Source organism: Anolis sagrei, chromosome 5, assembly GCF_037176765.1.
Source record: "Anolis sagrei isolate rAnoSag1 chromosome 5, rAnoSag1.mat, whole genome shotgun sequence".
Taxonomy (NCBI): Eukaryota; Metazoa; Chordata; class Lepidosauria; order Squamata; family Dactyloidae; genus Anolis; species Anolis sagrei.
In genome coordinates this window covers 185,865,462-185,926,409 of record NC_090025.1, presented here as the reverse complement: position 1 = coordinate 185,926,409, position 60,948 = coordinate 185,865,462, and the positions used below count along the sequence as shown (strand labels likewise).

The following is a 60,948-nucleotide window of genomic DNA, read 5'->3' as shown; positions in this document are numbered from 1 at the left end:
GGATTCCTGTACGCTAGGAATAGGAAAGACTTCTGAGGGGAGAGAAAGGGAGAGGGGTTGATTTGAATATTCTAATGAGGGGGCGGGGCTTCCTCTACTGTAGGACTAGGAAAGAGGCGATGAGGGGGAAAGAGTGAGAGGTTGATTTGAATATTCTAATCAAGGGGGCGGGGATTCCTGTAGGCGAGGACTAGGAAAGGCTGTGAGGGGAGAGCAAGGGAAAGAGGTTGATTTGAATATTCTAATTAAGGGGGCGGGGATTCCTGTAGGCGAGGTCTAGAAAAGGCTGTCAGGGGAGAGTAGTTGATTTGAATATTCTAATGAGTGGGCGGGGATTCATCTAGAAAAGAGGCGATGAGGGGAAATAAGGGGGCGGGGTTCCCTGTACGCGAGGAATAGGAAAGGCCGTGACAGAGGGGGGAAAGGTTGATTTGAATATTCTAATTAAGGGGGCGGTGATTCGTGTACGGTAGGAATAGGAAAGAGGCAGTGAGGGAGGGGGAAGGGAAAGAGGTTGATTTGAATATTCTAATTAAGGGGGCGGGGATTCATCCACGGTAGGAATAGAAAAGAGGCGATGAGGGGAAATAAGGGGGCGGGGTTTCCTGTACGCAAGGCATAGGAAAGGGCCCAGGTTGAGAACCACTGGGCTAGAGGGTGATTTGAATATTGTAATGAAGTGGGTGGAGCTTCATTCCCTCTGTGTGTGCGTGCGCGTGCGCGAGAGAGAGACCGAGAGCGGAGAGGGAGCAGAAGCCGAGCGGAGAGATCGCCCCGCCCCTTTCACCTCCTCCTCCTCCTCCTCGTCCCCCGCCCTTGGTCTCGCGCCCTTTCAGTTGCCGGCTGCGCCGCTCGCGTGACGACGACAACGACGACGTCGCCGCCGCTGTTACTGCTGCTGCTCCGTCTCGCGCCGCCGCGGCCCCGTCTTTGCCTCCTTTCTCCCTTCTTCTCGGCCTCTGCCGCCATGGCCAACTACATCCACGTGCCGCCGGGCTCCCCGGAGGTGCCGAAGCTGGACCTCGCCGTGAAGGAGTCGGAGCCTTCCGGAGGAGGAGAAGGAGGCGGCGGTGGGGGTTACCGCTACGGAGCCCTCCAGCTGCTGAGGCGCCTGAGGCCTGACTGGAAGCCTGAGGAGGTGACGCTGAAGGTAGGAGAAGAAAATGGAGGAGGGGATGAAAGGGAGGCTGAGTGAGGATGTGAGAGGCCGGGGAGGAGGGAGGGTGTGAGGCAGAGCGAGGAGGAGGAGGGAGAGAGAGGGAGAGAGACGAGGCGCAGCCATTGTGGCGAAAGGGAAAGGAGGAGCTCTTGCCGCAGCTCTCTCTTTTCTCTCTCCCTCGAGGAGGGAGGATGGATGGATGGATGGATGAATGGGAGGAAGGGAGGGAAAAAGGAGGGGGAATGGATGCTCTCTCTGTCTTGTATTAAGCTTCCCCCACACTATTAAGAGGAGGAAAGTGGCAAGGAATACAAGGAGATAGGAATAAACGTCAACAAAGGCAGGCAAGGTGGTGGGTGCCTGCCTTGCTCTATGGGGCGTGTGCCTCCAGCAGAAAGAAGAAGAAAGAGGGTGCCTTTCCCTTTTTACAACACAAAATATATCTCCACACGGTACAGAAATGGAAAGAAAGGAGGTTGACATCAGGGGAAAAGAAATCATCACCAATACATACATATAAATACAGAGTGAAGGAAGGTGGACTTCCATGAGTATATGTGTCTTCTCTGGGTATAACACAGTCAAAAGGTATCAACGGAAAACACATCTATCTATATCCATATAAATAAAAATGTAATGTTCGTTTGTGGGATTATCATAACTCAGAAACCACTGGATGAATTGGCATCAAATTAACATAACCCAAAAACCACTGGGCGAATTGACACCAAATTTGGACACAAAACAGGTCTCAGGCCAATGAGTGACCATAACTCATAAAAACACTGAAAAAGCATCTGTCTATATTGTTACTCGCATATAACACAGTCAAAAGGTATCAACAGAAAACACATCTATCTATATCTGTATAAAGAAAAATATAATGTTCGTTAGTGGGATTAACATAACTCAGAAACCACTGGATGAATTGGCATCAAATTAACGTAACTCAAAAACCACTGGGCGAATTGACACCAAATTTGGACACAAAACAGGTCTCAGGCCAATGAGTGACCATAACTCATAAAAACACTGAAAAAGCATCTGTCTATATTGTTACTCGCATATAACACAGTCAAAAGGTATCAACAGAAAACACATCTATCTATATCTGTATAAAGAAAAATATAATGTTCGTTAGTGGGATTAACATAACTCAGAAACCACTGGATGAATTGGCATCAAATTAACGTAACTCAAAAACCACTGGGCGAATTGACACCAAATTTGGACACAAAACACCTCTCAGGCCAACAAATGACCATCACTCATAAAAACACCGAAAAACACAGTAAAATAGACTTTAAAAGCCAAAAAATAATGACAATGCATGCGCAAAACCATATATATACAGACATATATATACAGTTTTTAATAATGTCTTAATAATGTATATTGTTAATTGTCGCTTTCTGCTTAACTGTTTTATTTGCTAGGTATTGTACTGTTGTATTGTTGTATTGTTTTGGGCTTCGGCCTACTGTAAGCCGCATCGAATCCTTTGGGAGATGCTAGCGGGGTACAAATAAAGTTATAATAATAATAATAATAATAAAAATAAAAATAATAATAATAATAGACAAATATATACATACATATATATACTCGCATATAACACAGTCAAAAGGTATCAACGAAAAACACATCTATCTGTATCTATATAAATAAAAATGTAATGTTTGTTTGTGGGATTAACATAACTCAGAAACCACTGGATGAATTGACATCAAATTAACATAATCCAAAAAACACTGGGCGAATTGACACCAAATTTGGACACAAAACACCTCTCAGGCCAACAAGTGACCATTACTCATAAAAACACCGAAAAACACAGTAAAAGAGACTTTAAAAGCAAAAAAATAATGACAATGCATGCGCAAAACCATATATATACAGACATAGACAAATATATACATACATATATATACTCGCATATAACAGTCAAAAGGTATCAACGGAAAACATCTATCTGTATCTATATAAATAAAAATGTAATGTTTGTTTGTGGGATTAACATAACTCAGAAACCACTGGATGAATTGACATCAAATTAACATAATCCAAAAAACACTGGGCGAATTGACACCAAATTTGGACACAAAACACCTCTCAGGCCAACAAGTGACCATCACTCATGAAAACACTGAAAAACACACTGGAAGAGACTAAAAACCAAAAAAATAATTACAATGCATGCGCAAAACCACATATATACAGACATAGACAAATATATACATACATACATATATATACATATACTCGCATATAACACAGTCAAAAGGTATCAACGGAAAACATCTATCTATATAAATAAAAATGTAATGTTCGTTTGTGGGATTAACATAACTCAGAAACCACTGGATGAATTGGCATCAAATTAACACAACCCAAAAACCACTGGGCAAATCGAAATTTGGACACAAAACACCTCTCAGGCCAACAAGTGACCATCACTCATAAAAACACGGAAAAACGTAGTGGAAGGGACTTTAAAAGCCAAAAAATAATTACAATGCATGTGCATAATCACATATATACAGATATACACAAATATATACAGATATACACACATATGTACAGATATACACACATATATACAAATATACACAAAACACATACACGCTGACTGGGCTACAGCAACGCGTGGCAAGGGACAGCTAGTAAATAAATAAAAATGTAATGTTTGTGGGATTAACCTAACTCAAAAACCACTGGATGAATTGACACCAAATTTGGACACAATACACCTATCAGCCCAATGAGTGACCATCACTCATAAAAACATACACACTGACGTGTGGCAGGGGACGGCTAGTAAATAAAAATGTAATGTTCGTTTGTGGGATCAACATAACTCAAAAACCACTGGATGAATTGACATCAAATTAACATAACCCAAAAACCATTGGGCGAATTGACACCAAATTTGGACACAAAACGCCTCTCAGGCCAACAAGTGACCATCACTCATAAAAACACGGAAAAACACAGTGGAAGGGACTTCAAAAGCCAAAAAATAATGACAATGCATGCGCAAAACCACATATATACAGATATACATAAATATATACACACACAAAACACATACACACTGACTGGGCCACAGCAACATGTGGCAGGGGACAGCTAGTAAATAAAAATGTAATGTTCGTTTGTGGGATTAACCTAACTCAGAAACCACTGGATGAATTGACATCAAATTAACATAACCCAAAACAACTGGGTATATTGACACCAAATTTGGACACAAAACACCTCTCAGGCCAATGAGTGACCATCACCCATAAAACACTGAAAAACACAGTGGAAGAGACTTTAAAAGCCAAAAAAAAAAAAATTACAATGCATGTGCAAAACCACATATATACAGACATACATATACACACACACACACATATATATACACACACACACACACAACACATACACACTGACTGGGCCACAGCAACGCGTGGCAGGGGACGGCTAGTAAATAAATAAAAATGTAATGTTCATTTGTGGGATTAACCCAACTCAAAAACCACTGGATGAATTGACACCAAATTTGGACACAATACACCTATCAGGCCAATGAGTGGTCATCACTCATAAAAACACTGAAAAACACAGCAGAAGGGACTTAAAAAGCCAAAAAAGCAAAAAGATGCTACAGCGCATGTGCAAAAACAACTCCCCCTGGCAAACAAGACACACAATAGCATATACAAATTCTCTTTCAGACTACAGCTCCCAGCATCCCCTAGACCAGGCCCTTTAGGAGAGGAGGATGACCCAAATGCACTGCACCCAAGCTACAAGCTTTCTTCTCCTTGGATTTCTTTGAGAGCATCCCAATCGCTGCATATTTCCAAATTCGTATTCCTGGACTGCAACTTCCAGCAATCCTCCAGATAGATAGATTAGATAGGTAGGTAGATAGATCGATCAGGAGGACTGCTGGGAGTTGCAGTCCAATAATAGGTAGAGAAGGAAGAAAGAAGAGAAGGGAAAGAAAATTTGGGGGAAGGAAGGGAAGAAGAAGAGAAGGAAGGAGAGAAAGAGGGAGGGAAGGTTGGCCAGAGCAATGCGTGGCGGGTACAGCTAGTACAGTCACAAAACTCATGCAACAAAATACAATATGTACCTCGAAACACAGCTTACAAGGAAAAATATATCTAAATGAACACTAACAAAGAGTGAATAAAGGTGGACTTCCACAAATATCTGTGTCTGTAAGAGAGAGAATGCTGTATTATATGTATAAATACACACACACACACATTTTTTTTCACAGGTTATAACACAGTAAAAATGTATGAGCATAAAAAACACAGTCATAAAATACATACAACAAAATACAATATGTATCCCTGAAACACAACCTACAAGGAAAAATAGATCGAAATCAGCAACAACAAAGAGCAAATAAGGGTGGACTTCCAAAAATATGTGTATGCCTGTGAGAGAGAATGCTGTATTTTTAATATATATATGTTACTCACAGGTGGGATATAACACAGTCAAAACATATCAACAGAAAACACACAATCATAAAACGTATACAACAAAATTCATCTTTATATAATAAACACACCATTATAAAATATGTACCCCCGAGACACAAGGAAAAAAAGATTGATATTGACACCAACAAAGAACAAATAAAGGTAGACTTCCATGGATATGTATGTGTGAGAGACAATGCTATATTATTATTATTATTATTATTATTATTATTTATTTGTTACTTGCAGGCGGGATATAACAATCAAAAGTTATCAACATAAAACACATACAATATAATAAAAACACCTTTGTAAAATATGTACCCTGAAACAGAAGGTACAAGGAAAAATAGATAGAAATCAACACCAACAAAGAGCGAATAAAAGTGGACATCCACAAAGATGTGTGTGTCTGAGAGAGTGCTGTATACTAAAATGTCAGAAGATAATTCCTCTGGAACATGGTCATATAGCTCAGAAAACTCCCAGCAGCCCTGTATAATAATAATTTTAAAATGTGTTACTTGCAGGCAGGTTATAACACAATCAAAACATATCAACATAAAACACAAGACAACAAAATACATCTATAATAAGCATGGGCAAACTTAGGCCCTCTAGGTGTTTTGTACTTCCACAATTCCTAACAGCCTACCAACTATTAAAAATTGTGGCAGTTGAAGTATAAAACACTTGGAGGGTCCAAGTTCGCAAAATGTCCACATGCTATAGAAATCAAAAGAAGGTAATTTAATGGACAAATAGATAAAAATAAACACCAAGACCAAATAAAGATAAACTTCCGCAAATATGTGTGCATGAGAGAGAATGCTGTATAATATTATTTTTATTTGTTACAGGAGGGGTACAACAGTCAAAACAAATCAACATAAAAACATACTACAAAATACATCTATAATAACACACCATTGTGAAATTTGTACTCCAAAACACAGTGTTCAAGCAAAAATAGATCAAAATCAACATCATCAAATAGCTAATAAAGGTGGACTCCATGAATATGTGTGTGTGTGTGTGAGAGAGAATACTATAGAATTATAATATATTTTTTAATTTGTTACTTGCAGGCGGGATATAACACAGAACATATCAATATAAAACACAACAAAATACATCTATAACAGACATGGGCAAACTTGGGTTCCTCCAATTGTGGGAGTTGAAGTCCAAAGCACCTGGAGGGCCCATGTTTGCCCGTGTCTGGTTTATAATAGCACCCCATGGTAAAATATGTACCCCAAAATATAAGGTACAAGAATCAACATACAAATCTAAAATTCATGAGTTTTTAAAGATGTCTTGTATTGTGCCCTGCTTTTTTCCTGACATGGGGACCCAAGGTGGCTAAGAATAATATAAAACAATGCAAATTAAAAACAGAGTAAACAAATGTAAATATGAATATGATATTTTTTAAAAATATGAAATCTTTTGTGTCATGAAGCATAAAACTAAAATACAATTAAAATTACAGTTTAAAACTAGATCCCCCCCCCCCCCAAAATCCCACTCACAGTATTCCCACCAGGCTGCCCCATCATTGCAAAAGGCAAGCAGGGATGGGGCTATTCTGATCTCTAGGGAGAGGGTTCCAGTCTGGGAGCTGCCACTGAGAACCCTATAGCACTTTATAGCTCAAAACAAGCACTTTGAGTTGTGCCCAGAAAATGTATTGTGTGTATATATAGCATTCCAACTCCACTATATATATATGCGTGTGTGTGTGTTTATACACATACACGTGGTGTATGTATAATATTTATATATAGCATTTCAACACCTAAATGTGTGTTTATCAACACACACACATATAACACACCCATACACACACATAACCACAACAGGCTTGACATACATGTATAAATAGCGTATATATATCAGGCTCACTCCTTAACATGTTGCATCCTACACTTTTTCTTATAGTTGATTCATCTCTTCCAGCAGGCCTATCCAGTCAATTTTAAACTTATGAATTGAAATTCACATTTTATTGCTATGAATTATATGAATGTGCCTTGATCTTTTAATAAGTGTGTTTTCATAGCCTTGTGTATTCATCTATGTATTTTAACCGTGTTATACCCCATCTTGAGGAGAGGTGAGCAAGAAGTAAGATTTATTTTTAGTGTTATTAATAATTCTTAAAACCCTTGAGAGAGAATAAATAAGCTGAGAACAATTGCCCATCTCTTTCTCTCCCCCGCCTTTCTTCACTCAGGGAAGGAATGCAGTGTGTTGCCTGCTTCCATCTCAGCTAAAGTTCTTGTGGGGAGGCAGGGAGGGGGGCTTCCTTTATTCTAGTATTCTAGGAAGAACTTGGCTTGCTTTCCCTGTCTTCACAGCACTCTAATTTGACTGTAATTGCTAAGGGTTGCTTGCAGCTCATATCTCTCCCAGGTGTGTGTGTACATACACACATTGTGATGTGTAGTAGTAATTTGTCATTTGTAGCAAATGATGAGTACTGGGGGTGAAGGAACCACCTCGCATTGTCGTTCTTTGTGGAAGAAGGTGCAGTGTACATCAAACAATAACCATCTCATCTCATCTGATATTCAAAAATGGAATGAGGGCGTAGGAGTGCAAAAGCTAGACAGGGAAACATCCATCTTTAGTTGGAGAAAGATGAGTATTCTGCTCCCTGCAGTTTGAAGAAAAAAGCTTATTTAAAGCACACACACACACACACACACACACACACACACTTGTTTTGTAGTTCAAAGGGGTGTAAATGTTTGTTTGGGAAATCCAAACAGGCCACCACCCTGTCACCTTACTATATTATCTTTGGGGAGGGAATCTACGTGTGATAGTAAAAAGGTTGGATTGGCCTGCCAATTTCTTTCTTTAGAGTGAGCGAGCAGATCCTTTTTTCACCAGAAGCCTTTTTTTCTTGCAATATAAATCATGTCCAGCTGGTCAGATTTAACCATCACCTTTGTACTCGTTTGCCCCTTCTTGGAGAAATGTGGATTTTAGGGAAAGAAGAGAGTTTGGGAGTGTGGGCATGGGTTTTGTGGTGTAGTTTCTCTTCCTCACTTTTTTTCCAGACAACCTTGAACTTCCCAACTTCTCCTTATTTCAGAATCTGTTTACTGAAGTCTTGGATTCAAATATTACTGTACATTTGATTGACAAATATGTAACTTCATGCAAATGTTCTTGAGAGATTTGTAACAAAACAGGATGTGCAGTAAACTAATATTTTATGTCATACAAAACATACCTTGAAAATTCCCCAAGAAACTTTTTGAAATGCCATTACAATTAGGTGGCTTTATCTCTCCCCCCCCCCCCCAACTTGCCCCGTAATAGGTTGTAAACACAGTTCTGATAGTAGGAGGATCTGATGTTTTTGTTATTAATATTAGAATACTTTCTCTCTCCAGCTCAGCAGGTTTGTAACTATTTCATATTTGACTGGAGTATCTCCTTCATTCACTTAGCTATCAATGCTACACATCTTAATTTTTAGGGTTGCTGGGCTAATTGAGCTTTTTAAAATGAGGCTTGTTTAAAAATAATAGGAGATTTAGAAATGATCTTTCAAAATTTAATCTTTCTGAAGGCAGTGCATAAGAAATATTACCACCAATAGTTAACATAATCATTCGGATTATCAAAATTTAAAATGAACAGTAATACATTTAGCTAGCCATTATTCTATAAAGCATTTAGTGAGATGAACAACATAAAACCCTGGTCTCTTGTTCTTGTATGAAGTACACGTTGTCAGGTCCACCTGAAAGGGAATACTGTAGAGGGCTGGTATTAAGTAAATACGTGTCTAGAACTGCTGAACTATAGAACTACAGTTGTGGTGGCAGAGTTTAGGTTTATAAATAGCCAGCAGTTAACTTCTAAGGGAGTCATGATTTATGTTACTGGTTCTCCATTAATTGGAGCAGAAATTACAGAACATATTTCAGGTTAATGTTTAACATGAAATAGGTGTTGTTAACTCAGAACTAATCTGTTACTACTACTGTAGAATTTTAAAGGTGATTTTATATTTCATGGAATAATTGAATAATCTTATTAGAAATAATGTTCAATTTGTTTGGGCTTGGAATCATCTTACTGTTTGTGATCTAGCGACAACTTTCTAGAATAGATTTGTTAATCTTCTATCCGATAATATGTTTAGAAAATTTTGTGGAGCCTAGTCACTGTATTTCTTCAACACTAATAATATTGTAATAACTTTTATTCTTATATCCTGCACCATCTCTCTGAAGGGACTCGAGATGGCTTACAGGTGGCACAAAGTGCTTAAAAACAACATAAAAGTGAACACAGTATGAAATAAAATAAAATACATGCACATATAAAACATCAATTCAGAATAAACTAAGGCGCACTTCGCCGCCTATATAAATATCTCTAAAATGTTCTTGATATAGCGGTTGCATCTTTTTTTTTTTTTTTGTGATGGTGGTACTGAAATTAGGGTGCATCTTACAATCAATGGCATCTTTGAAGTGAAGACATTTGGTTATAATTTATTTTTTATTTCACTGCATATTTTCCCAGTTTCCATGTTTCTTTCTTAACCCAAAGTTGCTATGTCATGCAAATCAGACAGCACTAAATCTTTGATATATTGTGTGTTTCCATGCCCTATTTTGGAGCTAAATAATGATCACAGTTGCACTGTTCAGATATTGCAGTGAATTGTTAGGGAAAACCATGAAATGGGATAGGGAATCAACGTTGGAAGAGAAGAGATTCCCTGTTGGTGGCCTCAAAAGTATGAAGCTTGAAAGATTGTATGAATTTCAGCTATAGTGAAACAAAACTTTAATATGTTCTTCACATTACAGGAAGCACATATTGCAGCTTCTACTCTTGAAGTACCTCAGTAGCCTCTTGAAGTACTTCAGAATTAGAAATAAAAATATTTTTCTGGCATGGAATTACAGAGTAGAACATTTAATTTCTATTTGCTCTTTCTTCCAAGCAAATGGTACTCAAAATGGTGGTCTGCAAACTCAGTTTTTAGGATCAGAGTCTTAGAACACAGCCTACAAGGTGGAGTGATATAGTATTTTAAAATAATGGCTGAAAGACGACATCATCAGTTGTAACTGTAATGTTGGAGTTCCATTGTTATAGTTCCGTCTGAAGATGCCACCTTCTGAAATAGTACCATTTCAACCAAGCAGTTAATCCACTGAAGGATATCTGGGGTGGTGTAGATCAGCAGGAGAGATTCAAGAGCAGGGCTTCTTAAACTTTTTCACTCACGATTCCTTTCTGTCTGATAAATGTTTACATGATCCCAGTTATATAGATAGGTACAAAAATCAAAACATGTACTGATAACAAACCAGCATTTTCAAGACTTACTAAACAGGTTGATTTTTCTTTTTATGAAGTGCAGGTGAAGCATCTTCTGCAGAGTCTATTGTAAACACTGCAAAATATTCTTGTAAATGTCTAAAACAATCACTAGGTGACATTCAGAAAACTTTTGCAATTGCCTTTTTTTTGGGACTCGAACACTGAGCTAAAGTTTGAGGTCAGGACCCACATTTCAAGAAGTTGTGCTCTAGAGGTCCTGCCACAGCTATTTGTATGAAGGCTTCACAAGACTGCGAGAACACTGCAGATAATCATTTCCCAATGCACTGATCTGCAATGCCTCAGAAACCCTTTGACTGGGGTGCTGCCAGATTGAAAATGTTTGGGTGTCTTATTCAGTTGTTAGTGTAAATGTGAATCCTCTCTAGTTTTGCTACTCTAGCAAAAGAGTAGACTTCACTCTTGGGAACCACTATACATGTCCCTTGGTTGCTGCCATCTTTCCTTTGCCTTGAGATACCCTTTATTGACAAGCAACCGTTTCTCTCTCAGGAAATTGAGTAAGGATTATGTAGGCAGTGCCCAAGTTACAAACATCCAACTTACAAATGACTCACAGTTAACAACAGGGATGAGACAGTAGGAAGTGAGAGAAATCTATCCCTAGGTTGGGAAATTCACTCCTGAAAGAGTTATCATGGGGTAAAGGTGTCTCCACCTTTTTTTGCCAATCCCGATTTCCACGAGCCATTTTTTTCCAAATCTAATTATCCCAGGAACAGAAAGCAAGCTGGCACAGACAGCAAAACAAACACTACAGGGGTGTCAATGCTTCCTGATGCTATCCAAAGCTAATATATATCTATATTTGACTGAAGTTACCATGAAAAAAGGTACCTGTTCTGACTTACAAACAAATTAAACTTAAGAACAGATCTACAGAACATATCTTGTTCATAACTTGAGGATTGCCTGTAAAATGAACTAGCCTAGCCTTTTCTCCTGACTGGTGCACCAATCTTTGGAAAAGGGAGGGAGTCTAAGCCACACCAGTGTCCCTTGCTGACGTTTGTTCTCGTGACCACCCTCAACTTGTGATATCCCTCCTCCCTGCTTATATTATAATTTATAATTCATATTTCGCCATTTCCCCATTATAGGACCCAATGTAGCATAAAAATTTACAATATTTTAGACACTTCAGATCCCTACAGTGCCGACCTGGGAGAGATGTCTTTGGTTCATGCTTTGTTAACATGGCCCTGAGTCAACATGCAGCCCTTTGTTGCTCATCCACTTTTCAAGGTTTTTGAACATATTAAAGTGTAAAATAAGGTAATGGCATTTTCACAATTAATACAGAAATATTAATATATTATTATTTCCTATTTGCTTTATACATTAAAGGTAAAAGTTTTCCCCTGACATTTAGTCCAGTCGTGTCCAACTCTAGGGGTTGTGCTCATCTCCATTCCTAAGCCGAAGAGCTGGTGTTGTTCGTAGACACCTCTAAGGTCATGTGGCCAGCATGACTGAATGGAGCACTGTTACCTTCCCGCCAGAGCGGTACCTATTTATCTCCTCACATTTGCATGTTTTCGAACTGCTAGGTTGGCAGAAGCTGGGGCTGACAGCAGAAACTCAAACCGCTCTCCAGATTCAAACCTGTGTGACCTTTCAGTTAACAAGTTTAGCAGCTCAGCGGTTTAACCCACTGCGTCACCGGGGGCTCCATACATAAATACATGATTTCAATTTTCACTTTTAGCTTAATATCACAGATTTTGAAATAGGCAGTGATGTAATATTTCCCAAGCGGGGTGGGCGGGGGAGGACTAAAAAAGAATTTGGAATATTTCAAGTATTCTATATAGAATGTGATCTGCTTTGGCATGTTTTATTTGCATATTCAGCACAGACAGAATAGTACCAGTACATTTAGGGTGGCTGGCCTTAGCACTTGCCACTTGCTTAGGTAGCTATGGGGTGGAAGGGATGGGACGGAGGGAGTAGAGTGGAGCGAAGGAGGGTGAGCAGTCTCTAGTGCGGACAGAACTAGTGCTGCTACTGTTTCTTTCTACTGCCTTTATCTCCTCCTGTTATTGCCATCCCACCTGAGCTCTGTGCAGCGCCCAAACTCAACCTAAGATGGGTATAGGGCAGCAGCGAGCATGGGAGTAACTAATCTGTTCATAATCAATTCTTTAAAGATTAAACCCACAGTTGTGGAAGTACAACTTCAGTGGTCAATATTCTCTAGATCAGGGATCCTCAAACTAAGGCCCGGGGGCCGGATACGGCCCTCCAAGGTCATTTACCCGGCCCTCGCTCAGGGTCAACCTAAGTCTGAAATGACTTGAAAGCACACAACAACAACAACAATCCTATCTCATCATCCAAAAGCAGGCCCGCACTTCCCGTTGAAATGCTACTAAGTGAATATTTGTTAAAATTGTTCTTCAATTTAATTATTGTATTGTTTTAAAGAGTTGTTTGCACTACAAATAAGATATGTGCAGTGTTCATAGGAATTCATTCATGTTTTTTTCAAATTATGATCCGGCCCTCCCAACAGTTTGAGGACTGTGACCTGGCCCTCTGTTTAAAAACTTTGAGGACCCCTGCTCTAGATGATATAAAGGAGCAATCCACTCCCTCTTAACTTATGCTCTCTTACCAGTTTCAGATACAGAACACACTTGCTTTTCAGTTATAAACCTCAAAACTTGAATATTTCTTGTATGAAACAATTGTTTTAAAAATGGAAGATTTTACCACTTCAGTGAGAAACAATGGGCAGTCAGTGGAATGTTTAAGACTTCAGGATGATATGAGAGCTAGAAGAAATAGCTGTTGTACTTGAGTCAGTTCCTTGACCTCACTGCCCAACCCAAATTCTCAGGGCTGTTGTAATGACTCTGGAGGAATGCTAAAATAAAGATGTAATAATTCATCACTTGCATGGATACATTTTAATTATCAGACTGTTTATCATGTTATAAGTAATTCATGTTTTGCTGTGACTATATGACATAGACCAAAATTGAGCCATACCACCAAGGGGGGGAAAAGTTGTTCTTCCAAGTAAAGAAGACCTACTCAATCAGTGAAACTTAATTCTTGAATGACCCTCAGTTCTCAATGATGTATTTGAGTAGCAATTAAATATTGGCCTCTGTACTTTTGAGAGGGAAAACCAAGAGCTAGTTGTGTGCCCCCCTCCTTCTGATTTGGAAACACAATAGAAATTCTTTCTCTACCATGTGGACCAGTATAAGATATGCTGTATTGTAATCGTGTTATGAGTGGAATTAGACCTGAAATACCATGTACAGTTCTGGGCATCACAGTTCAAGAAGGATATTGACAAGCTGGAACATGCCCTTAAAATGGTAATCAAAATGGTAAAAAGCTTGGAATCCATGCTCTATGAGGGGAGACTTGGGGTATGGATAAGTTTAGCTTGGAGAAAAGAAGACAAGGGTGAGACAGAGACATGGTAGCCAAATTTAAATATTTGAGATGATTTCACATTAAGAAGGGGGCAGGCTTGTTTTCTGCTCCTCTAGAGACTAGGACACAGAGCAGTGGATTCAAATTGCAATAGAAGATATCTCATTTAAACATTAGGAAGAACTTCCTAATAATAAGAACTATTTGGTATTGGAATATGCTGCCCTGGAGCTCAGTCGAGTCTCCCCTTGAAGTTTTTAAGGATAGAGTGGATGGTCATCTGTTGGGAGTGCTTTGGATGTTTTTTTTCTTGCATAGTAAGGGACAGGACTGTATGGTCTTGTCTCTTTCAACTCTATAATGCTGTGACACTAGATATGAGGTAGTCTGATTTGCTTTTTTAAAAATGTAGATAGGGATGGGGCAAGGTGAAGGATGTGCAATCTTGACGGCTCAGTGCATCTGTCTGGTACAGTTAGTAAGGCGCTTTTGCTCCTCTTCCTTCCCTGTTCTTCCAACTCCTAAAAGAGTATACAGTAATGTTATCCTGACCACTGCTTCATTGTGACTTAATGAAATAGCAATAGGTTTGGTGTATAGTCACAACCACAGCAGCCTCTGCTGCCTAAAACTGGTAACTGCATAACAGTAAACATTAAAACAGGCCTGCACACTGAGTAGTAAGGGCTGAAATTAAATAGGCTAATCCTCTTGTGGCCGCAAATAGGTTATTATCAGCACTTGGAGGAAAGTGCTGAGAGTGCCTTGGACTGCGAGAAGATCCAACCAGTCCATCCTCCAGGAAATAAAGCCCGACTGCTCACTGGAGGGAAAGATACTAGAGACAAAGTTGAAGTACTTTGGCCACATCATGAGGAGACAGGAAAGCCTAGAGAAGACAATAATGCTGGGGAAAGTGGAAGGCAAAAGGAAGAGGGGCCGACCAAGGGCAAGATGGATGGATGGCATCCTTGAAGTGACTGGACTGACCTTGAGGGAGCTGGGGGTGGTAACGGCCGACAGGGAGCTCTGGCGTAGGCTGGTCCATGAGGTCACGAAGAGTCGGAGACGACTGAACGAATGAACAACAACAACAACAACACCTTGCTTTCCAGTTAAAGTATAATAAATAATTAATTAGGATTGTTGTTGTTGTGTGCCTTCAAGACATTTCATATTTATCACAGAGCGTTCTTGTTAAGATTCATTCAAAAGGGATATGCCTTTGTCTTCCTCTGAGACTGAGAGAGTGTTACTTACCTAAAGCTACTCAGTGGTTTTAACTTTGGACCTATTGTCCAAAGTTAAATCCACTACAACATGCTTTCTGAATTCTTTCTTTCTTTTTCTTTCTTTCTTCCCTCCTTCCTCCTCCCTTCCCTCTTTTTTTCCTACATCTCTTTTATTATTTCTTCCTTTCTCCCTCCTTCCCTTCTTTCCTTCCTGTAATCCTCCCTCCTTCCCTTTTTTGTCCTTCCCCTAATTTTCTCTTCCCCCATCCCTCTCTTTCCTTTTTTCCTGACCAGGAAGGCAGTGTAGGGCCCTCCATATCCTCATAGGGTAGCCCAGCCTCCTTGGACATTCACCAGGCCTCTACCATTTCCATGGGAATGATGTGAGCCTGGCAAATGGCTTGAGCTGCCTTTCACGGATCCTATCCTCTGCTACCTGCCTTCCTGGTCAGGCAGGCAGGAAAAGGCCGGATCCATGAGGGGCAGTCCAGCCTTCTTGTGCATTCACCTGGATTTCCTTTGATACCTAGCTAGTCTGATCTGGTGAAACAGATTATCTCAATTGAGGAATGGCTATAGGTGATAGATCAGCCTTTTTATGGAGGCGATACCTGGGGCTGTGGAAGATGTTAATAATAAATTATAATTATATCTTTCCCCCTCCTCAGTTCCATTTGTGAAAATCTCTCCTCTTTCAAAGGTACTTGTGTTTATAGAAGGACTTGACTAAATAAATGGATAACTTTGGAGTCAATCCATTGCTGCAGCTATTGTAAGCTACTTTCAGGACTATGATCCAAAAGGTAGTGTGTTGTATAACTGAATCTTTATTTCTATTCCTTTGCAGGTATTTACGGATGGCATCACCAATAAACTTATTGGCTGTTACAAGGGTGAAGAAATGGATGATGTTGTCCTTGTTAGGATTTATGGAAATAAAACAGAGCTGTTAGTTGATCGAGATGAAGAATTGAAAAGCTTCCGTGTTTTACAGGCCCATGGCTGTGCACCAAAGCTTTACTGTACTTTCAATAATGGCCTGTGCTATGAATTTATGCAAGGTGAAGCTCTGGATCCAGAACATGTTTGCAACCCAGAGATATTTCGGTAAGTTCTTTGGCACCACTCATTTCGTTTTTGGTACTTCATGTCGCTCCATTTCTCTAAACTAGTGCCATTTACTTATTTATTTATTTAGGTTGTCATCCAAAAATCTCCTAGGGCCATTTAAAAATATTTTCTCCTTTGTTCCTTATGTTGTGACCAGAATTGCTCCCATCTACAGTGTTCCTTCTTCAAGTGTGAACATGATATCTATTAATGTGCACATGCATTACAATAACCTCTTCAAATAGTTGGATTCCTGCCTGAAATCATTCTAACTTGCTATGTTCTATACTTCCCAGGTTTTTATGGCTTTGTCTTGAATGCAGTTTTTTTTGTTATCATAGACTAATTCTTCAATCATTTCTGTTAAGACTGGTGATACTTAATGCTTTTTTCCTGTGGTGTTCTGGCCTTTGCAATTTCCAGATTGCATTTGTGCTAAATTGTTTGAATTGACTGTTATGATGAGATCAGATAAAAATCATGTCAGATTTAATGTCTTATTTCCCACAGTTGTTAACCATTGCCTATGGAAAGATAGCCACCAGGATATGAAAGTTTAAAACCCTCTTCAGGTGTTAATTAACAGAGCCTGGTGTCGAGAAGCAAGCTGCCCTTCATTTGGAAGTAGCATACAGTCATCTTGTAGCAGCAAATTCTGTAGTCATTTTCTGGAGGGGAAATGCTACATTTTGCCTGGCCTTAGTCTCCCCCATAGTTCTTCACCTCAAGTTGTAGTATTATATAAGAGCGAGAAAATCTCAGTCCAGCATCTCCACATCATGCATCATTTTTATACCTCTTATGTTCTTCCGGGTTTGTCTTTCTTGTCTCCATCATTACATTTCCTCTTAGTAAAGAAACTGTCAAGATCATAGAATCATAGAGTTTGAAGAAACCACAAAGATGTTTTGTATATCATAAATGTTTTTGTAGCATAACAATAATAATATTTATTTATACCCCATCACCATCTCCCCCAACGGGGACTTGGGGTGGCTTACATAAGGCCAAGCCCAAACAACAAATTACAGTAAGTGCTGATAGTTCATAATAAGATGGGAGACTTGAAAAGTATGATGTTGATTGAAGGTGATTGTTGCATTGAAGGCTAAGACATTCCATACCAGTAACAACAGTTTGTCATCTCCACACATAGTCAGCTAATAAGCCATCACGTTATAAATAAAAAATTAAAGTGTTCTGTAAAGAGACTGATGAAAACATTTCTGTAACTATTGTTAAATTTTATTTTTATAGTAGTATTAATTCTAATCTTTTCCAGGCTAATAGCCAGACAGCTTGCAAAAATTCATGCTATACATGCCCACAATGGATGGATACCCAAGTCTAACATGTGGCTGAAGATGGGAAAATATTTCTCTCTTATACCAACAGAATTTGTAGATAAGGATTTGCACAAAAGGTAAGTAATAATTACACCAGGGATGGAGAATGCAAGCTGGATATGGTTGATGAGAGTTCCTACAAACCAATAGTTACCAATGAACAATGATACCCTATTTTTAAATATCTGTCATAGAATTGACATTCTTTATATGCTTGCAAACTGGTCTGTTGTGGTTTACTCCTGAATAGATGTGCAAATAGTTGGACTGTGCCAGTGTACATAGTAGGAAACTCCCATGCTATAAGGTATACATTTGGCCCCAGCCATTCTGGCTCTATGTAATCTGCCCCTATGTTCCACATGTTTCTGGCATATAGCACATGGCATAATTTTCAAATTAAGTTTGACTTCTAGGACAAAAGAAAAAAAAGCCAATCTCACCACTAATCTAAACTATTTCCATGATTGTTACTCTAAAGCTCATGAATGAACCTGGAGAAAGCTGCCCAGATTTAAGGATAAAAAAGTTCCTTCATGTTTATATGTGGGATTCTATGCCTATAGAGAGCTATTTTCATAGTACTCCACAACTGAACATTTTTGTGAGAGTAATTTTCCACTGCATATGTCTAAGGGCACAGTTCCTGCTAATTGAACTTTTTTTCTCTTTTGAATTTTAAAAGGTTTCTAAAAGATATCCCAAATCGTCAAATCCTTCAGGAAGAAATGGCTTGGATGAAAGAGAGACTGTCAAATCTGGGCTCTCCAGTGGTACTTTGTCACAATGATCTGTTGTGCAAAAATATAATCTACAATGGAAAACAAGGTAGGTACTGAACACTACTGTAAGTAACCTTTAAGGCTTGTTTTGTATTGGCTTAAACACGGGAGTAGCTTGGGGAGGGTGGATAATTATAACTGATCTTTGTTTTAAATTTCTTACAGTTGTTTGTAATTCGTCATTTGATGCTTGATGCTAATTTCAATGCCATAGTAACTTTTGTTTTAAATACTGTTTTAATAATTGTATTCTATTTAATACATGAGGGCTTGCAGAAAAGAATATTTTCCTGCATATAGCAGTCTAATATTGTATTATGTTGACAACAGAAAATTTTAGGGTGAGGTATAGTCTTAAGGGTCTTTGATCGAAACTTAACTGTTTGCATCAGCCTTGGGAGCAAATGTTTCCAGGTTACTGTGTATTATCTCTGTATTCTGATTTATCAGATATGTTGATGCCACCGAGGAATTCTTCATGGTGAAGTATCTGGAAAGATACTTTCCAAGACTCTGTTTATATCCTGCTGATGAGGTACATAGGTATCTTTATAGTTGAAGATTTTTTTTGTAAATATATTGGAGGTTGGAAGTCTTCTATAAACTGGCTAATTAGACTTGTTTTTACTATCAGTATTGGAATTTCTAAAAGGAATATTTTGTTCTAAGAAATGAAACATCTGTAGCTTATAATACATTCAGTGTTAATCTTGGTGATGAGATAATTGGTTATTAAATGATACTTTAACTAGAACAAGTAAAAAGCCAGCCTTGGGAATGCATATTTCCTGCCCTTTCCAGAGTCACTCCTCTTTCTCTTCTTGGCATTCATTGTGGGTTTTGCATTGCAGGTGCTCCACTTCAGACAAGTGACATTATAAACCTAAGACTGAATGAAACCTTGAAATTTTCAAACAGTGCTTACACAAGAACATTATTACCATTAAGCATATAATGCAGACCATAATTAATACTGGCAAAGGATAAAGAAATATGTAGAAGTCAAGGAGGAGCAGCAGGATTTGCACACCTAAGGATTGGTCCTGACTTGCAGACTGGCTTGCAGGAACCATTGTTACCTCTGCATAAGGTCTATCTCTTAATAGAATCAACCTGGATTGCTCATTTAGAAAGGAAAATAGGAGCAAAGGAAAAACAGTTTAAATAATGTTACGTTGAAATCATGGTTAGCTTTGGTAGAAGTTAAAAATAGATAAAATGTGACCCATATAAACTGCTGTAAGAAAACCATACATTCAGCTAGAGCTTTTTCAACATCTTCTCTGTAATAGTTCTCTACTGCTAATGAAGCAGACTACTCAATAAAGACACAAATTTCAATTTCCTAGTTTATTATTTTAATTTTCCTAGCGCAAAGGTTGATTTGACATGGTAAATATCTAATCAGATTATGGAAAAAATAGGTATCTTTTCATGTCTGTCATACTATTAAATAAATTCTTTACAATTAAAGATTCCCATTGTTTTTCATCCTTTCTATTTCAATCGATCAAATTTCTCCCAATCTTTCTTTTATTTTTAAATTAACATTGCATCATTTCCCATAGACCTGTCTTTGGGATTCCAGCACTGATTGGGTGTTAATATATTGTATCTCCTCTTCTAGCATGCTCACCACCCTTTGGAAAACTGCCTAGATTGTACTCCTTAGAATTGACTTTTCAAGTCCAGACATATGTTTGGAAAGAGAACAAAACTTGGTTGATACAATGAGAATAGTTGCATCAGATTGGAGAACACTGACTGTTCTGCAAAGACCTATTCATGACAGAACACCTCTTTCGTTAAGCATCAAGACAAAAAAAAATCACACTTGAAGAGCGTCAAGCCCAACTTTCACATTTTTGAAACGAATCTGCTGTCATTTTCTTTTGTAAACAGAATGGAGAATAAATCAATGAAAGCAATACATCAATTAGGAGCATTTCTACAAAACCAGTGTGTGAGTGTTTAGCGTTTGGGAACAGGGAGGGGTAAAGGGAGATCTCTCAGTATGGGTAATTGTTTGCATAAGTGTATGTAGTAGCTAAACTGTATCAAGTAACAATGAAGTTTAAAAAAATATCGTCGCACAACACATGCACAGTAAGGGCAGATCTCAGGTGTCCATCTTTTCTATGTGGTAGTTGTAGTTATCAAATGATAGGTGTTACTATCATTTGCTAACTCTCACTTGAGGACATCTTGCGAATTAGCCCTAAGATTTCTTAAGATTGCTTAAGATTTCTGCAGTGCTAAAATGTTGAGCATTGCTTTAATCTTGGACTTTATAAACCATGAGTAAAATACAAAAACTGTGTATTGTCTTGTATTGGGCAACAATGTTTATGGAATTGATACATAGTTTTAAAAGGAACAATTTTAGCAGTGGAAACTCAGCTTTAAATTTAACTTTAGCTGGACATGCAGTAAAACACAAATTTCTAACATGGTGCTAGTGTCACTGACGTGCGAAAAAGCTACTTGAGGCAGAATACAGATGTGATTTACTCCGTACTCTTTTCTTTTACAATATTTTCTCCTGCAAGATTTTTTACTGTCAAAAAAATAATGTACCACATCATTGGTCAACCCTTTTAATTTTATCTCTGTTAAAAGTTAGCAATGTGGAATCCAATGTATCACTTTAACTGAAAAGAGAATGATTCCCACTGACATTTTAAATTTTGTATATGGACTTTGTTTAACATTTTTATGATGCCATCCAACTTGATTTTATAGGTGAAATGTCAGGCCCAAATATATTAAAATAAATTAAATTGTTCCCCTTTTTCTTAGTTATTAATAAATAGCAGAGTGAGCAGTATTAATTTTTAGAGTACATTAGTATTAAGTTAGTTCTACGGAGAGTTTATTTATATTTGTTAGTTTTTCAATCTCAGCAATATACTGAGCTCAAGGTCCGCCTCCCCTTTTTATTCTCACAACAACATTTTAGAATACAGTAGGCTGAGAGTGGTTGGCTGAAAGTCATGCAGTAAAAAATGTGATTGAGCAAAGATTTTGAACTTTATTTCCCCATGTTCCACCCATTGAATTACTGTACACTGACACTCTTCTTTTTTTTACATAACTGCTTTGTTTCATTGTGTTTACCCTATCAAAGAATTGGCTGTACGTGTGTTGAGTTTCATTTTTTTTTCTTTGCTGAATGTACAGTAAAGTCTCACTTATTCAGCATAAATGGGCTGGCAGAACGTTGAATAAGCAAAAATGTTGAATAATAAGGAGGGATTAAGGAAAAGCCTATTAAAGGTCAAATTACGTAATGATTTCACAAATTAAGTACCAAAAAATTGTTTTACAACAAATCGACAGAAAAAGCAGTTCAATACACTGTAACGTTATGTAGTAATTACTGAATTTACGAATTTAGCACCACAACATCACGATGTATTGAAACAGCTGTGGATACGGGCAGGAGGCAAACCGTGTTGGATAATATAGAAAGTTGAATGAGCGAAGGTTGGATAAACGAGACTCTACTGTTTTCTCATCAATTTCTCTCTTCTAGTGCAATCCTATTTATGTTGACTTGAACATAAATTTCACCGTGTTCAATGGGGAGAAAAAGTTTGTGAACACCTTTGCCGCATTTCCAAAAAAAATTATTAGGCTTCAATCAGACACTATAATTCTACATACAGAGCAAGAGATGAAACAAATGACACACAAACGTGATGCTGTTCTAACATTTCTTTTTCATTCACAACATATGCTTGTATGTTACTGTAGGGATATTTTTATTTCCTAGACAATATTTTCATTTAGGTTATTTTGGTAGTATGACCATGTCTGGTTATAACATTGTCTTGAAGCTTCTCCAGTGATAGTGGTGAAGCAGAACCCCGAACACTTAGAAATTGTTTTGTAACTCTTCTAGATTGATGTGTAGCAGCTATTGTGGCTTTTCTGAGTTGCTCCAAGATAGATTTTGGTTGTAATTTGACATATTTTCACACAGCTATATGTTAAACCAATAAATAAATATAAAATCTGATCTGATTTCTTCCCCTGAAATTTCATGCTGTTTAAGGGACTGTAGAAAACATAGTTTTGCTTCGCACAACATAATCTAAAAATGCTATCGATCACTTTTGCAGAAATGGCTTGCAGAATTGTAACTGCCCTAAATACTTAGTGTCTGTCTTCCATATCTTCATGAAGCAGCACTAGAAAATAATGTTATATACTACTGTTGTATTCTCTGGATTGTCTTCATTATCTGAGTGGCTTTTTGTGTAATGTCTTCATCTTTGTCTTCTCCTGATTTCCTTTCCTCATCCATATGTCTGATTTGAAAAATGTTCACAACTGAATAGCCATAACTGTGAAAGAACACTTCCCTAACTATTGCTATATTTTTGAAAACATTTTTATTCAATGCAGTGCTGAGCTCAAGGAACTCAGGGTAGCTCCCTATCATTTGTACACCCAAAATTTATTTTCTAACCAGAAATATTTCGGATAGGATTTTCAAAAATGATATTTGCAAATATACCTCTGCTCACAGTTTAAATAACTTATTTTTTTTAGTCTAAAATGTCACTGATTGTAAGATGCCCACTAAATTCAGTAGCACCAACAAGGAAAAAAGCTTTGTATAAAAAGCAGCCGTGATTCTAAGTCACATCCCATGTATAGAGATGTTTAGAAATGAGTCCCTTTGGGGAAAGAGGGTGGAATATACATTATTATTAATATTAGGGGGGGGGAAATATGTCTTAGAACTGAGGAAATAGCTTTGATGGAAGCACAAGGTTAACTACTTTCAAAGAGGTGGAAAGCCACTCCCCCAAGGACCTGGGAAACTTTCCTTTTAGATAAAGAACGAGTCGTCTTCATGAATTAATCGTGCATGCAGTTATGCTTTGTACCAGGAATAAAAACAGAAGGACATTACTCTTAGAAATGGATGGAATTGTGCTTGACCACAGAGACGTTTCATAGAATTCAAAAATGAAAGGCAGTAGTACATCTTGAACATTTGTATTTCTTGCAAAACTTAAATTTAAGGCTGAGTTCCACTGTCATGTGAGTCTGGAAAAGGAAGTGCAGTGAAATGCAGAACTTTCTATTTAAAGTTTTGTGTCTTGTCGAATATGAGATTGCCAAATTTTCTTCATCTGCTACAGATTAGGTATGCCATTGTTGCTGCCAAGTGGCGGCGTGCACCGTGCTACTTACAGGCACTGACTGGAGGTTTATCGCATCACTTGTTCGCATGCACCTCCCCCTAGGAGAGCACGGAGCCTGGTAACAGCCTCATCTGTATCTTAGCTTCATTTTCTTATTTTGTAATACTGTTAACTGTAACTGGAAATTAGCATTTTTTTTTTAAAAAAAGCAAAGGTTAGTTGGTGGTGTTATCGACACTGCACACACACGTTGTAATGTATAACTTGATTGTAAAACGAATGTTAATCTTAAGTAACTGTCTTAACATTTCATGCATGCAGGCCTGTCACCTGCGGTTTTTATCGTTTTGTTTTTCAAATGCAAACGTGGGGAAATACATAAATGGACTGCTTTTAAAAGTTAGCTCCATTGAATAGCAAAAGAAGAGTTGGGCTATGTTTTTGTATTATAAGATTGCCTGAATGGTTGTGGGAAACAGTGGTCATTTAGAAGGTATAAGAATTCATTTCATGATTTGCCTGTAGGGTGTAAATTACTCTCTGGCTTTGGCATGTAAGGAAGGTGATATGGGAATCTGTAAAAACTTAAAATGTTTTGAATATATTCTGAAAATCTTGCTTATAACACATCTATGCTACACATATACACTGCTTTTTATCAGTTCAGTGTGACAATATACTTCTTTGTCCTATCCTGGAAAGCCATACTGTAAAAGAATAGGACCTACTACAAGTCCTCCCCCCCCCCCCCCCCCCCGAGCAGTTTTTCCCCTGTTGTTCCCTTAGAAGAGGGAATGGCTGCTTAAGCTCTCTGATGTAGATGAGGATTTCTAGCAAAATATTCTAGCAGTGGGAACACCTAACGCTTAAGATCACACTGCATCATGTTTCAGCAAAATGCTGTTCACTATTATAAGGCAATGTATCCCCCCCCCCCCAAAGCCTAGATTAGTAAAATGTGAGCTAGAAAGATGTGCATATTGATTTGAAGCCTAATGCTGCTTGGTTTCTTCAGATTTCTAGTTAAAATCTGAGAAACATGAGATCTCAAGAGTGAGGGCTATTTGAACCTTTATATAACTTGTTTCTGAACAGTGTATATTAATAGTTAATTCTACAGCTTTTATTCTAGTATTAGACAACTTATTTGGAACTATATATATATATATATATATTGCATTATAGTTGAAGTGGTAAGTTAAGAGTCCACTTAAATAAGGAAATATTAGTTCAAAAATGATGCAGCATGCACCTTTCTTTGTGCAAAACTACTGGTTTTAAACTTTCTAAAAGTTGCCTTTGAATATACTAGCTAATAATGATACAAATATACAAATCAAGTAGTTATCTCTATTTAAAAATTAGGTAACAGACGCCCTCCTGTGGTATGAAAGCAAAATTGATGTTAGTTTATGTTCCATGGACTCATAATCAAAATACATTTTCAGTACGCCCATTTCTTTTAAATGAAATAGAAACACAGTCTTGTTCCTGAATGTCTTAGAAATGCATGCAACTGAGCACAGCAGACCGGAACACATTGACAAATGTTAAAAGGCACAGTAAAGATTCAGTGTATAGTGCTATACTTACTCTTACAAATTTTCCTTTTTGTGTCTCGTGTAGGTGATGTTCAGTTCATTGACTACGAATACTGTGGATATAATTACCTGGCTTATGACATTGGGAACCACTTCAATGAATTTGCAGGTAGTTTAGTAGATTGAGTATAGCAGGTTAATGAGAATTAAATTAATTGCTGTCACAGGGCTCCATATTGGAGTATTTTAAACTCTATGCTTCTTTGTTGTTCTTCTCTTTATCCTTTGTGCATGCACAGTAAGTGGTGGGAAGAAGCCAAGCTGTGGTTTTAACACAGGTGTTGAATTCTCTAGAACAGGCAATTAATGGCAATTAATTTATGCCTAGCTCATTTAGGATTTGTGTGAATCTTTTTTGCTCCCTAGTGAAAGCAGAACCCCAGAAGCCTCTTTTTGGCAAAAGGGAAGAATGGCAAAATGGCCTGTGGAGTGCTACTGGCCATTTTGCTTTGTCTTCTCTGTGCGTACCATCCTGTATGTGCCATTTTTTTTTCAAAATGAAAAGTGACCAGAGTGGGAAGTATAATCATTTCCTGCTTGGAAAAAAGACTTGTTGTTGTGTTGTTGTTCAAATTCTGCCTTTCACCTGATGATGGAATTTAAGGTCACTAAAGAATGTTAAAAGCAATACAAAAATCAGATTAAAACGTAAGATTAAAAACAGTTTAACTGTTTTAACATTAATAATCTTACAGTGCATTAAAATACTACTTACAAACCCCTACAAACCTTCAAAAGTACCACACAGCATTAACAGCCTGGTGCTCGTTGTTTTGTTAAAAGCCTGGCAGAACAGAATTATGTTTACCTGCTGCCAGAGGGAGGGCTGTCTTGACCTCTCTAGGGTGAGAGTTCCAAAGTCTGGAAGTAGCCACCAAGAAGGCCCTTTCCCTCGTTCTCACCAGGTGGGTTTGACAAGATGGCGGGACAGAGAGAAGGGCTTCTCCAGACAATTATAGAGTCCCAAGGGACTCATAAAGGGGGATACAATTTTTCAAAGAGCCTGAACCTAAGCCATGTATGTCAGGAACACCACTTTGAATTGTGACTGGAAATAAACTGACAGTAGATGAAGCTATTGCTCCCTATATCCAGTTCCAGTTAGCAAACGTCCTGTAACTCTTTGGGTCAGTTGAAGTTTCTGAATTGTTTTCAAAGGCAGTCCCATGATAGATTGCATTTCAATAATCCTAACATGATGTAATTAAGGCATGTACTATGATGCCTAGATGTCGACTTCTCTAGGAACAAGTGCAGTTGGTGTCATCTCTGTATGAAAGCACTCTGGGGGCTGAAACTTGGGCCACCAGGGTCAGAGTTAAATCCAAGTATACACGCACCATTGAAAATTTGCATTTTCAGGGAAATGTAACATCATCTAAAATAAGCCAAATCCCTGTCCCCATATTTGTCTTTGAACTGTGATGTCTAGATTAAACTTCAATTTATTTGTCCTCATCTAGTCCATTAAAGATGCAAGACACCAGCTAAGCACAGGAACAGCTTCCTTGGAACTAGATGGAAAGAAGCAATAGAGCTGGGTATCATCTTCATACTGATGACATCTGACCCAAAACTTTAGACAATTTATCCTAGTGGTTTCTTATAGATGTTACATAGCAGACTGAACATGACAGACTCTGTTTACCAGTGGCCAATGGGCTGAGCTATATGTGCAAAGTAATAATATATGTTATGGTATTTGCTCTTATGAAATGACAGGCCTGCGCAATTCACTTTAGGATACATCTGGTTTTAATTTACCAAAAGTAGCACATCATGGTTTCTTTTTCTTTTCTATTAGATCCGCACATTTTAATTTCCTTGACATTCTCATAACAGCACATTTGTACCACAAGTTTAGTGTGTACAAATGTGTTCAGTGAGTTAGGGAGCGAAGAACATATAACATGGCATGCACAAATTTGTACCGTCTTTGAAAATTTCAAACTCTTTTTAAAATGAGATCCTCTCTTTTAGGGGTGAGTGAGGTAGACTATAGCCTCTATCCTGACAGAAAACTTCAAGAGAAGTGGCTGAGGGCTTACCTGGAAGCCTATAAGGAATACAAAGGATTTGGAACAGATGTCAGTGAGAAAGAGGTTGAAGTGCTTTATGTCCAAGTCAACCAGTTTGCCCTGGTAAGTTGAAGACTTCTTTGGTTTACACACATGAGATGTTGCCTTTTCATACAAAAAGATTTAGGTTTTACCAAGGAAATGTATTTCTTTGTCGGGAATCTTTATCTTGGCAGCTAGTACACACCAAAGAAAACTGGAAAAATCTTTATCTAATTCGAGCCAATTCTAGCTTTTTGAGAAGTAAATTGATCTTAAACATTCATTATCTGACTGTTACTAGAGAGCAGATCCAAAAAATCTGCAGTATATTATTTGTGAAAAGTTGTGGAAGTCTGTAAAAGCATAACAGAATTCTTACATGAGGTGACGTTTGGGTTCGTCTAATCTGTTGTTGAAACATGTAGATTGTTAAACGCCTGTCCTGAAGACAACTAGAATATTGCATTTTCGTAGGTGTGCGTCACTCACCGATTTCAAGGTAGTTTTTGACCCCTCATTCTTCTTAAAAGCTTTTCTGCTGCTTTTATAATGAGATTCCACCTCCAACTCCAGTAATTGGGTTTGACTTAAATAAATCATTGTCGGGGAAATTTTCTCCCTTGTACAAGAGAAGTTGTTGTGCCACAGTTATTTACAGCATTTATATTCCACCCTTCTCACACCGAAGAGGACTCAGGGCAAATCACAGAACACATACATAGCAAACATTCAATGCTGTTAAACAGACAGGATAGACAACAGAAGTATTATGTCAGCTTTGGTGTCCTGGGGGTTGGGCTCAATTCTGGCCACAGGGGGGTGCTGTCGCTCCATCCTCTATGATGAAGAGCCTTGATCACAGACTTCCTCCTTCCTTTTGATCACCAGCATTTTTCTGGTATTTCTTTTGTGGTGCTGTAAAATACCTCCCCATTTAAGTGGTACCTAATTTCTCTACTCACAGCTCACAGCTGTTTTCAAACTGCTAAGGTGGACAGTAAGATGAGCTCAAGGTCGGGTGTTCACCCCGACCCGGGCTTCGAACTGCGAACCTTTTAATTGGTAAGATCTATTGCTGCCGGTGATTGACCAGCTATGCTAAAGCCTGACCCATTATTGTATTTCATGACTACATACTTTAAAGCTGTGGGTGTAAGTGGCCTCTTCAGCTTTTTGACAGGGTCAGTATTTCAAGAATGGGCCCTGCTCCAGAGATCAACACTTTGAGTAGGATTGAAATGGCTTATGTTTGCACAAAGAATAAGTATTCCTACTTGGCAGAATGGTAAAGTAGAAGTGCATATTCTGCATAGGTGAAGCAGATCATGTTGGTACAGTCGTGTTTTGATAGCTTTCAAGATTATTGTGAAGTCTTCCTGCTAGAACTTTTTAGGGAAGCAATTTGTTTCTTTACTTTACCTGGAAAAATACAAAACAATTCACTACTTTTAGCATGATTATCCTTTCCCCAGGCCAGGTATCAAAACGACCATATTTGTGTATCACCTCCCAGCCTACAAGGGCTTCCAAGGCAATAAACAAAAGAAAAACCAATTAAACAATGCAGAGATTAAAACATTCTTAAAACACATAAAATAAATGCTTTAAACCTCCTAAAAGCAATCTTTAAAAACTCTAGAATCCAGTTTTAAAGCAGTTAAAACTGTAATTTCAAACATTGAATGCTATGTAGAACAGCACTGTTTTGGCTGTCCGCTTGGAGCTCTAAAAATGGGGCCAATTTAACCTTCATGTGGGGATTTCCACAGTTGTGTTGCTACAGAGCAAGGCCTGTTATGTTTCGCTACCAATATAACTTCATGTGGTCTCCCTGGACAGGGCCTCCTCTGAAAATCTAAAATTGCTGGCATGTTTGTGTGGAGGAAGGCAGTTTTACAGATAGCTTGGCCGGCCCTAGGTCATTTTTGTAGGTCAGCACCACATCTTGGAAGCAAATTATTATTATTATTATTATTATTATTATTATTATTATATTTATATCCTGCTTTTTCTCTCCATACGGAGACTCAAAGCGGCTCACAACTAAAACTATTTCAGTACAACTTCAAATATACAAATATTAACACAGTATTAAAACAACATTAATATTAAAACAATCAAGGTTAAAACCATAGAAACATATAAAATCACATCACAAAAGCACAACAGCCGTTGATGGTCGCAAACACCTTCATTTTTAAAAGCTTGCCTGAATAGAAAGGTTTTAGCCTGCCGCCGGAAGGAGAGCAGGGAAGTGGTCATTCTGGCTTCCCTGCGCAAGGAGTTCCAAAGTTGTAGAGCAGCCACTGAGGAGCCAATGTATTCTTGCAAAACTATAGCAGCATAAAATTATGGAATTAGAGGAGGCTGTAAGGACCATCGAGTCCAACGCCTGCCAAAGCACTTCTGACAAATGGTCATTTGGTTCTATCTAAAAACCTCTGGAGAAGGGAGTCTCCACCACATTCCAAAGCAGCATATTCTACTATCAAACTATCAAACAGCTCTTCCTAATGTTTAGGTCAAATGTCCTTTCTTGTAGCCTGAACCCATTTCCCCATGCCCTAATCTCCACCAGTCTCTAAAATGCATACCTGATGCCAGTTTGGCTGCTGCATTAACTGCAGATTCTGAACCCGTTTCATAGAGCTCAGCAGAGTAGTTTAATTGGGTAGCAACTAAGTCATGAACCACTGTGACCAAGTATGCTTTTCCTAAGAAAATCACAGTAGCTGAAGCTGGGCATTGCAGCAAGGTGGCTTTCCAAGAGCATGGCCTTCATGCAAGACCATCCCCAAGCTATACATTTGATCTTTCAGATGGAGTATAACACCATCCACAAAAGGCTATGATCCCAACTAACAGACTTTACTGTTGTGTTTTACTTTATAGGCTTCTCATTTCTTCTGGGGATTGTGGGCCCTAATTCAAGCCAAATACTCTACCATTGACTTTGATTTTCTAGGGTAAGTAACTGCCAGCACAACCTTGCACACCTTACACAGAATAAAGTCCCAAATGATTTCTCTCGTTCTTAGTCCCAGGAAATGTGTATAAAACCACAGCCTTTGTTCTGATGTCAGATTATACTTCTGTGAATAGTTTTTGAAGCACAGATGTAATGTTTAGGTTTGAGATATGAAATATTATCCATACCTGCTTGTTATTGAAAGATATATTGCCTCTGCAAATAGTTTCCAAATCTCAAAAGTGCTTAAAATAATAGAAATAAATATTGGTGTTCATCCACCTGCTGTTCAATTGTTTGAAGCAAAATTTCCTTCTACCTTAATATTTACTCAGTTCACTCTACATGCCAGTCTAAACTTTTGTAAGAACATACAATATATGCTGATAACAAGCATTGGTTGAAACATTACAGAATACTCTGGCATCACTGTGTAATAACAATTCTGTTCACATTGTTTATTAGAGCAGTTGACTCTTGACTGGATGAAATAGCTTAGGAAATAATAGCATGATTCCATCAACTCTTAACTGACATTTTGGCATGAAAACCTTTTCCTACTACAGTAGAGTCATGCTTATCCAACCTTCGCTTATCCAACGTTCTGTATTATCCAATGCAGTCTGCCTCCTGCCCGGATCCACAGCTGTTTCAATACATTGCAGTCTTTTGGTGCTAAATTCGTAAATACAGAAATTACTACATAATGTTACCGTATATTGAACTGCTTTTTCTGTCCATTTGTTGTAAAACATGTTTTGGTACTTAATTTGTAAAATTATAATGTAATTTGACGTTTAATAGGCTTTTCTTTAATCCCTCGTTATTATCCAACATTTTCGCTTATCCAGCGTTCTGTTGGCCATTTATATTGGATAAATGAGACTCTACTGTACTTGAATGCTGCAATAGAATTTGCCGGTTTTTCAAATGTGCAAGGCACTAAAATACCACTAGATGGCAGGATAAAACTAAGGTTCACTATACAAAAAAATTATGTGGGAAACATTCTGTTGAATTGTACCTCAGAAGCAGTAATTAATTGTTTTGATATTTTTAAATTTTCCCCATAGGTATGCAATTGTTCGCTTCAATCAGTACTTCAAAATGAAGAACGAAGTCATGATGCTAAAACTTCCTGAGTAACAACGGAGAACTTCCTTATCCACACCTGGATAAGATTCCTTACAGTTTTTTTCCCCCTGCGTATAGACCATGGAAAAAAGCTAAACATTTGTTAGTTTTGTAATGTTCCTATGGTGTTTTTTTGCTTTTTATTGCCTCTAAACATCACTCTTTTAATGTGAAACCTGAAACAAAGATCTTACTGATGTTGTAGAAGGAATAGAAACATTAGATTTATAAAAGAGAAAGAGAGCCAATTTAATCCTTTCTCTTGTAATTTTTAACATGATACATGAATTATTTATTAGGAATTTTAACATTCCATTGCTGCTTTTCCTCAGTTCTCTCAAGAGAGTGAGTGCAGACTGTAATACTTTAAAGCTTTTACATCATAAGTAACATTGGGATAGTACAAAATTGTCTAACTGCAAGCTGTACAGTGTACAAGATGTATCTGGACAGGAGCAGTTTGCACTGAAGTAGAAGTCACTGATACTGTCAATAGAGCTGGGATGAAATGAGACAAATCGGTGTTCAAGCTGTTACTGCTCTAAACTCTGCCTAATTGCCAAGGGCGGTGGTTGGATTTCCTCCTTGTGTAACATACAGATGCAAAAATTTCATAAATCTGCTCTCACACTAAGGAGAACTTACAACCAATTACTCCCCTGTGCAGAGTTCAGTATTGTAGGAGAAAGTTTCTAACTTCAATCGTAAGCTTTAAAAGACCACTTTCCCAGAGTGTCACACAACTTCAACACATTGACATATAGTGCAAGGGTAGATATGCTTGGTAGAAGCCAACAAGGACAAGCTGCTGAGCAATTCTGTAGTGTCTGGGTGCAAAACTAACCATTGCATTTCATACTCTAGTCATTTTTTTTGTCTTCTAATTTTTCTTTGACTTACGTTTTGGTCTTCGGTCTTTAGATCTCTTAACTTGCTAGAGTTTCTGTTTCTTTGTGATGATGGCGAACTCACAACTAACCCAAGTCGTTCTTGGAAAGGATGGCATTTGAAGAGTGAAACATTGATCAGGAACACTTTTCCTCCCTAAAAGCTATCCTACCAAGAGCGATTTGATTTTCAAAAATGTGAAATGAAACACAAATGTTTACTTAGCTACTGAGTGTGTATGCGTGCATGAGTGTGCACACACAAGTGCACATGTGCGTATGTTTAAGAATGGGGAAAGGCTTTAAGTAACTGCACCAAGTTGAGTAGTCACACAGAAAACTCTTAGTCTGAAATTTCACTTTGGTCACTTAAGTGCCCATATGTACAAAGTTTGTGATCATAAACGGTATGTGTAAACCCAAAAATACCTTAAGTAGAAATATTATGGGGAGCCTGTTGCACAGACTCAACAAGGATATTTATTCAGAATTATTTTATAGAACTCTGTAAAATAAACATCTCAAAAATATATAAGACTGACTTGTTTAGTGATACATGCACCAATCATAAGACTGGCTTTTTTAGTGATACATGCAGCAATTAACATGGATGGAAATTTCACCCCAGGAATCATTACATAACCTTCTGTTTATTTACAAAATCAAAACCATGATTTTATATATATATTGAGGTTGTATTATTTCAAAATCCACAATGTTCAAACTCCTTGCATAGGAGAAGTTCCATTAGGCCTTGAAACTAGTCAGTAGAAAGTAGGCTGCAGTCTGAAATCTAGTTAGTCTTACAAATTTAATACTAATGGACTGTGGATCTGTACCTTTAAGAAGCATTGTTAGCACTTACCACTATTCTTTCGCAAATTGGTCAGTTTCTTGTACTGTTCAGTATTGAGCCCAAGTACTTAATGGTAATATGTAACTCATCAGGTAAAGGATGTTTCTAGAGCTATAAAAATCAAAACAAATATTTTCTCCAAATAACTGAGTTTATAGATATTGTATTATTTCCTGCATTTTCAGCACAGTCTTCAATGACATATTTTTTCACCTGGTGGTTAGATGAATTTAGGAAATCAAAGTATTCAAGACCTTGATTTTTCAAACCTTAAAATTGCAGAAAATCAAGTCATTCTTTAGTAAGTTACAGTTTGCAAAAAGAAAATATATGTTTCAAATAAAATATTGCATATTGAAATACTGGAACTAATTCTTACAAATTGGCAAGTTTTAAGAAATCCTTCTTAATAGCTGTTTGTCTTATGAATCAAATAAGCTCATTTTTGGTATTTCTAGGCAGGAGGTGATATTTCAAGCGGCCCTTTCCCGGTTTATCCAATTGAATATGTAAGAAAACAGTTCAAATGTTTGTTTTGCTGAAGGGGGAAAGAGACAGGCACTTGTTTTTGTCCTTAGGTTCTAGACTTTTAAAAAACTTTTGGAGAGCCTGTATTGTTCTCAGACTGAGCTTAAAGACCAGTAAGACTTGAGATTATGACTTTTCCATTAAAGGAAGTCTAATTTAATCTTCTGACTAGATGTCAACCTCATATTGCTGTATTTTCAGCGTATTCCAAAGCAGAAACAGTTGAAGTTACTTGAAGACATCTAGAACACAATTATGAACATACGAGTTTGAAAACTAGTGGATTTTGCTTAATTTAGAGAATGGAAGGTTACATCTTGTTTCCTTATCAAATGGCTTCATCCCTTCCATCAACTGAGACTATCTTGTCCCCAATTTACAATGAGTTCTTGAGAAGGTCTTCTCTTGGAAGATAACACTGTTCCCATGTCATTCATATGTTTCATCAGGTACTTGAACTTTTTTTTCTGGAGCTCTAGAAACAACCTTATGTAATTCCGGCTGTGACTTGCCAAGAAACTGTTCTGTTGCCTTTACTATTAAACTAAAGATTTTGAATGCCATCACCAGTGACACTGCAGCAGGATACTGGAAGTAGAAACAGGGTCATTAGCAATGGCATTCGGTCCTGCGCAACATCAGCCTACAGACCATGGTGGCCTAGTAGCTTTTGTAAAGCAGAAGCATTTGAAGTTTTCACCCGGCAATCAGACCAGTTTAACCATCATACCTGATTGGTCCAGACATTACATCTTTCTAGGAATTGGAATTGGCATTGGCTTATAAATTGGGAGAGGGGTTATTTTGAACTCTGGCCTGGGGTTCTCAATGTGAATTTTGTAGAACGCTTAGCTTATCTGATTTATGGTAACCGGGTCTGACTGTGTATATAAAATAGTGTAAATAACCATTTGTAAATTAGTGTGAAATGTATGGTACCTTGCATTTATGAATTTATGTATTTCATTGTACTCTCCTTTTGTAGAAATGTTGATGTAAAGAAAAATCCAGTTCTTGACATGTGCTGACCTTTCATTGTTAAATTGACCACACTCAAGGGTAAACTGTTGGGGAGCCATTGGATATAGTACCTGGAACTAAACACTAACTTTCATAATGCAGCCTTTCCATTGTGCCTGTAGTGTCTGCTTGACTTAAACCAGAGGAAATATTCAGTCTGCAAGTTAAGTTCATGAAAATGGCCACTATTCCAGTAAGCAGCAGATTGGACACTTCAAAGAAAACCCCCTTTTCTTGTTTGAAGATAAATGATAACGTTTTACTATGAGGCCAGTTACAGGTGTGCATAGATAGTTGGATTTTGCTGAAAAAATGTGCATGTTACTCTCATAACAAAATTAACTCTTTGGGAGTAAAGATTGTGAAAGCTTTTTAGGCAAAAAAAGTTGCTATGTTTATGTGGCATGCAGAAAAGAGGCTAAAAAGTAAATGGAAAAATCTGATTTTCAAGAACTTCAGGTATTCTCCCCCCCCCCCCCCCATTTATCCCTGTTAACTGTTTAAGGATGTATTACATATCTGTTGTTGTCCCTGTTGTTGCAAATTGGCTTTCTGGAGGGGAAAATATTGGCCAGTTTGTGGGGGCTGCTGGAGTTGCATGCATTCAGGGTTATCTTTCTACCATGGCAAAAAATATAGACTCAGATTTCTAAATCAGTCCTCTTGTTTAGAAAAGGCCTCTCATTTAGAAGCTGGTTGTTGTTAACCCTGTAGCATTTTCAAAGAAACCAATATTACATTTCAGTGAACCCAGCTCTTAATGCTCATTTAGTCATATGGGATTATTTCCACTTCGCTTCAGCCCCAGATTTGGCCTTCTACTCCTGCCCTTCCACATAGCTTTGTCCATAGTTCATCCAAAATAGTTCAGTGTCCATTTAGTTTGGCTCCCTACTTTTTGATACCACATCCAATAGACTTCTCATTGTCAAAATTATGAACAAATAATATCCTAGCTCATATGGAGCAAGGGTATTAAGAAATTCTAGACCTTGAATTAAGAAGATTCTGAAAATGTGGTAAGGTAAATAGTACATATTAATGAAAATAATACATACTAACATAGTGATTAATTAAAATGTTCTTTAGCTAAATTCAAACTGGTTTTCACCAAATAATTCTGTTAGTGTGTTACCATCCTAATTTCCCCAAAATTGCAACTTTTCAATTAGTTCTGATTGTTCAATCTCAACAAATCTTTACTTTTTCTTATAGCACTAGAGTTTGCTGAGCTCTTTTACTTTTAAAAGGTGAATAAAGATTTGCCTAGAATTAGAAGTGTAAAAAAGCAAAATTCTGGGCACTTGTAGCAAAATCTTGACATTTTGACCACTTCTTGGACTCTGGAACCTAGATTATGAGGCCTGGATGACAGGTTCCTTCATTCAAACATTGCTCTCCATCTGGATAAGGCCAGTACTAATTCACAGACTGGATATGAAGGTGACTAGCAAATATGCTTGTTGTACAATATTGAAACTAGAATTACTGCAGAAATTGTAAAGTCTTGAATCCTGTTAGTCCCAACTAGAGTTGACTCATTAAATACACGGAATTTGTCTTTTACTCGCCTTTTAACACCATAGGGCTATTCTAATTGGGACTAATAAAGCTCGGCTTAATAGTGTTAGAGACCAACCTTAGGCTGCAAGGTGATATACTCTTGAGGACAAGACAAAATGCTGTCAAGAGCAACATCTGTGGGAAAAATAGGGTCTGTAATGGACATCATTTGTAAGGTACATTAAAGGTACTACCTGGACTTCATTAATCTCTGGCGAGTATAACCAAACTTCTCAGCGCATTCTGGAATGCCCTTTGTATACAGTTGTCCTTTTGCAAAGGTAGACCATAATTGTGTCAGGCTGCTTTATATTTGTTGCAAATAGTCTCAGCACTGAATATCTTCTGGTACCTCAGGTAATTAAACTTCGCATTTAGCAGTTTACTGGTTTCATCTTGAGGCCTGCTGTTAATATCTCTCTGAGAACGGTGCACAAGGAGAACGTCCTGGACCTTTTTGTCATCTCATTACACTTTGAAACCTATGTCTGTTGAGTCCAATCTTGTCCTGTGAAAGGTTTGCCTGTCTGAAGAAAGGGAAAGGTAACCTCATCTGTGTGTTATGAATGGAATTAAACTGTGCATTCTGTTCATTGGCTTGTATTGGAGTGAAATGTTTTTTCTTTTCTTTTTAAGCTAAGCATTGTTGAAGCTATGTAACAAGGCCTTTTACCATTGATTTCAATGAAGGAATGTATCTTGAAAAGAGATTTATATTATGTAAATATTTCAAAATTGGTTGTAACAATAAAGCTGGTTTCTAACTGTACTAGTGGTTTTTATTCCAGTGGTTTTATTGACAGCTGTTCATACAACCCATAGTAAATCTTTTTTTTTTTCTGGTGCAAGATGTTCCTCAGAAAAAGCAAATTTTCATCAAATACAATCTTTCAAGGATAGTACAGCCGGTCCTCAAGTTACAAACAAAATAGGCTCTGTAGTTTTGTTCTTAAGTTGAATTTGTATGTAAGTATGTAAGATGGAACAGGTACATTTTTCAAATGTAACTCCAGCCAATATCTATTTATTGATTTACAGCTTTTATATTCCGCCCTTCTAACCCCGCAGATGACTCAGGGCGGATTACAGTGTACACATATATGGCAAACATTCAATGCCAATTTTGACATACAACATATACAGACATAGACAGAGCTGCCCCCCCCCCCCCCCCAGCTCTGAAACGTCCTCCCCATGGAGATTAGGCAAGCCCTAACACTGTCCTTCCGTAGGGACCTGTAGACCTGGCTGTTTAAACAAGCTTTTAAGAACACCTAGTCCCTAGCTGCCCTACGTAATTGTTACACAGCCTCACACTATATCCCATGCCCTCTTCTCACAGTTACAGCATTGCACTTCTTCCATTCCCAGTTCAGTTGCTTGCCACATAGGTAACAAGAGCTGTTTTTAATTGTTAGTTGTTGTTTCATGCTTATATGTTTAATTGTATTTTTACATTGTTTTCATGTTGTGTTTTTAGGCACCTTGTGCTGTGTGTAGGCCACCCCGAGTCCCTTGGGGGAGATGGTGGCGGGATACAAGAATAAAGTTATTATAATATTATTTGTAAATCGGATGTTTGTAACTTGGGGATTGCCTGTATTTAGTTGCTGTTTAAAACCCTCCTGAGTAAGAGACCACCACACTCTGAGGCAGCATCCTCCACTGCTGAACAGTTCTATCATGACGTTCTTCCTAATGTGCAGTTAGAATCCTTTGCTCCATGTTCTAATTTTATGAGCAGCAGAAGACAAGCTTGCCTCCTTAATAGGACATCCTTTCCAATATTTAAACATGGCCATCTTAACCTCTCCAGGTTAAACAAACCCTGCTCCTCACAACCTCAGGATGCATGCCATAGATGTAGATGAAACATCAGGAGAGAATGCTTCTGGAACATGGCCATACAGCCCAAAAAACTTACAACAACCCAGTGATTCTGTCCATGAAAGCCTTCAACAATAAACCCTGCACCCTTAGCTGCTCCTCATACTGTATGTCTTGGTGTTTACCATTTTGCCCTTCTCTGAACACATTTGAACTTGTCAATGTCTTTCTTGGATTCCAGTCCCCAGAACTGGACATAGTATTCCAGGTGAGGTCTGACCAAAGCAGAATAGCATACTATAACTTACTTTGATCTAGACATTATACTTCTAGGGATATACCCTAGAATCACATTGGCTTAGCTACTATATCACTTGATCCATGTTCAGCTTGTGGCCTAATAATAATGAACCCTCAAGTCACTTCTTTCCATGTCTTTTTTTTTAAGGTGGGAGTAATGATTACTTTTAATGTAAGCTGCTTTTGCATCTCCTTGTGGATAGAAAAAGTGGGGTATAAACAACAACCACAACTTCTGGAATTCTGAAAGATGATTTGACAGTGGTCGATAGCCACCCCCTATCTCTAACTTTGCATTCTTGTCCTATGGAAAGGGCTTGGAAGTAGCACAGTGCATGCTTTGAATAAGTAGAAGTTCCAGGTTAGGATTTCTGGGATGCTAGCAAAACAAAATCCTGAAAAAGCTGGGTCAATAGTATATATGACAATAAGTTATTTTAAAGCAACTACCACATTGAGAATGTTGTAAGTAAGTGTTATAAATGAAACCTAAAGTGCCTCTCTAGCATTCTCAAGACAAGAGCTCAGAAGGAGTGCAATGCATAGAAGCCTTTTGAGTTCTAAAGTGTTTCTCTAGCTAAGCTGAGCCCCACTCTCCCTCCCCAAGTTATGCAGATGTCATAGTGCACTTCCTTTCTAGCATCATCATCTGGATACAAAACCTTGGCAGAATTTTTTTATCTAAATAGTGCTGTGCTAGGACCGGGAAGACCAGATTCAAATCCTCATTTAGCCATGAAATCGACTTGGTGACCCTAAACCAGCATTCAACTAATTCCAACTAATTCCAAAATTCAAGTCGTTTATTAATTGAGATAAAATAACAAACATATTAGGGTTTACTTAATTCTGTGTTTGCTTAGACCACATCTGGAATACTGTGTCCAATTCTGAGCACCACAATTGAAAGGAGATGTTGACAAGCTGGAGTGTATCCAGAGGAGGGCGACTAAAATGATGAAGGGTCTGGAGAACAAGCCCTATGAGGAGCTGCTTAAAGGGCTGGGCATGTTTAGCCTTCAGAGAAGAAAGCTGAGAGGAGACATTATAGCCATGTATAAATATATGAGCAGGCTTGTTTTCTGATCCCCTGGATACTGGGACATGGAACAATGGCTTCAAATTACAGGAGAGGAGATTCCACGTGAACATGAGGAAGAACTTCCTAACTTTGAGAGCTGTTCAATAGTGATACTCTCTGGCTCAGAGGATGGTAGAGGCTTCTTCTTTAGAGGCTTTTAAACAGAGGCTGGCTGGCCATCTGTCGGGGGTGCTTTGAATGCAATTTTCCTGCTTCATGACGGGTTGGACTGAATGGCCCACGAGGTCTCTTCCAATTCTATGATTCTATGAGTCCCATTGTTAAGAGGAAGGTGGAATATAAATGAAGTTATCATCGTCCAATCCCCAGATTTCTAGCATTAATTTAAAACTTTCTTTCAGGATTTAGAAATGCAGTTGAAACATTCAAATAAAAGGAGCAGGCAAAATTACCAAGGAAATGCGAACAGAGCATAGATTCTAGTTGTGAACATTTCAGTGTCTCACTCTCTGCCATGCTAGAAGTCTGAAAAATGAATTATATTGAGAGCCAGATTTTTGTTTAGATTGCAGTGTCCCCATTCCTTCTCTCTCGTCTTCCAAATAATACATCAATTGGGTTGTTGTAGATTTTTCGGGCTATATGGCCACAACCTCACAACCTCTGAGGATGTTTGCCACAGATGCAGGTGAAACATCAGGAGAAAATGCTTCCAGAACATAGTCACACAACCCGAAAAACCTACAACAATCCAGTGATTCCAGTCATGAAAGCCTTCGACCATACAATACATCAATTGGTGCATGTTTGTGTATTTTAATGAGAGTAAATATTGTAGAATTTTGGAAATTTTGCAAAATTCTACATTATACAGAAACAAAAAAAAAACCCTTTATTAAAAGTTTTGGAGAATATCTTTTAGCTCCAGTTTTATGGTCAGAAAATGATCATGTATTTAAGGCTAAAGGCAATATCGCATAGAGAAAAGTTGTAAAGTGATGCAGAAGCAGTCCAAATTCCTCTCAAACTTCTAGCAAAATCAAATAATGACTTGAACACTTCTAAGGATTGTTTTTAAACACCGCTTTGTTTTATCAGAAAAATCTGGGGGGAAATATGCTGTTTTCATAGCACAACACAGTTGGCAATCCTCCGCTTTAGCAAAGTGTGGGCTGGAACATGCCTGACTAACGATTAATGATGCTCATTAAAAAATGAAGTTCTGGTAAAATTCATTAATGCTTGGCTGAAGCCTTGCTAACAGTTACGCAACATTAAGAGCAAGGCAATTACCAATCTTGGCTGCAAACTTGGAGGAAATCGTACCTTTTCCTTGGTCATTCGGTGAAGATGACACACAGACTTCAGTGCTACCAACTGGAAGGAACAGGTGGTGGAAGCTGGACAGTAGGGCTAAGGCCACCTGGAAATGGCGATTGGCCAGTGTCCTAGTAGCCATGGCTACTGGTTGGTTTTGAAGGAGGTTAGCAGGAGGAAAGGGTTACCAGGGCAGAATTTGCTGACTTACATTCAGGTCTTTAGACCCAGGCACATTCCTTACAGAGAATGTGAGGAGGCTCCAAGGAAAAGAAGCATGGGAAAAGAACACATATTAGCAGAAACAATTCCGAAGCAAGCCAAAGGAAGTTCACCCATCATTAGTCACTGAGAAGGATTGCCAGATGTCCCTTGTTTTAACATATCTTGTGTTCTTGCTACAAATGACATTGGTTTCCGTGATGAGAAAGCGGGTTTTACAGCCAATAAGTCTGGGCATTTGTTTAAAAACTTCCCATAAGTTATAAGTCAAAGAGGTGATGCTTGGAAGAAGGATGGAAGGAAGGAAGGAAGGAAGGAAGGAAGGAAGGAAGGAAGGAAGGAAGGAAGGAAGGAAGGAAGCCAATGCAATCCTAGGCTTCATACCCAGAAGTAAATTCAGGAAAAAAGGAAGTGACATTTATTTTATTTATTTCATATCAAAAGCATTGCATAAATTAGTATAAAACATAAAAAATAGAAGGAGCGCAGGCAGCTAAATATCTTTTGACCAAAAATGGGCAAAAGCCTCCAACAATTCTTCCTCTGTACATGAGGCAGGGCATAGTGGACAAGCATACAGATGTGGAGTTGTCTGTTCTGCTCCACAGTCACACAAGGTGTGGAATTCTTTTAAGTAGTGCCATTTTGCCAGGTTGTCTTTTGATTTGCCCACTCCGCTTCTGAGTCTGTTCAGGGACTTCCAAGTTGCCCATTCTTGGTTTGCCCCTGGAGGAAGACCCTCGTTTGGGGGGGGGGGGTGTATCCAGTTGGGATTTCCTGGTTTACCTGCCCAGAGGGATAACCTTGCTATTGATGGTGGGACGCCAAGAGGAGTGGTAGTTCTCAGAAAGCTTTTCCTTGATTTGAATCTACTGAGAGGAGGCTCATATTTAGCAGCAACTTCCCATCACACATCGGGGGGGGGGGGGGGGGGGGTTGGGCAATGCCGGCTAGATTGTTGAGTTTATCAACAGGTGTAGCTTTAAGACATCCTGTGACATAATTCCGCTTTATACTGCTTTGGTCAGTACTATGTCTAGTTCTGTGTGCCACAATTTAAGAAACAAATGTTGACAGGTTGGAACACGTTCAGAAGAGAGAACTTAGATGGAACATGATCTGGAAACAGCCTTCTATGAGGAATGGTAGGAGAAGTTGAGTTTAACTTGGAGAAAAGGGGGGGAAAATCAGAGGCGATGTATCAATCTTCATGAATGGCTGTCACGTGCAAGATGGATCATGGTTTGTTTTGTGCTGCCCTAGAGAATGAGACCAATGAACCCACATTTGAACTCAAGCAGGGGTTCCCAAACTCTGCTCCGCGAAGCCCTTAGGGCTCCACAAGTGATAGTAAGAGGCTCTCCAGCACCATGCTGCTTCCCGCCTCCTCTTTTCTTCTTTCTTCTCCCCCTGAGAAATGCAGGGAAATTAAAGTTTGGAGCTGCCTAAACAGCAGCAGCATCCTCCCCCATCTTCCTCGCTGCCCAGACTCTTTTTCTCACTGGCCAGCCCCCCCCCCCATTGCTTCCAAAACCCTATTTCCCTCTCACCACTCAAAGGATCTCCAGCAAAGGATCACCGCCTTGTCGGGGCGCTGGAGCTTGAGCACCTCAATGATGTCATGAGCGAAACCGTGAAGGGACACCCAAGACGGGACGGTTGTGGCAGAGAGGTCAGACCAAGCGTGATCCCTGGGGAAGGCAATGGCAAACCACTCCAGTATCCTTGCCAAGAAAACTAAATGGACCAGTACAACCAGAGATATGTCGGTATGCCATTGGAAGATGGGACTCCCAGGTCGGAAGATGGCCAAAATGCTACTGGGGAGGAGCAGAGGATAAGTTCAACTAGCCCCAGATGTGATGACGCAGCTAGCTCAAAGCCGAAAGGAAGGCTAGCGGCCGACGGTACTGGAGGTGAACGACGAATCCGATGCTCTAAAGATCAACACACCATAGGAACCTGGAATGTAAGATCTATGAGCCAGGGCAAATTGGATGTTGTTATTGGTGAGATGTCAAGACTAAAGATAGACATTCTGGGGGTCAGCGAACTGAAATGGACTGGAATGGGCCACTTCACATCAGATGACCACCAGATCTACTACTGCGGACAAGAGGAACATCGAAGAAATGGAGTAGCCTTCATAATTAATAAGAAATTCGCTAAAGCGGTGCTTGGGTACAACCCAAAAAATGACAGAATGATCTCAATTCGAGTGCAAGGAAAGCCTTTCAACATCACAGTGATCCAAATATACGCCCCAACCACAGCTGCTGAAGAAGCAGAAGTAGATCAGTTCTATGAGGATCTGCAGGACCTACTGGATAATACACCAAAAAGAGACATTATTTTCATTACAGGAGACTGGAATGCCAAGGTGGGAAGTCAAATGACAACTGGGATCACAGGCAAGCATGGTCTGGGAGAACAAAATGAAGCGGGACGCAGGCTGATAGAATTCTGCCAGGAAAACCCGCTGTGTATAACGAATACTCTCTTCCAACAACCTAAAAGACGGCTTTATACATGGACTTCACCAGATGGTCAGCACCGAAATCAGATTGACTACATCCTTTGCAGCCAAAGGTGGCGGACATCCATCCAGTCGGTGCAAACAAGACCTGGGGCTGACTGTAGCTCAGATCACGAACTTCTTATTGCCCAATTTAGAATAAAACTAAAGAGATCAGGGAAAATACACAGACCAGTTAGATATGATCTCACTAACATTCCCAGCGAATATACAGTGGAAGTGAAGAACAGATTTGAAGGACTAGATTTAGTAAATAGAGTCCCAGAAGAACTATGGACAGAAGTCCGTGACATTGTTCAGGAGGCGGCAACAAAGTACGTTCCAAAGAAAAAGAAAACGAAGAAGGCAAAATGGTTGTCTGCTGAGACACTGGAAGTAGCCCAAGAAAGGAGGAAAGCAAAAGGAAACAGGGATAAGGGGAGATATGCCCAGTTAAATGCGCAATTCCAGAGGTTAGCCAGAAGAGATAAGGAACTATTTTTAAATAAGCAATGCATGGAAGTGGAAGAAGACAACAGAATAGGAAGGACAAGAGACCTCTTCCAGAAAATTAGAAACATTGGAGGTAAATTTCAGGCAAAAATTGGTATGATAAGAAACAAAGATGGCAGGGACCTAACAGAAGCTGAAGAGATCAAGAGAAGGTGGCGAGACTATACAGAAGATCTGTATAGGAAGGATAACAATATCGAGGATAGCTTTGACGGTGTGGTGAATGAATTAGAACCAGACATCCTGAGGAGTGAGGTTGAATGGGCCTTAAGAAGCATTGCTAACAACAAGGCAGCAGGAGATGATGGGATCCCAGCTGAACTGTTTAAAATCTTAAAAGATGATGCTGTCAAGGTGATGCATGCCATTTGCCAGCAAATATGGAAAACACAAAAATGGCCATCAGACTGGAAAAAATCAACTTACATCCCCATACCAAAAAAGGGAAATGCGAAAGACTGCTCAAACTTCCGTACAGTGGCCCTTATTTCTCATGCCAGTAAGGTAATGCTCAAGATCCTGCAAGGAAGACTCCAGCAAGACATGGAGCGAGAGTTGCCAGATGTTCAAGCTGGGTTTAGAAAAGGCAGAGGAACGAGAGACCAGATTGCCAATATCCGCTGGATAATGGAGAAAGGCAGGGAGTTTCAGAAAAACATCTACTTCTGCTTCATTGACTATTCTAAAGCCTTTGACTGTGTGGATCATAATAAATTGTGGCAAGTTCTTGGTGGGATGGGCATCCCAAGCCACCTTGTCTCTCTCCTGAGGAATCTGTACAAGGACCAAGTCGCAACAGTCAGAACTGACCACGGAACAACAGACTGGTTCAAGATTGGGAAAGGCGTCCGGCAAGGTTGCATACTCTCACCCAACCTTTTTAACTTGTATGCAGAACACATCATGCGAGGATGTGCGGGGCTGGATGAATGCAAAGCTGGGGTGAAAATTGCTGGAAGAAACATTAACAACCTCAGATATGCAGATGACACCACTCTGATGGCCGAAAGCGAGGAGGAGCTGAGGAGCCTTCTAATCAAGGTGAAAGAAGAAAGCGCAAAAGCCGGGTTGCAGCTAAACATCAAAAAAACCAAGATTATGGCAACAAGAATGATTGACAACTGGAAAATAGAGGGAGAAACCGTGGAGGCCGTGACAGACTTTGTATTTCTAGGTGCAAAGATTACTGCAGATGCAGACTGTAGCCAGGAAATCAGAAGACGCTTACTTCTTGGGAGGAGAGCAATGTCCAGTCTCGATAAAATAGTGAAGAGTAGAGACATCAGACTTGCAACAAAGATCCGCCTAGTCAAAGCCATGGTATTCCCTGTAGTCACCTACGGATGTGAGAGCTGGACCTTAGGGAAGGCTGAGCGAAGGAAGATCGATGCTTTTGAGCTGTGGTGTTGGAGGAAAGTTCTGAGAGTGCCTTGGACTGCGAGAAGATCCAACCAGTCCATCCTCCAGGAAATAAAGCCCGACTGCTCACTGGAGGGAAAGATACTAGAGACAAAGCTGAAGTACTTTGGCCACATCATGAGGAGACAGGAAAGCCTAGAGAAGACAATTATGCTGGGGAAAGTGGAAGGCAAAAGGAAGAGGGGCTGACCAAGGGCAAGATGGATGGATGGCATCCTTGAAGTGACTGGACTGACCTTGAGGGAGCTGGGGGTGGTAACGGCCGACAGGGAGCTCTGGCGTAGGCTGGTCCATGAGGTCACGAAGAGTCGGAGACGACTGAACGAATGAACAACAACAACACTCAAAGGATGCTTTCATTGTGCTTTTCCTGCATGCCAAAAAGGGGTTGGACTGGATGACCCCTGGGGTTGCTCTTATTATTATTATTGACACAAAAGCACAGTATGTCACAGCAAAAAAGATCTATATGCTGTATTTCGTATCACAAAATCTCAAGTTGAACATTTCCCTCGTGATTTTGTGATACGAAATTCAGCATATAGATGATGATGATGATGATGATGATGATGATGATGATAATGATGATGATTGCTGCTATTGCAAAAATGACAGGATTGCCGTCTGCAAGAAACACTTTGGGCTTTCTCTGAATGACATAAGGGAGTTGGACTGGATGGCCCTTGGGATTGCTCCTATTATTATTATTATCATTATTATTATTTGAAACACAACAAGATGAGTCGACAACAAACAAGGTCACTCTGCTGGCTGTTGTATTGGATCACACGTCGGACACTTCCCAAGTGTCTAGGACTGTGTGATGTATTGGCAATTAATGCATGCAGGTCCCAGTAAGGTGGCCTTCTGCAGCTGGCAGATGGTAATTTTGTCAGCACCGGTTGTTTTTAAGTGCAGGCCAAGGTCTTTAGGCACGGCACCCAGTGTGGCAATCACCACTGGGACCACCTTGACTGGCTTGTGCCAGAGTCTTTGCAGTTCGATCTTTAAATCCTGATATTGTGTCAGCTTTTCCAGTTGTTTCTTTCAATCCTGCTGTCACCTGGGATTGCAACATCAACAATCCATATTTTGTTTTTTAACATGATCGTGAGGTCAAGAGTATTCTGCTCCAAAACTCATTATTATTATTATTATTATTATTATATTATTATTATTATTATTATTATTATTATTATTATTATTACAAAGGCTGGATGGCCATCTGTTGTGGGTGCTTTGACTATGCTTTTCCTGCATGGCAGAAGGGGGTTGGACTGAACACTGGGGTCTTCCATTGAAATACAGTAGAGTCTTAGTTATCCAACATAAATGGGCCAGCAGAACGTTGGATAAGCAAAAAGGTTGGATAATGAAGGATTAAGGAAAAGTATATTAAACGTCAAATTACATTATGATTACCCTATGATTTTACAAATTAAGCACCAAAACATCGTGTTTTATAAAAAAATAAGCAGAAAAAACAGCTCAACACACAGTAATATTATGTAGTAATTGCTGTACTTACGAATTTAGCACCAAAACAGACAAGGATTCTTTCTTTCTCTTACCCTGGACTGAGTTGGATAATACAGTGTTGGATAAGCGAAGGTTGGATAAATGAGACTCTACTGTACTGTTAAGTTTATGTTGGTTAAAATTGTTGAAAGATTCTACAAAAATGTCCGTACTCATGTTAAAGCATGCTTTGTGGTTTTCTTGCATTGTCAAATTTTGGTCGGAACTGATCTTAGTCAATAATTCTGAGAGCCTGTGACTTTGTTGGATGGTTATGTATTGTCCTTATGTACATAAATTTAAATGGCTTTTTATATCATGGCCCTGCAAATAGCATTCATGGTTTTTCCGCTTTTGAGGGAAGGTGATGGGTTTCTGCACCCGTAATCCCAGGGAATATGGAGAGCTAACTGTAATGAGTGGGTGGAACAACAGACTACTTCAAGATTGGGAAAGGTGTGCGGCAAGGTTGTATACTCTCACCCAACCTATTCAACTTGTATACAAAACACATCATGCGATGTGCGGGGCTTGATGAATCTAAAGCTGGGGTTAAAATTGCTGGAAGAAACATTCACAATCTTAGATATGCAGATGATACCACTTTGATGGATGAAAGCGAGGAGGAGCTAAGGAGCCTTCTAATCAAGGTGAAAGAAGAAAGTGCAAAAGCTGGGTTGCAGTTAAACATAAAAAAAAAAAACCAAGATCATGGTAACCAGACTGCTTGATAACTGGGAAATAGAGGGGGAAAACATGGAAGCCATGACAGACTTTGTATTTCTAGGTGCAAAGATTACTGCAGACACAGACTGCAGCCAGGAGGAGAGCAATGTCCAATCTTGATAAAATAGTGAAAAGTAGAGACATCACACTGGAAACAAAGATCTGCATAATTAAAGCAATGGTATTCCCCATAGGATCCTATGGATGTGAGAGCTGGACCACAAGGAAGACTGAGCAAAGGAAGATAGATGCTTTTGAACTGTGGTGTTGGAGGAAAGTTCTGAGAATGCCTTGGACTGAGAGAAGATCCAACAAGTCCATCCTCCAGGAAATAAAACCTGACTGCTCATTGGAGGGGAAGGATATTAGAGGCACACATAATGACCACATAATGAGAAGAGAGGAAAGCTTGGAGAAGACAATGGTGTTGGGAAAAATGGAAGGAAAAAGGAAGAGGGGCCGACCCAAGGCAAGATGGATGGATGGTATCCTTGAAGTGACTGGATTGACCTTGAAGGAGCTGGGGGCGGTGATGATCGACAGGGAGCTCTGGCGTGGGCTGGTCCATGAGGTCACAAAGAGTCAGAAGTGACTGAACAAATGAACAACAACAAGTGGATGGGTACCCAACCCAATTTTTTCAGCTTAGGAGCCTACAGCAGGGTTTTTCATGGGAAAAGGGTTTGGAGAGTTTGGAGGAGCCGACCATTGGTGGTTGATGCCTCTCCATGCCAAAATGGTGGTAAATCTGCACTTGCTTTTAGTCTGAACTTTAACAAAGCTATTGGAGGGGCTTTTGAAAGATGGGGTTGAGCTCTTTTAACTGGTGGTGGATTCATTGACCCACTAACAGGAGCAACAACTACTAGGAGCAACAACTTCTTTTGTTGTACCTTTGCTTACTTTCATCTCAAGAGCGGCATATTTGTGTTGATGGTGTTAGAATGTCGTCACTGGGCCTCCAAGGATCAAGATGCGAGAGTGTCCTTGCTGGCTTAATTTGAAACACCGAAAGGTTGTCGTGACCGTCTGCGTTTGTCAACCAGCTCTTTTTATTAGGTGTAATTACTTCACTTCCTGAGTGCACAGAAACACACAGCAGTTTTAATTCTTTTCTGATTTAATTAGGTGGCACCCTGTAGCATGGTATACCACTGGAATACCTTAATGGAAATGCTTGAGAGTCACCACTCATTGTCATTGTGTTTCTATTTTGGTGTGGTGACTCAAGTGTCAGCAGAGATTAGAGAAGATGAGGATGGGGGGATCTTTGTCATCAACCCTTTTTGCCCAGTTATAGGAACGGGTGACCTTGCTGTAACGTGGTATATGAACAATATGGCGATACTGCTAGCAATCACTTCTTCTCGTGGAAGCATTTTTTGAAAACAGAAAATTCAGAATAGAAGACTTGAATCCTGTTATTTCACTCATGATTAAAGTAAGATTGATCATATGAGAGGCAAGGCTGTTCATATAAACGGAGATGTGTTGAATTTTCGAACTAAGGTGGGTTTATGTCTTGTCGAAGGCTTCCATGGTTGGAATCACCGAGTTGCTGTGAGTTTTCCGGGCTATATGGCAATGTTCCAGAAGCATTCTCTCCTGATGTTTCTCCCACATATATGGCAGGCATCCTCAGAGGCGAGATCTGTTGGAAATTAGGCAAGTGAGGTTTATATATCTGTGGAATGTCTAGGGTGCCAGAAAGAACTCTTGTCTGTTTGACTGTGTTTTTAAAGATGGAGTTTTAAAATTTATTTATTTATTTAAAAGTTTTCTATACCGATCTTCTCACCTCCAAGAGGGACTCAGATCCGGTTCACAACATGTGTTCATATACAAAAATACAAGCCACACAATGTATTATCATTACACAATTAAAAACATATTACCATACAACATCATCATCATCACAGTTACATAGCCAAGTCGTCAAAACATTCATGGTCATAATTCACAGTTAATCATTCTCCTTCCATGTGGACCAAAGATTGACTCAGTTATCAAAGGCCGCATTCCAGAGCCAAGTCTTTGTTAGCTTCCTGAACGTCAGGAGGGAGGGAGCAGTTCTAATCTCCTGTGGGAGGGAGTTCCAAAGCCGGGGAGCCACCATCTAGAAGGCCCTGTCCCTCGTCCCCACCAACCCCGATTGTGACAGTGGCGGGATCGAGAGCAGCCCCCCCCCCCCGGAAGATCTTAAAGACCTTTTTAAAAAGTTGATGCTGATTCTGGCTTTGGTATTTAATGATGCATTTTTATATTTGAAGATCATATCTAGTTCCTTCATAACTACCTTTCCAAATCTTAGCCTTCTGATTTCTTCGCTATACTCTTAATTTTGATTTATGACAAGGAACCCACCATGTTATAGTGGTTTGAGCATAGATTTACAACTCTGGAAACCAGTACAACTCTGGAGACCAGTGCTGTGAGTTTTTCGGGCTGTATGACCATATTCCAGTAGCATTCTCTCCAAACGTTTCACCTGCATCTATTTCAGACATCCGTAGAGGGAACTTCTGAAGATGCCAGCCATAGAAGCAGGCAAACTGTTCGGAGAGAATGGTACTGGAACATGGCCATATGGCCCAAAAAAAACTCACAGCAATCCAGTTATTTAGCTTAATTGGAAAAATGAGTTGGAAGTTTAATGGGAGGGTGCTTGATTTTTAAAAACCAGGCTTTCTTGAGCCAAGATATTTTTTTTGTTAAAGGAGGTGAGTTGGACTAAGGCAATCACACCCCTGAATGCTGAGCAAAAGTTAGGATTTCTTTAAATGAATACTGAATAGATTACATAGTACTCCATATACTATGCAATGTGTGAAAAGCTACAGGGAAAAGTGTAGGAGTTGAATGTATAACTGCATAAAAAATTGGGATAGCAAAAGCGAGTTTTGTTACATGACCAAGTGGTTTCTTTATTTTTACATAGAAGAACCCTGGGCTGAATTTCAAATGACTTTTGAAATTCCGTGGAGTTTCCTGTGGTTGGGAGGTGGGGCGAGAGAGAAATATTGGGAGTAGGTAGCTTAATATTCTCCAGACTTAGATTGACCTTGTCCTATGTGATGGCCATCTAATTTTCCTGAAGTTCTATGAGAGGACTTCCAGCAACAAGGAATCCTGAGAGCTCCTCTTTTCCGTGTATCCAGACCCAACCCAAGATATGTTGGAAAGCAAGATGGTACTGTCCTCTCATTCCTCAAAAGCCAACTGCACTTGCAGTTAAATATTTCATAAATGCTAGTGAGGGAGAGTGTCATCATCACACTTGACACCTGTCCCTAAACTGGTGCCTGTCATCAGTAACGGACTGGATGAGGGTTAATATGTTGAAAGTAAATCCAGACAAAACAGAGGTACTCCTGGTCAGTTGGAAGGTGGATCAGAGTGTGGGATTATAGCCTGTGTTGGACGGGGTCACATTCTCCTTGGACACAGGTCCACAGTCTGGAGATAATCCTGGATTCATTGCTAACTCCGGAACCCCAGATCTTGGCAATGGCAAGGAATGCCTTTGCACAATTAAAACTAATGCACCAGCTGCACACATACCTTAAGATGCCAGATCTGGCCATGGTAGTCCATGCCCTGGTTACTTCCCATCTGGACTACTGCAATGCTCTACGTGGGACTGTATTTGAAGATAGTTCGGAAGCTGCAATTACAATTCAAGAGAGATATTGACAAGCTGGAATGTGTCCAGAGGAGGGTGACTAAAATGATCAAGGGTCTGGAGAACAAGCCCTATGAGGAGCGGCTTAGGGAACTGGGCATGTTTAGCCTGAAGAAGAGAAGGCTGAGAGGAGATATGATAGCCATGTATAAATATGTGAAGCCACAGGGAGGAGGGAGCAAGCTTGTTTTCTGCTTCCTTGGAGACTAGGACGCGGAACAATGGCTTCAAACTACAAGAGAGGAGATTCCATCTGAACATTAGGAAGAACTTCCTGACTGTGAGAGCCGTTCAGCAGTGGAACTCTCTGCCCCGGAGTGTGGTGGAGGCTCCTTCTTTGGAAGCTTTTAAGCAGAGGCTGGATGGTCATTTGTCAGGGGTGATTTGAATGCAATATTCCTGCTTCTTGGCAGGGGGTTGGACTGGATGGCCCATGAGGTCTCTTCCAACTCTTTGATTCTATGATTCTATGATTCTATGATTCTAGTGCAGAGATTGGTGGCCAGACTGAGTGATAACTGGTAAATAGAGCGAGAAAACATGGAGGCAGTGACAGACTTTGTATTTCTAGGTGCGAAGATGACTGCAGACGCAGACTGCAGCCAGGAAATCAGAAGTTTACTTCTTGGGAGGAGAGCAATGGCCAATCTCAATAAAATAGTGAAGAGTAGAGACATCACACTGGCAACAAAGATCTGCATAGTTAAAACAATGGTATTCCCCGTAGTCGCCTATGGATGTGAGAGCTGGACCATAAGGAATGCTGAGTGAAGACACTTTTGAACTGTGGTGCTGGAGGAAAATTCTGAGAGTGCCTTGGACTGCAAGAAGATCCAACCAATCCATACTCCAGTAAATAAAGCCTGACTGCTCACTGGAGGGAAGGACATTAGAGGCAAAGATAAAGTACTTTGACCACATCATGAGAAGACAGGAAAGCTTAGAGAAGACAATGAAGTTCAACAATGACAAATGCAAGATACTCCACTTTGGCAGAAAAAACGAAATGCAAAGATATAGAATGGGGTACAATGTCTGACTCGAAAGCAGTACGTGTGAAAAAGATCTTGGAGTCCTCGTGGACAACAAATTAAACATGAGCCAACAATGTGATGTGGTGGCAAAAAAAGCCAATGGGATTTTGGCCTGCATCAATAGGAGCATAGTGTCTAGATCTAGGGAAGTAATCCTACCCCTCTATTCTGCTTTGGTTAGACCACACTTGGAATATTGTGTCCAGTTCTGGGCACCACAATTGAAGAGAGATATTGACAAGCTGGAATGTGTCCAGAAGAGGGTGACTAAAATGATCAAGAGTCTGGAGAACAAGCCCTATGAGGAGTGGCTTAAGGAGCTGGGCATGTTTACCCTGAAGAAGAGAAGGCTGAGAGGAGATATGATAGCCATGTATAAATATGTGAGAGGAAGCCACAGGGAGGAGGGAGCAAGCTTGTTTACTGCTTCCATGGAGATTAGGACAAGGAACAATGGCTCCAAACTACAAGAAAGGAGATTCCATCTGAACATGAGAAAGAACTTCCTGACTATGAGAACTGTTCAGCAGTGGAACTCTCTGCCCCAGAGTGTGGTGGAGGCTCCTTCTTTGGAAGCTTTTAAACAGAGGCTGGATGGCCATCTGTCAGGGGTGATTTGAATGCAGTATTCCTGCTTCTTGGCAGGGAGTTGGACTGGATGGCCCATGAGGTCTCTTCCAACTCTTTGATTCTATGATTTTATGAAAATGGAAGGAAAAAAGGAAGAGGGGCTGACCAAGGGCAAGATGGATGGAGGGTATCTTTGAAGTGACTGGCTTGACTCTGAAGGAGCTGGGGTGTGATGGCCAACAGGGAGCTCTGATGTGGGCTGGCCCATGAGGTCACGATGAGTCTGAAGCGACCGAACAAATAAACAACAACAACCTCTCAACATCTGCCGCAGGAGGCAATAATCTTAGCCTATTGCAAGGGTAGGGCTAGCCCTGCATCATTTGGCCTTCACTTTTGCGTTGCTTTTTAACTCTTCCTCCAGATTTGTCTTTTGATTTTGGCTCAACTTTTAGTCTTGATTTATTTATTTATTTATTTATTTATTTATTTGGTGCATTTGTTAACCGCCGCTCTCAGCCCTAGGGCGACTCGCGGCGGTGTACAACATATAAAAACACATTTCACAATAAACTACAACTACAAAAACAACATATCCCTACTACACTATCATCTAATTACACTAAATTAATCCGCTTCGTCTTATCATAGAATCATAACCAATCTCGTAGTCTACATTCCGTTCCAGTTGTCATTTCCAGTTACTATAGCATTTAGTTAAATGCCTTCTCGAATAGCCATGTTTTCAGGCTCTTCCGGAAGGACATAAGGGAGGGCGTCTGTCTGATGTCCACAGGGAGGGTGTTCCACAGCCGGGGGGCCACCACCGAGAAGGCCCTCTCCCTCGTCCCCGCCAGGCATGCCTGTGAGGCAGGCGGGATCGAGAGGAGGGCCTCCCCAGACGATCTCAAGGTCCTCGTGGGCTCATAGGCCGAGATGCGGTCCGAAAGGTATTTTGGGCCGGAACCGTTTAGGGCTTTGTAGGATAACACCAGCACCTTAAATTGGGCCCGGTAGCAAATCGGCAGCCAGTGGAGCTGGAACAACAAGGGCGTTGTATGCTCCCTGCGTCCTGCTCCCGTTAGTAACATGGCTGCCGCGCGCTGGACTAGCTGAAGCTTCCGGGCCGTCTTCAAGGGCAGCCCCACGTAGAGAGCGTTGCAGTAGTCGAGGCGGGATGTGACCAGAGCGTGTACCACCGTGGCCAAGTCAGACTTCCCAAGGTACGGGCGCAGCTGGCGCACGAGCCTAAGGATATATATATATCCTTTTGATTGTTCATCTCACACAAGCTCACACAAGCATCCGGTTCTTTCAGCCTAGTAAAGGCGGAAGGATCTGATGTAGTTAAATGTTCACGTTTGTCATATATCACATATTTGTGTTCCTTGATGGTTTTAACTGGAGGCGGAGATTTGTGATCTCTCTTCCTCCTGCACCTGCTTGATAATTTCTCATTGCTAGATTGTGAGGAGTAAAAATAGGATTTCCCACTTAATGACATTTCTATACTTAACACACATTGATTGGCATGCTTGTGCACCCTGCTGCTTTGCCCCCAACCTTCCCTTATTCTTTTCATGTTCTTTTCTTGTAGCTGGCAGTTACAGGGCAACAGAGTGACATAGGCCTTCATAAGTATGACTTATATGTGCATGTGTTCCATTGTGGATGGGAAGGAGCAGAGCTATTCTATAATCCAGGCATAGGCAAACTTTGGCCCTCCAGGTGTTTTGGACTTCAACTCCAGCTGTTAGGAATTTGTTAGGAACAATTTGTTTTCAAAGGCATTCATGGCTTGAATCACTGGGTTGCTGTGAGTTTTCCGGGCATGTTCCAGAAGCATTTTCTCCTGACATTTTACCCACATCTATGGCAGGCATCCTCAGAGCTTGTGAGGTCTGTTGGAAACTAGGCAAGTGGGGTTTATATATCTGTGGAATGATGTCCAGGTGAGAGAAAGAACTGTTTGAGGCAAGTCTGAATGTTGCAATTGGCCAGCTTGATTAGCATTGAATGGCCTTGCAATTTCAATGCCTGACTGCTTCCTGCCTGGGGGAATCCTTTGTTGGGAGGTGTTAGCTGACCCTGATTATTTCTTATATGGAATTCCCTTGTTTGTTGAGTGTTACTCTTTATGTAATGTCCTGATTCTAGAGTTTTTAAATACTGCTAGACAGATTTTGTTCTGGATAACACCTCCGAACAAAGGATTCTCCCAGGCAGGAATCAGCCAGGCTTTGAAGCTGCAAGGATATTCGATGCTAATCAAGCTGACCAATTGCAACATTCACACTTGCCTCAAACAGACAAAAGTTCTTTGGCCCACTCTGGACATTCCACGGGCACATAAACCTCACTTGCCTGGTTTTGAACAGACCTCACAACCTCTGAGTATACCTGCCATAGATGTGGGTGATACGTCAGGAGTTAATTCTTCTGGAACATGGCCGTACAGCCTGGAAAACTCACAGCAACCCATTAACCACAATTACCCAGAGCACACAATTCATTTTTAAAAGACACACCTACAAGGGCCCTTCCACACAGTCCTATATCCCAGAATATCAAGGCAGAAAATCCCACAATATCTGCTTCAAACTGGGTTATCTGAGTCCATACTGCCATATATTCCAGTTCAAAGAAGATAATGTGGGATTTTCTGCCTTGATATTCTGGGATATAGGGCTGTGTGGAAGGGCCCTTAGACTAATTGAAATATTGTTTGAAATTCGAACGATATTTCAAAACTGCCATGTAATCCATACAATTAAAGCAGATAATCCATATTATCTGCTTTGAAGTGGATTATATGAATCTACACTGCCATATAATCCAGTTCAATACAGATAACCTGGATTTTATATGGCAAAGTAGAAGGGGTTTTAGTGTAGAATCCCATTCTTTCCCAGGTCGTGTTTTATTCCATTGTTTATTGTAGAAACAATGCTGCAATCCAACCCTGAAAGTATGTGTTTTCCCCTTCACTATCTTCCTAATACCAATGCTACACAAACCAGCAAGACAGAAGACAAGAAGCTGGGGAGAGAGTTGGGCAGGGTTCCTATACAAAGACTATTAAAAGGAGCACAAATACTCAATATGCCCAAATGGGAACACTGGTGGAGTTTGGGGAAAATTGGCCTTGATATTTGGGAGTTGTAGTTGCTGGGATGTATAGTTCACTTACAATCAAAGAGCATTCTGAACCTCACCAACGATAGAATTGGGCCAAACTTCCCACACAGAACTCCCATAGCTGACAGAAAATACTGTGTTTTTTATGGTGTTTGATGATCCCTCTGACACCACCTCGTGACCACACCAAGGTTGCTGACCCCCAGGTTGAGAAACACTGGGTTAAACCCTCATGTTGGCTGAAGTGCTGACCTGAATGTTGGCGATTCTAATCCATGAGATGGGATGAGCTCCCATCTGTCAGCCCTAGCTTCCTATGCAAGGACAAGAGAGAAGCTTCCCACAGGATGGCAACACATCCAGGTGTTCCCTGGGCAACATCCTTGCAGATGGCCAATTCTCTCAAACCAGAAGCAACCTGCAGTATATTCTCAAGTCACTTCTGATACAATAAAAAGGTGAGATAACGATGACACACAAATACACAGAAAAAAGGAAAAGGCTTCCTCTTTCATCTCCATCTTCTAGAGGCAGTGCTCAACTCTGGTCAAGGGGAGGTGCTCTTTTTCCAATTCCAAGCTGAGGAGCCTGTTTTCTGTAGACACTTTCTTGGTTGAGTTGCTGGCATGGCTACATGGGCACCCTTATTTCCTTCCTGCCAAAGCAGTACCTATTGATCTGCATGAATGGAGGGTGAAAGAGAGAAACGTGCCAGGAGGAAGGCGCGTCAACCCCGACCAAGACCGCCTCCCACCTGGAAACCAATGCCCTCACTGCGGGAGAAGATGCAGGTCAAGAATAGGGCTCCACAGCCACCTACAAACCCACCCTCAGGACACCGAACTTGGAGGACCATCATCCTCGGACTACGAGGGATCACCTAACAACAACAACCTATTGATCTACTCACATTTGCATGTTTTTGAACTGCTAGGTTGGCAGGAGCTAGGGTTAACAGTGATAGCTCACCCCAACCCATGGCTTCAAACTGCCAACCTTCTGGTCAGCACTTCAGCATCACAACAATTTAACCCATTGCGCCAACTGCAGCCCTCTAGTTTGATTTAATCCAAGAAGCCATGATCATGAATTTGTAACACCTGATTTGTCTATAGACAACTGGGGCTTTTTGAGATCTTTCTTTCATAATGATAAAATGACCAATAATGATAACAAAACCAAAGTTTAGAAATGTGACCTGTTTGGACTATGACTCCCTCGGTGCCAGTGGGGATAATGGATAACGTGATTTAATACTTCATGTGTCTATGTTCAACGAGTGGTGGCGATGGTGGTCACTAATCCATGAGCAGGGGCGGCTCGTCCATTACGTGAAGTAAGCGGTCGCAGAACACTTTTTTTTGCCAGGGGCGCAGAGGCGCCTCTGTAAATGCCCCTCGACCGCCACTTGAGGAGCGTCCCCTCAGCTCACAACAGCCCTAGCAGTCCGGGGGGAGCCTCGGCTTTCTTGCCTCGCTGCCGGGCGATCCTCTTCCCAAAGGGGCCAGGCCCTTGAGCCTCGCCTCGCCCCTCTCGTTCCTGCTCCACCTGGCCACCGGGTCCGCGAGCAGAGCCGGCGCTCAATCGTTCTCCGCGTTCGATCCCTTCCCCATGACTGGCTCCCTTTCCCGATCCCCCGGCCTCCTCTCCTCTCCCCAATCCGCGGGTGGGCCAAGGGGTGGAGCTGCCGTGCCTGGCCCACTTTGGGTCCGGAGGCATGTCTGAAGACCCCAGCGTGCACACCAAAAGTTGCCTCTTCTTCTGACTTTCTCTTCAGCCATTGGGACCAAGAGAGAGAGAGAGAGAGAGAGAGAGATAGAGAGAGAGAGACCCTCTGGCTGGAGGTATCTCCCACCTCCGCTTCCTCCTTTTTTTTGCGCCTACCTTCAGGAAAGGTGGGCATCTCCACCTCTCTCTCTCTCTCTCTCTTGGTCCCAATGGCTGAGGAGAAAGTCAGGAGAAGAGGTGACTTTTGGTGCACACGCCGGGGTCTTCAGGCACGCCTCCAGACCCAAAGCGGGCCAGGCAAGGGAGCAAGTGCAGCAAGTGTAGTTACTGGGATGTATAATTCACCTACAATCAAAGAACATTTTGAACTCCACCAATGATGGAATTGAACCAAATATGGCACACAGAACTCCCACGACAAACAGAAAATATATATCAGTGATTGGTTGGGGGGGGGGGGGGCGCCAAAATACTGTTTGCTTACCATTGAAAATTACCTAGGGCCGCCTCTGTCCATGAGTGATATTTTGGGCAACTTTCTGCAAATTTCCTAATGTTAATGGACACAAGCCCATTGAAACCTAGTGCAGGAAGCATTGATTGCCGCAATTGCTTCTGAAAGGGAATTCAGACATAAATTTCCCAGCCACGTTGCCTGAACATTAAGGCAAGTGGAGGGAACCTCTGCTTCAGATGGGCAAACCCTGTGACTTCGCCAGTTATCCCTTACTTAAAAGCTATCAATTTAAGGCTGTCGCGTGTATTGCCCCTGGAGTCGAATGAACCTTTTCAGTCTTTAATTAAGGGTGACAAACCCTTTGAACATCACAGTATTCATCTGTTCCTGTGTGCAAAGCCGAGTGTAACAAAAGAATTTAATCAAACTACAAGCCTAATAAAGACTCCGTTGCCTGAACTAAATGATGTTATTGTGGCAGCAGCTCATAGTTTTACATTTAAAAAAGCGGGTCAGAGTGTTCATTCATCTTGATTAGCAATGCCAACCTAATTACTTCTGGAGGAAACAGTAATTAGCTGGAGTCTCACCTCATTAATCATGACATTCTTGTAGCAGACTATTTTTATCTGATAAATGGCTTGGATTGGAACAAGGTGTATATTTGAATTGTAGTTAATTGTACACAGCTTGCTACATTTCACTTTTTTATCATTTAACTGCTTCCTTCCTATCACACACTCAGGCAATTTGTGTGTGTGTGTAACAGTAAGGATGTAACAGTAAGGATGGCCCATGGAGCCTATGCAGTTATGAACAGCAACTAAAAAGTCCTGGTTATATTTTAGCCATTCAAACTTGCCCCATAGTTCCCATTACACTTAATTTAGGATATCACCTGAAACAGTGGCTGGTGGTTTCCATGTCAAGGAGTGGCTGAATATGTTCTTGAATTTAGTCCAGACTTTATATGAGCCATCCAAATTGTGCAACCCTATCTGCAGAATACTGTATATATCCTGCTGCCAATCAACCTCCTCTACAATGATTCTCCCATCCCTAGCAATGAATGAGTAAAACCCATCTGGATCTCCCAATCCTACAATTTCCTCATCACCTACCTTGGTGCAATGGTTCCCTTCTATTATACTCCAGAGCAAGAACATCTCTGACCTTAAACACCACACCATCAAGCAGTATATTGAAGGATATATGTAGGCAAAGCAGTAAAAATGGTAAGAACAGTATAGTCCCAAGATAAAGAATAGTTCGTGAGCTTCAAGGCACAAGGTAAAACACAAGATTCAAAGGTACAAAATCCATAGATCAAGGCAGCATGAAAATCCAATTCACAGATCAGGAGCATGGTAAAACTTAGTACATGAAATGAGGAACACTTGGAAACAGGACTGTCATAAAATTCCAACGTTGAAGAGACTGAGGCATTTATTTCCCTTGTATTAATATAAAGCATTTCTTGACCCCAGAACTGAAAGGAAAGCATTTCTCTTGCCCTTACAACCAGATAAGGGTTTCTTATCTCTCTTTTCCTGCAAACGAATTGACCTTCGATGTGCCTGAGAACTTTGCCTCGCTTTACGAAAGCCCTGCATTCTATCTTCACTCTAATTAAATTCTGCACCTGACAATTCATCTTCAGAACACAGTTTCTCAAAGAAAGAGGTCATCTCCCAGGAATGTGACTTTCTGAATCTTCAAGAGACACCTTGGGTCTCTTGTCTGTACTTAACTCAGGCCCAGGCAAACCCTCATCCCCATTGCCAACAGACCCAGGTCTAGAAAACCCTTCATCCCCATTCCCGTAATGAACATCAGACACAATCACAGGTGAACTACAACACCTTCCACTTATGTGCTGGTATGCCAACAGTAAAGTGACATCAGGGATGAAATTTTCCTCCTTTCCCCCTCTCTTGTCACTGCTTTGCAGTTCCCAAGTTGGGTGTTTTCCTTTGATATATAGACACATATCCCTTTTTTGTTTTGTTTTTACCAAGTTTCCCTGAAAATAAGACATTGTCTTACATTTATTTTTGCACAAGAAGACACACTATGGTTCATTTTCAGGGGATTTTTTTATTTTTATTAAGTACTAGTCATCCCCTGCCAGGCATTGCTGTGGCCCTGTCTGGTGATCTGGAAAAAAATAATGAGAAAGTGTTGGTTTCTAATATATGTAATTTCTTTATGCTTGTGAGTAAACAGTATTTCTTGATGTTTCTTTGTCAGTGTTGATGTGGAGAGTGTCT

At 40.1% G+C, this 60,948-nt stretch overlaps 1 protein-coding gene across 1 annotated transcript; it reads left to right on the top strand.

Annotated features, from left to right (window-relative positions):
* Window positions 1-761: 761 nt before the first annotated feature.
* ETNK1 (ethanolamine kinase 1) lies at window positions 762-37,439 on the top strand. Its single transcript, XM_060776568.2, has 8 exons — window positions 762-1,150; window positions 16,504-16,763; window positions 18,049-18,189; window positions 18,798-18,940; window positions 25,680-25,763; window positions 27,635-27,795; window positions 30,607-30,680; window positions 31,756-37,439. The coding sequence occupies exons 1-8, from the start codon at window positions 968-970 to the stop codon at window positions 31,826-31,828; spliced, it is 1,119 nt and encodes a 372-aa protein (XP_060632551.2). The 5' UTR covers window positions 762-967; the 3' UTR covers window positions 31,829-37,439.
* Window positions 37,440-60,948: the final 23,509 nt, after the last annotated feature.

Coding starts and splice junctions, on each gene's coding strand:
- ETNK1 (XM_060776568.2), top strand. CDS start 968: ATGGCCAACTACATCCACGTGCCGCCGGGCTCCCCGGAGGTGCCGAAG. Junction 18,190..18,797: donor GATAAGGATTTGCACAAAAG/GTAAGTAATAAT, acceptor GAATTTTAAAAG/GTTTCTAAAAGATATCCCAA. Junction 18,941..25,679: donor AATCTACAATGGAAAACAAG/GTAGGTACTGAA, acceptor TGTCTCGTGTAG/GTGATGTTCAGTTCATTGAC.